This window comes from Hemibagrus wyckioides, linkage group LG12 (assembly GCF_019097595.1).
Source record: "Hemibagrus wyckioides isolate EC202008001 linkage group LG12, SWU_Hwy_1.0, whole genome shotgun sequence".
In the NCBI taxonomy this organism is placed as follows: Eukaryota; Metazoa; Chordata; class Actinopteri; order Siluriformes; family Bagridae; genus Hemibagrus; species Hemibagrus wyckioides.
Window position 1 is genome coordinate 3,819,844 of NC_080721.1, and position 69,781 is coordinate 3,889,624.

Here is a 69,781-nt window from a genome sequence, read left to right on the forward strand (position 1 = left end):
GGTCTGGGGTTCAGTCGGTGTTCTAGTTCATCCCAAAGGTGTTCAGTCAGAGTCAGGGCTCTGTGCCGGACACTTCAGTTCTCCCACTCCAACCTTAACTTAAAACAAGTGTGTACACCATGGAGTTCAGTGCTTTGTGCTGGACACGTTGAAGAGAGATTATTCTATACAGTTGTGTGTTTCAGACTTTGTGGTAACAGAAACACATATGAGATGGTTAGGGGTGCAGATACTTTTAGTCATATACATAATGCGGCATTACAAAAACATCCAACCATTACATCCAAGAATTTGACATACTTCAACAAACAGATGCTGAAATGTTCGTCTGCTCACAAATAAATAAAACAGAGGGCTTTCGGTGTCTAATCAGTTTGTTACGAGATGAAAAAAGGTTGCTTTAAAGGATAATGGGGCAAGTTAAAGATGATTAAAAATATTTATACATATTAGGTTGGTAGCTTTTCATCCAAAAAACAGCACACGACTCCGAGATTTGAGAAGCGAGACCTTCTGAAGCTCTGAAACGTCTCGGGTCCGATAAACAATAGTGACAATGTGGTTCTGACCATTAGAATGAGACGGCAGGTCAGATTTCTAGTTTGAAAAATAGTGTAAACATGAATGAAATTTTCGGAACACGTGGCGTGACGTGAAGGAGCGACACGTGAAGAGAGAGAGAGAAGACTGAAGTGCAGAAGTCCTGGAGAAGGTGGCTGGGGTTTCTCAGCTGAACTTGGCCTTGGAGAAGTCCATTTCTGGATGCTGCTCCATGAACCTGCCATCAGACCAAAACAAGTGTGTTCATTAAACTATGCAGAGATTTACAATATAAACATATAATACATAGAAACAAACTCCCAGTAAAGTACCAGTCCAGTTTAGAGTTACGTTTTACCCAGTATCATGTTACAGAAAGACACAGCTTCATTTATCTGCTTTATCCTGGAGTCGATTCCAGGAGCACTAGGTGGGAATTTCTGGAAGATTAGAGAAAGCTGGAACACTCAGGTGCTGTACGAACTGGACAATAACACGTCCTGAGTGATCGGATCACACGTGCAGAGCAGAGAAACGTCCTACAGTCCTGCCTCATGCAGCTGTACGGTGTTTCAAAACGTGTTTTGTGAGGTCGAGTAACGAATTCAGAGCGAAACAGTTACAGCCTCATCTTTATCTAAATCCATTTCCTCACAATGATTATTTATATCCTCACTAGAGCGATGATGCAGTCATCAGAGGGTCCTTTGTAGCTGACCGAGTAGTGAGGCATACTGACCTACCAAGACACAACGAGGCACATTGAGACACACCAACACGTGTTGAGGCGTACTGAGACGCACCGAGGTGCACTGAGACGTATAGAGACATATAGAGGTGCACCGACAAGTAGCAAGACATACTGAGGCACACCGACTCGTATCGAGACGTACAGACGTGCATTGCGACACACCAAAACATAGAGACGTACTGAAATGCACTGAGACGCACAGAGGTGCACAGGGGCACACAGAGACACACGGAGGTGCACAGAGGCACATACAGACGCACCCAAACATATTAAGACGTACTGAGATGCGCCAAGGCACACTGAGACGCACAGAGACGTACTGAGATGCACCGAGATGTATCAAGACGCACCGACACGTATCAAGACATATTGAGGTGCATTAAGACACATTCACGTTCACACAGCAGTTGTGACGTGTTCATATGCGTCCCAGACCTATGAGTTCAGGTCAACTGATCGGATCTCAGCGCATTTCGGAAACCTTTCACACCTTTCCTTAATGCTGAGCACTAATCCAATCACCCAGGACACATGCTAATGTCCGGTGTGAACAGGCACGCATGCACTTAAAGAGAAGGTGTGAAATCTGAGAGGGGGATCAAACTGGAGAGTCTGGAGCTGCGAGGTGACAAACATTAGCGCTAGATTTATACTTATGCTAGCTTATCAGGTTTATCAGAAAACTGTTAACCAGTTCAAAATCACGTGTTGGTTGGAATGTCGAAGAAAAAGGAGATGGCCCCAAGTGACTTTGTACTCGAACATCACAGGTCCTGGAACACGAGCCGATGCGGCGAACATTCCAGCACTAGCCGGAAATGAAGGTCACTTACTTCTTCAGGATGTCCTGCTTCTTCTGCTCCTCAGACGTGGGTAAGCCCATGGACTTCTGCCTCTGGTCATACATCATCTTTTCCACCATGCTGCGTGTTTCTCCATCCAGATCGGAAAGCTGTACAGAGAAGAAGAGCTGAAGGTCTGAAAGGAAACTGACCTGAATGATGTCCAGTGCAGAATGCTGCCTACCTTGGAGTTTTCTGGACAGATTTTTTTGGTGTTGATCTCAGGGTCTGTGGTCACCAACTTGTTCCACCACTCCATTTTATTTATCTACCGGGGACATGAAAAGGATTCAGTGCACGTTTTCAGAATCAGTTGTATAATGAGGGTCAGACCTACTCGTACCTTCTCCAGATGGACGGTCACTATCTTTCCGTCATCAATGAGCCAGGAGCTCTCTTCTACCTTCACCTCGTTGAAAAGCGGGGCGTCGATCACAGGTGGGTGGCCCTTTAAACCTATCTTCAGATGACGTCTCTGAACGTCCACCACCATGTCCTTCCCCTTCAGCCGAAACTTCACGTCGAAAGGCACTACAAGCTGGAGAGAGAGAGTCCAAAAATGTATTCGGACTGATGCACGAAAGGACAAAACCGAAAATCCACTGCTCACTGCCACCTGGTGGCGAGGAATATATTAAATTAAAAAAAAAGAGAAAAAAAAGAAGCTATTCTCTGTTGTTCCACTAGGGGGCAAAATAGAGCAGGGACATGAATTTAGCTACTGCTTAAATTCTAATGATGGAAATCTTTGTTTTTAAGAAAAAACATTGACTCTGTAACCAAAACAAATGACTTTAGAGACTGTAGAGTCGAGGCAGAGCTGAAACGAGGGTCCGAGAGCCATTATTCGTGTGGTGTTCCTAATCTCTGAGTTAAACTGAACGTATAGCGCCTTGTATAAGTATTCACACCCCTTAAACCTTTTATTTCAAACTGAATCGGCCGTCATGAAGCGTGTTCACAAAATTATTAAAAAATAAACACACAGATTAGGAAAAATCCTTACGTCCACTTCAGACAGTGTCTGTGTCCACCTGTAGTTGGGCAGATCTGCTCCGTTTTCAGCATTAGGCTTCATCTTGTCCTTATCCTTCTCGTCTTCCTCGCCTTCAGATTCAGACTAAAAGACAGCAGCAGTGACAAATTATTTATTTATTAATTTCAAATGAGTAAACTCTGTCCACTCTGTAGACATGACAGCGACACTCACTGAGCAACAACATCCACCTTATTCATGTCTGTTTCTATGGTAACAGTGATGGTCATCCTATATCCTTGGCTTAAATGGAATACTTTTCAAAGGTTTTGAATCGAATGAATAAAAACATTCTTTAGAAGCAGCTTTATAACTAAACTGAGCAGGAGACCGTGATGACCAGCACCAAGATGTTTCAGAAGACTACTCCAAACAAAGTAAAAAACAAGCTTTTAGACATTTTCCTGACTCTATTTTCATTTCTATCAGACGTCCACACGTGTCCATCTCACTCACCGCTTTATCTGCTTTAACCGATGCTCCTGCAGCGCTGCTTTCAGAGACTCGCTCTTTTTCTTTCTTCTGCAGAGATTCATGAAGAACACATCAGCACAGTAAAACAATAACGGTCAAAATCTCTCTTTCAGCTACATTACTTTTTACAGTCATTATTAATTAGTGGTCAGTTACAAATTTCTGATTCATAACACACACACAACAGCGAAGGAACAGGAAGTGACGTAATTTCTGGTCAATTCTGACATGTGTTTAGAAAAACATATGTAATGCGATCTCTCTGTCAAGGGATTTCAGGAACCCTTCCATGAGGTTGAGTTATTCACAGCAACATGCCTAGACACTGGGACGGTCATGTGACCATCCATTGTCTATACCCGCTTTATACCTAATTAGGGTCACTGGGATCTGCTGGAACCTATCCCAGCACACATTTGGCGAAAGGCAGGGGTATACCCTGGACAGGTCACCAGTCCATCACAGGATAGCCACACATATAGACAGACATCCACACACACTCACTCCTATGGCAAATTAGAATTACCAATAATGTACATGTTTTTGGGCTGTGGGAGGAAACCGGAGTAAACCCACGCAGACATGGGGAGAGCATGCAAACTCCACACAGAAAGGCCCCTGCCTGTTTGAACCCGGGATTCAAACCCAGGACCTTCTTGCTGTGAGGCAAAACAGTTAATGTGTGCTTAAACTTAAACTAATTAATAATAAAGGTCAAATATAGAAATGAGGTTTCATGCAGGAATCCATTCTCCAGTTTCAATCTTTTTTTTGCTTCTGTTCCACTTACAGAACGATGCACAAAAAGACTCTACCTGGTCTATCTCCGTCTGCAGACTGGCGGCCTCCTCGTCCGTCAGCTCTTTGATTCTGGGCTCGTTCTCAGCCTCCTTCCTCTTCTTCTCCTCCTCCTCGGCTTTGAGTTTAGCCGCTCTTTCTGCCTTCTCCTTCTTCTCCTTCTTCTCTCTGGACTCTTTCTCTCTCTGGGCCTTGAGTGCCAGCTGACTGTGATGAGCGAACGCCTCTTTCACCAGCTAATAGAAAAGAGAAACACCACACGCAGCGGTCACTGTGGGCCTGCACTTCTATTTATTCATTTATTTAATTTAATTTTAAGAGCCGTCATCTCACCTTCTCAGGAGCTCCAGGTTCACCTCCTATAAAAAAGTCTGTTTTTCGTCGCAGAAAGCTGAAGAACGTGTTGACCAGCTGAAAGGGCGATTATAAATAATGTGATTTTTCTGAGGACACTGTGACGTCACAGTGATAATAGATAGGATTCATTCCCTGATATATCATCATCATCATCATCACTATGTTTCACGTGAGCTAAACAATAGCCTTTTGAGAACCTTTAATGCACTAGTATTCATGAGTAAACTAGTTAGTTAAAGGACGACAGGAGGATTAGTTAATGGAAGCACCTAAACATGCAGGTTGCTATTAGCTGTTAGCGTTTGTAGCTAGCTAGCTAGCATGATCATTCAAATATGCAACGATTTTTACCTCTTGTACCCCGCCTTCATGCTGTTGTGCCATAACAAGCAGCATTCCGTCATACTTTTCTTCATCGCTGCCCATCTTAGGGATTTTAAACTCAATCTAAACACACTGTAATGACAATACACGTGTATGAAAAATCTCCCTCAGTGCTTGTGTTCACTTCCTAGCTACAAGACCTGACCCGTGCCCAGGGAAACACGTGAGCCAATAGCGTTGATCCATTGATGAATGACAGGAAAGAGAGCCAATCAGAATGTTAAACGTGACGGCTGAAGGCGTACTTTAAATAAAGCGCTCGCTTCTACGGAGAAAGGAGTGGAAGTGGTAGAATTCTCTAGAAATGTCCGGAGTGTTCTGTGTGAGGGAACAGGAGAGTCATAACACACGTTTAAAAATTTAATAATACATGAAATAAACACTAGATATGCGAAAATTTTATTGCTTAGAAATGTGATCATTTAAGTCCTAGATCTATAAAAACAAACTGTCCAGTATTAAATATTTTTGTCATTAAAAGTATGTGCTTCTTTAGAATTATGAGTTCATTTAAAGGAATATTTGATGAGAAGTGTTTGACTGAAACAAATATGAGTTTATCAGACCTTCGATTGCCTCAAGAACACAAACTTGGGTCTTTGAAAGTCCATCAAAGTCTGATCGTCACCTGATCCGGTCCGATCTTCAAGATTCAAGATACAGCTGGCGCAGTACATAGTGAAATGAAACAACGTTTCTCCAGGACCTGGTGCTACATAAACATACAACAACAAGTTCAACACAAAACAACAAACACCACCACAGAGCTAGGACAGAAGTTTGTCTTAGCCACGTAAAGTGCACAGTGTGCAGCTAGGTGCAAACAGAGCATAGACAAGACAGTGCAAAAAAGACAATAAATACAAGAAAGACAACACAAAAGAACACAGGACACTTAGCGCTGAAAAGAAATAAATGAACGTGTACTGGAATGTAAGTGAAATAAAATAGATAAAGTGAAATGATGTAAAAAATAAAAAAAAAGTATTGTGCAAAAATATTGTGCAAAAATACACAGCAGCGGTTGAGGTAGTGCAAATAGAATAAACATAAATATAACTATAGCAGCGGATGACAGGTAGAGGTAGTGCAGTAAGTAATGAACAGTATAAATTATGTGTGTGTGTGTGTTTGTGCCCACACAGTCAAGAGAGAGTGTGTGTATCTGTGTGTGAGAGAGACAGAGAGTTACTATACAGTTCAGTCCTGAGTGAGAGTGTGTGTGTGTGAGAGAGTGTAGAACAGTTCAGTCCTGAGTGAGAGTGTGTGTGAACAGTTCAGTCCCGGGTGTTGAGGAGCCTAATGGCTTGAGGAAAGAAACTGTTACACAGTCTGGTTGTGAGGGCCCGAATGCTCCGGTACCTCTTTCCAGATGGCAGGAGGGTGAAGAGTGTGTGTGAGGGGTGTGTGGGGTCAGCCACAATGCTGTTGGCTTTGCGGATGCAGCGTGCGGTGTAAATGTCTGTGATAGAGAGGAGAGAGACTCCGATGATCTTCTCAGCTGTCCTCACCATCCGCTGAAGGGTCTTGCGATCCGAGACGGTGCAGTTCCCAAACCAGGCAGTGATGCAGCTGCTCAGGACGCTCTCGATGGTCCCTCTGTAGAACACAGTCAGTATGGGGGAAGGGAGATGGGCTTTCCTCAGCCTCCTCAGGAAGTAGAGGCGTTGCTGGGCTTTCTTGGTGATGGAGCTGGTGTTGAGTGACAAGGTGAAGTTCTCCGCCAGATGGACACCAAGGAATTTGATGCTCTTGACGATCTCCACAGAGGAGCCATCGATGGACAGCGGAGAATGGTCACACTGTGCTCTCCTGAAGTCAACAACCACCTCTTCATCTCTTCACCTGATCTCTTCACCATCTCTTCACCTGATCCGGTCCGATCTTCACATGATCCGGTCTGATCTTCACCTGATCCGGTCCGATCGTCACCTGATCCGATCTTATCTTCACATGATCCAATCCGATCTTCACATGATCCGGTCTGATCTTCACATGATCCGGTCCGATCGTCACCTGATCCGGTCCGATCTTCACATGATCCGGTCCGATCGTCACCTGATCCGGTCCGATCTTCACATGATCCGGTCCGATCGTCACCTGGTCCGGTCCGATTGTCACCTGATCTGGTCCGATCTTCACATGATCCGGTCCAATCGTCACCTGGTCCGGTCCGATCTTCACCTGGTCCGGTCCGATCTTCTCTGACTCAATCGACATCAATTCCTGAGGACCTGCTGAAAAAGTTTACTTAACAATTCCTTGAGAGTTTGGCTTCTATCGATCCACTGTGAGGCAGATGGCAAAATGACCAAACGGACGAAAGGTTTAGTTTCATCAAAGTGTAGTGTGAGAAATTAGATAAAGTTCTGACCACAGTCCAGGTCAGATTCATGTAGAAACCATGCGGTCAGTCCTTGAGGTTGATGTGTTGGTTGGTAGTTCAAGACTGGTAGATCTGAGCGACATTGACAAAGGCTGAATTGTGATGGCTAGACGACTGAAGACTGGGGGATGACTTTTACATCATGTGGGGGCCAGGTGCATGTCCTTCATTTACCTGGGGAAGAGACAGCACTTGGATGCACTATATTCTAAAAAGGTGAGCTGGTGGAGGCAGTGTGATGATCTGGTCAGTGTTCTTATGAGAACCCTTGGGTACTGGCATTCATGTGGATTTTAACACCTACCTAAACATTATTGCAGACCAAGTACACATCTTCATGTTTGCACCCTGCAAACATTGTTTAAGGAGCTGGCTTGGCTCTCAAATTCCCCAGAGCTCAACCTGATCCAGTATCTGTGGGATGTGCTGGAGAATGTGCTGGACAATCACGTCAGATCCATGGATGCACCAGGATCTGCCACAGATTCCACAGCAACCTTCAGAGGTCTTGTGCAGTTCCTGTCTTGACAAGTCAGAGCTGTATTACTATATTAGGTAGGTGGTTTTAATGTTATGGCCGATCTGTGTATATGTGTAATAGTATAAATGGCTACTTATTTCTCCAACAGCGGATTCCAAACATCACATTGAACTCAACAGGTGTCCAGTTACTTCTGGTGCAATAATACAGGTAGACCAGGTGTAAAAAATCCTACTGACCCAGCAGAGTGATAAAAACCTGTTTAATTCCACTATCAGCATGTGTGTTTCATAAATAAGCTAGATAGTCTATATAAATGTCTTATCAGTCTTATCAGTATTCCAACAGCTTATCAGATCAGTCTAGCTCAACTGTAAAGCAGCACTGTTTGTGTATTCGGTATATTTACATACACTGACACGTATATTACTTGAACAAAGAGTGCATTAATGGCTTACATTCATAAATAATTAAACTCATCTCAATCTATATCCATGAGACATGACCTTTTAAACGCTCTCATCATTATTAGCAGTTGATGAGATCAGTAGTGCAGGAAATGTTGGTGGCTGTAACCTATGTAATAATTCTCTCAGGCCTTGGTGTCCTGGTACAAGCAGAGTTAATGAATAGTAAACATGATAAATGTCATTTACCCCGCTTTCCGTGGTCTGAACTGGATTAGATTAATGGCCTCCACGTGGCAGAGGGGTAACCTGTGCGGTCCAGGGTCACTGTGTTTTGCTTAGAAATCTCCGCCTCAAAGTCTATCACTATAAATAAGACTCATAACCTTTTGAACTGTCTGTTGAAGCACTCTTTTAGTCAAGCATGTATTCATCTGAGGAGGAATGTTACTCTAGGAAAATCAAGGAAGAACATTCCCACACCATCCTGTTCAACATCCTTAACCGTACAGACAGCTGTGCTCTGGGGGAGGATGACTGGAGCTCTCTGATGCATAGCTGTCATTGTGAACAGCGACGATTGGTGTGCTTGAAGAACCCAGAGAGAACCTGCAAGGCAGCTAGTCAAGTGTTGCTAAAGACCATGTGCTTCATGAGAAGCCTTCCTTCCTTCCACCACCTCCCAGGTTTGGATCAGTTTTTACTTCTCAGGAGCCACTGGGTCCAGCTGTTCGTCCTGGGTCTCGCACAAGAGCGTGTGACGCTGGACGTGGCCGACTTCCCCACGACAAGCTTCCTACGCAAGATCTTGCTGCAGGACCAAAATGATGACACTGAACATGGTCCATCAAACCTGGCAGCTGTGCAGAATCTCAGATCATGCTTGGACCAACTCTGGAGGCTTGATCTCACTCCTAAAGAATATGCGTACCTCAAGGGTACAATATTATTCAACCCAGGTGAAATTCTAAACAATTCTATTCCATAAACCTCGATTTCCTTTAAAATTTCATAGTAGAATTCTAAATATAGCACCAAATTATACAGATATATGGACTATATGGGGGTACTGCGGCTAAAATGAGCCATTAAATATATGAAGCAAGTCATTTTCAAGATTCTTTAGATTTAACTTTAATCAGAATAAATAAGATGCTGTACGTTTCCACCTCTTCATCATTCTTCAGACGTCCCTGGGCTGATAAACCGCAAGCTCATCGAGGAACTCCAGAGAGAATCTCAGCGACTTCTGCATCGAGCCATTCACAAACTTCATCCACATGACCACACTCGACTACCCAGTGTCCTGCTGACAGCCTCGTCGCTAGACACTGTAACCCAACACTTTTTGACCGAACTGTTTTTCAGACGCATGATCGGTCAGACAAATCTCCTGGAACTGCTGACTGAGATTCTTTTCAGTACAGGACGGTTTTAACCTGAAGGAGTCCAGCTGATGTTACTGGATTGGTGTCCACTTCCTAGTTTTAGTTCTAAGGAATGAGCAAGCCTGAGGTGATGGTGGTGAGGAAAAACTCCCTGAGGTGAGATGAGGAAACCTTGAGAGGAACCAGACTCAGAAGGAGACCAGAGAGTGTGATTGTAAACACACAATGGAACTGATGGAGAACTCCAGTATCTCATATATCCACATGTCTCCATCCTCAGCAGCAGCCTCAGTGCTGAAACTCCAGCCAGAAGCAGGTGTGGAATTAACGAGGTGGTTTATGAGGACAGGAGTACAGGCTCGTCTAATCTCATACTGTTTTTTTTTAAAATAAATAATTTATTTTCATCGTGTAAACCTTTTGTCATTCTTTAAGTCATGTCGTTATTCCATTTCAATCCACCAGTCTGACATAGAACAACCTTCAGCTCCTGAGGTTCAGAAAGATGATAAGCTTCTCATGCGTGCTGAAAAATAGGAACATGTGCTCAGTCATACTGAAGAATAAACATTAATAATAAAAAAAATGTTGTTCAGCATTTAGCAGAAGCCATTATACACTATATTGCCAAAAGTTTTGGGACACCCCTCCAAATAATTGAATTCAGGTGTTGTTTTTCAGGGGTTGGGCTTGGCCCCTTAGCTCCAGTGAAAGGAACTCTTAAAGCTTCAGCTTACCAAGACATTTTGGACAATTTCATGCTTTGTGGGAACAGTTTGGGGATGACCCCTTCCTGTTCCAACATGACTGCACACCAGTGCACAAAGCAAGGTCCATAAAGACATGGATGAGTGAGTTTGGTGTGACCTGCACAGAGTCCTGACCTCAACCCCATAGAACACCTTTGGGATGAATTAGAGTGGAGACTGTGAGTCAGACCTTCTTGTCCAACATCAGTGCCTGACCTCACAAATGTGCTTCTAGAGGAATGGCCAAAAATTCCCATAAACACACTCCTAAACCTTGTGGAAAGCCTTCCCAGAAGAGTTGAAGCTGTTATAGCTGCAAAATGCGGGACAACTCCATATTACATTCATGTGCATGTAAAGGCAGATGTCCCAAAACCTTTGGCAATATAGTGTACCAGTTATCTCAGCTGAAGAAGTTGGGGTCAGAGCACAGGGGCAGTTAAAATACAGTGCACCTGGAGCAGAGAGGGTGAAGGGCCTTGTTCAGGAACCCAACTGGTGGTGCTGGGGCTTGAACCCTGTTCAACCCAGAGCTTTAACCACTTGACCCAGTTACATAGTGGACTCCATGAAGACGTTGGTGTTGATGATAACGAGTCTGTTACAGAGCTGTGGGTTCGAGTGTGTTGCTTTTGAAACAAATCATGTAGCATGAAATCTAACCAAGCATCAAACTCATCGAACACATGTAGGAATCAATTCCTTCTTTTTCCAGGAAACAGATGTTCTCGTCCTGCTGCTGTAAAGTAAAGTGGAACATATCTCAAAGTTTATATTGTGACTGAATAATGAATGACCCAGAGCACTTCTGTTTATTAGCTGCTCATTGCGTTTATTTTCTCATGACTGGAACTCGTCAGACCAGTTACGCTTGTGTATCTATATCTGTTTGTGTGTGTGTTAGAAACACTGCAGTCAAGTGTGTTACTTATCTATCTGATTATCAATGTTTGAGTTTATCTCCTTCAGCCTGTCTTTTTTATATAGTCTGCTTGTATAATCTGGCGTCACTGACCGCAGCAGCGCGGCTATCAGGATTCAGTAAGATTACTGGACGCAGCCTCTCCAGGAACATCCCGGATGTTCACTGAGTGAAAGGCCTGCGTGAAAACATCAAACACGCTGTATAAACACGGGTGGATGAAAGGAAGGGTGGAGGCGTGGATTCACGAGCATGAGCCTAGAGTCTGATATTCACTGAATGTTGATTTCTGTGTGATGAGCAAAAGCCACAGGAATGTGACACAACGGCTGAGAAATTGTTGTTAACACACACACACAATGAAGTAGAGTATATTTTCATAAAGCTCTCATTAAGGTTTCGTAACAGCGGGGAGAATTATGGGAAATTCCTTAGAATGTAAAGCAGGATGTGTGTACAGTCAGTACACTTCAATATCTTTAGATGAGACTAAACTCAGGTAACTGCTTTGACTTTGGGTTTCAGTTCGAAATGAAATGTGTGTGTGTGTGTGTGTGATCTAGACTGGGAAATACTGGGGGGAGAAAACCAACAACAAACAGCACTTTTGCAGAACGAAGCTTTATTCCACTCCTGATCCAGAAGCTTTGTAGAACTTTCCAGAAAGCCCTCTCGTCTTCTACATACCTCATGTGACTGAGTCAGGAAACTCAGAATAATGCTACAGTTTACAACAACAACAACAACAACAATAATAATAATAAAAATAATTCATGGGATTTTTCTCAGCTTTTGGGTTCAGAAAGATCAGAAATGTTGACTGGACACATGGTCAGCACCTCCAATCAGGATGCCGTCCTTTAAACAGCACTAGATTCGGATTTTATTCTTAATTATGGTACAGAAAGACAAAAACACACACAATGAATGTAGAAGGTAATATATTTTTCAATTATTTAGTGTTTAAAGAGTCAGACAGATTCAGAATGAGGATTAAATAAAACATTAGGGTCGTATTTTGGGGCAGCACGACGACTTAGTGGTTAGCAAGAAGGTCCTGGGTTCGAACAGGGGGCTGTTCTCCATGTTCTCCCCGTGCCTGCGTGGGTTTACTCCGGGTACTCCGGTTTCCTCCCACAGTCCAAAAACATGTACATTAGGTTGAATGGTAATTTTAAATTGCCCATAGGAGTGAGTGTGAGTGTATGTGTGGTTGTCTATCTATATGTGTGGCCCTGTGATGGACTGGCGTCGTGTCCAGGGTGTACCCATGCCTTTCGCCCAATGTGTGCTGGGGTAGGCTCCAGCAGATCCCCGTGACCCTAATTAGGAATAAAGCGGGTATAGAAAATGGATGTATTGTGTGAGGTCAGCATGAGGGAATAAACTCCAGACCCTGCTGGTTTGTTTACAATGATTGTTTAAAACTTAAGTTGGAATTTTCTCCTGAAACCTGGAAACCTTCTACTTTTACCCGTGTATCTCCTCTTTCTGTGTTTGTTTTGGTTCAGTTCCATATTCATCTACATCTCTAATATGTTTCTATGGACGTGATTTCTGACGTATGCAGCTAACACATCTAAACATACATCCTGAATGTCGAGACTGAATTCTCCTCATTTCCCAGAAGGAATTCAGAGCAACGAGTGCAGCTGAAGCTCTTCCTGAACCTCCTCAGGTGAACGCTGTGATGAGAGGAACTCATGTCACATGGATCTGAAGGGTTTCCTGTTTCACCGACGTTTAAATGACTGACGAGGAGAACATCTGACGTTGAACATGTTACTGATTACACCACAACTCCTATAATGCCATTTTATCTAAGACTTAACAAAAGAAATCGGAAAAAAACCCCAAAACAATAGATTTTATTCACGAGTGTCCTCATATATCCCAGGTTTATTTTCCTTTAAATCGTCTCTCTGGCTCATAGACAGGCGTCACAGGTTATTTACACGCTTCACCTGTGTGTGGACGGAGACAAAGCAGAAGATAGCTGTCCTTCAGTCACTTCTTCAGAAAGTGCAACAGTGGTTCTTCTGATGAATAAAATGACAAAGAAAAAAAAAACTAAGCTAATGCTGATTTTATTTATTTATTTTTTCCAGCATCGTCACTATCTACTGGACAAGTCGATAAATCCATGAAAGTTAGCGTCAGGGAATCGAGTCAGAACCTCTCAGGACGGGAAGAGAGAACAAGCGCAGGTTCTTCATTACAATCCCAGTGCTGGAGACGGAGCTGGAGAAATAAAGGCAGGTTTAAGCTCTCAGTCCGTGAAGGAGTAAAGGAGTGTCTGAGGTGATGGGGGTGACGTTCGGTGAGAGAGACGCTGGAGAGCTGGGCATGTATGCTGCAGAGAGAGAGAGAATGGGAGAGGAAGAGATGAGAGAGGGAGGGAGAGAGAGGGAAAAGGAGACAAAGAGGGGGGGTTGGAGAGACGGAGAAGGAGAGAGGGAGAGAGATGGAGAGAAAAAACGAGACAAAGAGGGGGGGTTGGAGAGACAGAGAAGGAGAGAGGGAGAGAGATGGAGAGAAGCATGAACATGGTGCTTTTAATATATAATAAAAACTGGACTTTTATTCAGAGACACGTGTCCACGTCTGTAGCGTCTGTGAGCAGCAACGTGTCCTCCATCATCCCTGACCTCAACTACACTTTCTTGTGGTTGTTGTGGTCACTACAGCACAACTGCTAACATTACTGGATTCTTGTCTTACACTCTTACAGTACTGACTGGATGACTCGATGCTGCCACACGTGAACCCTGAGGAGGAAACATACGTGCCCTGATGACATCACAGCGAACCAGTAGGAAATCTGCGCGCGTTTTGAAACGTTGCAAGTTCCTTCAAACATCACACCACTCGCTTGATTTATTGTGTTCATTTTGAGATGGATATTTACACCAGGCTTTAAAGACTGTGTTGCCAGGTTGCAGAGATTCAACCATAAAAAGAGGGTTTTTTAAATTATTATTTCTGTAGCTTGAGCATTCTGTATAAACGTTAAGTCTCCTGTTCCATGCAGACGTAGTTTTTCAACTATGACGTTAACGGAGTGTGTCATGTGTGTGTCTGTGAACTTCACTCTAATATTCTTCATTCATTCATAACAATATACCCCATGACTCAGGAGGATTATCTCTTCGAGGGAATGGCTATAATGAAACAGGACGATTGAGGGTGCTTTTTGTCTGGCAGCTGTTGTTGTTGATGGTCAGTAGAGACACGCCGGAGACACGTGAAAGACCCGAGGTGTGAAGAGCAATCAATCTCCTCTAACTGTGATCTGATTAAACGAGACACGTGTTAATGCCAAGTGTAAACAAGCTGTTAACGTGTGTCCGATTACAAGGCAACATTCACAGCTGACAAGAACCGGGTATCAAGTCATTGTACCATGACCAGTACCTGAAGGTGTCCACCCTCACGCAGAAGGTTGTTAGCCTTAACACCTGGGTGCCTTTCAAAAAATATTCCACGCATTAATGTCACTGTGGAGTGGCATTGTCATCCAAACATAAACGTCTCCCTAACACACCGCAGGATTTTATTCTGGAAGGCAACCGTCCAAAATCCACAACGACTGTGGAAAAAAAACAGGGAAAGGGTCAAAGATACTGGGGTCAGTCCAACAAACAGCTCAAAGGTAAAAGTGAGACAAGAGAGCCGTGTGGTTACTGTACAAACCCCAAACCAATGCAGGTGGTCAGAAGGTTCCAGGTTCAAGGCTCAGCACCACTGCTGGACCCTTGAGCAAGGACGTAAATCATCCAGAGTGGATTTCACTGAGCTGTAAAGTCTGAACCTGGTGGTCCAGTTGAGGATCGCGCAACTCTCACTGCCGTGGCCTGGGGTTGAAACGTGGGTCGTCTAAGGGGTCAACTCTCAGTGCTGGTCCCAAGCCAAGATAAAAATGGAAAGGTTGGCATTAGGAAGTTTCTAGAATCAGGAGGGAAAAAAGGCACCCGGCATAAATCCTTTTCCAAACATCAAATACGATAGCTTTTGTTTTGAAGCCTGAGGGTGTGATGGATGATGGAACAGCAATAATGAGGAACTGCAGATAGGAAAAGGTCTTGCAGTATGCTGGTATTAATCAGTAATAATCCAGAATCCAGTTTCTGTTTGATTTGGCTGAGTGACAGGAGCAGGAGCTCGGGCTGAGCCAGCTTAAAAAATAACTTACGCCACCAACTTACACTGCTTACTGTTGTTCCGCAGATTCCGTGCTTCAACATCATCAGATCTCTCCTCTGAAATCTTCAGACCTGGAAAAACAAAACAAAAAGTCTTACTAATTGAAACAGTGTTAAAAATGGCCCACTAAAGAAGATGAGATAGAGATACTAAACCAGTTCTGAGCCACTTACTGCCGTCGCTCATCAAGTTGAAGCTGTTCTTCTTGCTGCTCCTCTTGCTGCTCCTCCAGGTGTCATTACCACTGTCTCTCTGCAGCTCCTGCTGTCTCATCGTCACTTTCTTCTTGCTTTTTCGAGTGCTGATACGGATGATCTCGCGCACCAGGCGGCATTCCGCTTCCTGCTCCCTGATGTTGTGCTCCTGGACGATATCCGAGATCAGCTGACTGAACTCCTGCGAGCGCTTCAGGAACATGGAGTCCGATGTGCATTTCGCCAGCTCGTTGATCTCGAACTCGGAGAAAACCTCCAGCAGCTTACGCGTGATTAGCGAGTCCACGTCCTCATTAGTGCCTTGATAAATGAAGTCCTCGTCTTGTAAATCGCTGAAATGCATGCTGCCACTCTGGTACGTTGGACTGTCCAGCTCCGCTTTAGGAAGGTTAAACGAGACTGACCCGTGTTCTTCCATTAGCGCTGACGGATCCACTTTGACGCCACCGATACAAAGATCAGTATAAAAATCGCTCTTAGCGTCAGGTACCGACGTCTCAGCTTTAACGACCTCTGGCTGGTCACCTTGGGCTTCCGCGGACAGCAGACACGGCATTCGTCTACACACCCGATACAGTCCGCACGTCAACACGCTACACGCAAACGTCCGACAGCTTTTCACTGAGACACAGGGACCGCACATGCAGGAACCAGATCTGGACTCCGTCTTTTTTCCCGGTAGAAAGCGGACACTCTCTGGCTCTGTTGCATTGCCATTAGCATCTTTTCGCTGGACTTTGTGGACTGCTCCAGGGTACTGAGTCTCGGGTCTGACCGGGTCAACACAGCGCTCCTCATACGGTCTGCTCTTAGTGCTGCTACTCTGCATGGACCATGATTCAGGACTTCCTGCCCTGTCCCACCCTTTAGAGATGCTTTTGCCATTGCCTGACATGATTTTGGAGCGTCAGGGTCTGTTTAATGAGAGAGAGAGAGAGAGAGAGAGAGAGAGAGAGAACATGGTAAGCTGTCTCACAGGAAATGTTGCCTCTACTGGGCAGTGCTATTACACATAGAAATGCCCCATGAGCAGGACGGGTTGGAACATCTAGAACTTGATTCCTCAACCGCTACATCACTCCCATTTCCAAACCAGTTGATTTATTTACTAACACATCAGTAGTCTCATTTAAACCAGCATGACCATAACCATGACCCTGACCATGACCATTAGTAAGCATGAATACATGAATGCTGTAAACACATTATACAACACAGTGTCTGTCCTCTGTTTGTCCCACTTACTGGCACCCACATGAAAGGTAAAACCTCCCGCTTGTGAAACACACACACACACACACACACAAAGTGCATCCAATACAAATTATGTTTATATTAAGTCACGTTCCTAGTGCAAATTGCCCTTCTCCTTAGATTGGATAGTAATTATTAAAATAGTACGCATAAAAGTGGACAGAGGCAAATAAACAAACAAACGAACGAACAAAAGCAAACGAACAAAGCTGACTGTCTTCCCTCGAGAAAGCCCAATGTGTCGAATCAGTTAATAAGACCTGAATAGAATAACATACTACAGGAGTTAAATTGCAGTTGCACAGCAGATGTGTGTGTGTGGTCAATTAAAAAGCCCTTCAACCCCTGTAGATTTATTGCATTAATTAAACATTAACATTAACACTTCCATGTCTTTAGCTGTGTGTAAATCACATCTGGATTCATCGCATGGATATAATTTTATAAATAAATGACATTCCTGAATATCTCCACAAACATTGTACATTCCAACCTTATCTTCATGCACTAATCTAATCAGCCAATCATGTAGCAGCAGCACAACACATAAAATCCTGCAGCTACAGGTCATGAGCTTCACTTCACATCAGAATAAAGAGAAATTGTACAGTTTGGGTGATTTTGTGCACGTGATGGCTTCGGATCATTGTTCACGGTGGTTGTAGCACATTTACCCTAAGGTTTGATGTTTTGTGCATCCTGGAGATGTTTTTCTGCTGACCACAGCTGTAAAGAGTGATTATATGAGTTACTTTATTCTCAAACTAAACTATTCTTAAAGATGATGAACTGTCACAGAAATGTCTCTCTCTATAAGGGGCAGTGATGGGTTAAGTGGTTAAGGCTCTGGGTTGTTGATCAGGGTTCAAGCCTCAGCACCACCAAGCTCCACTGTTGAGCAAGGCGCTTAACCCTCCCTGCTCCAGGGATGCTGCCCCTGCGCTCTGACCCCCAACTTCCTCAGCTGGGATTTGCGAATAAAAGAATTCATGCGTGTGTGACGATAATAAAGGCTTCTTATTCGTTCATGATGTTTAACGGGCATATTAATTGAAGCTGAACCTATATGATTTTATGCACTTCAAAAGCAGACTGGAGAAACTGCATGAATGAGCAGGGGTTCCTATTAAAATGGACGCTGTATGTGTGTGTGTGGGCGTATGTGTGTATATAAACACTAATCTAATCCGACCAGTTCTGTGGTACAGTATGCCCTCACACACACACACACACACACACACACACAATGAGAATGTAACCGATCTCATTACACACACACACATACACAGCATGCTTTCACTTCTACCTCCTTCCTAATAAAAACAGATGTTTCTTTAAAACTGTAAAAACACCACAAAAACACTCCAGTGCACATGTGCAGAAGGTGCTGTACACTGTAGTATACTAAAAACAATACCCCTCTTGTGATGTTTACACCAATGTCACCAGGTGTGTTTTGACAGACCAGGCCTAGTCGAGAAGTACAAAGCTGGGGCGCGCGCGCACACACACGCACGCCCGCGCGCGCACACACCGAACTATATGCTTCAACTCTATTCACAGAAATCAATCTGCTTCATAAAAGCTGATTATTTCGAGTCTGGAAGCAGCACGGAAAGTGAATTAGGTGTTAAGTGAAGAGTTTAATGCTGAAAAGATTTAAAGAAAGTGCTCCCTCTTTAGCCGCTTATACACACCGACCAACCGGGAACTTTTCTACACATTTCTATTTCCATTCAAATGTATTTCAGTTACAGGAAACAGGGCAAAAGATGCTTTTATGTTGTTTTTTTTTGTTCTTCCACACTATGCCATTTAAATACAATTAAAAGGCAAAAAAAACCCATACAAATAAAGTCAATAACAAAGTTTACTCACGACATAGGGAGAGAAATGACGCAGTCCCCGGAAGTGCAGTGGTCAGACTTCTGACCTACAACTTTAATGTTTAATCCCGCAGTGTGTCCTTGCGTGTACAGCAATAAAATCTCGTGCTGTGTGTAAAAGCAGGCTAACAGGCTTCACTACAACCGCCTTCTATCTCCCCCATGTCTTTCCTCTTAACATCAGACTGCTGTTTTCAGTTACCTGAGGCAACAGGTAGTCCACGACTCCTGCTGACGTCATCGTACCGTCAGCGTAATCACACTCGTATATATTATTTTAAAATTATTATTTTTATTATTACCAAAACAAACAAACAAACAAACAAACAAACAAAAAAAAGCATGTACAATATAAAATATGATTTTTAGCATGTACAATATAAAATATGATATTTCTATATATTTGTTGGTTGTTGTTTTAGAGAGCCAATCCTGTTCCACTAGGTGGCAGTTCCGGGTTTTCCGAGTGGCTGCTCGTGCGCAAACATTGTTTACACATCCTATAATGTACTTCGTGTGAAATTAAAAATGCGTCATATCTCTAAATCACTTCAACTTAATTATTATTATTATTATTTATAGCGCATTTAACAGAAATCAGAAAGATATAACATCTTCATATACATTTAAGACTAAACCCAGAGGGGAAAACTCCCTGAGGAGAAAAGAGGAAGAAACCTGGAGAGGAAGCAGCCTCAAAAAAGGAAACAAACCTCATTATAGTCTGATTATAAATTATTTCTCTCTCTCTCTCTCTCTCTCTTTTTTTTTAATCTGAGTCAAGCTTGAGTAGGAGCATCGTTCGAGTCGTGCGTTCGTATCAAACTGCTGTGAAGTGGACACTTGAGTGGACACTCTTTATGGTTTCTATGTGATATCCCCAGTAAATCTCACATTAAATCAGATACACACTACATACAGTCTAATTCAGACTTCTGTTAAACTGGGACATCAGGACGGTTTAACCTAGGACGGTCATTCCTTTTTATGGTGTCTGAGTTTTTCTTTTCAAATCTTGCCTTGCATCATCTACAGGACTGTACCACTGACCTGAGCTGTTGATATGTAACATATCAGATTTTTTGTCTGACCTTTCTCTTCCTCTTCCTCTTCCTTTGCGGAGAAGGGAGAAGAAGGACATCAGAAAGTCCATATTTTCATTACCACTGGACGAAATTCCTGTGACATCATAAGTTTTAGCACCAAAACAGCAAACTGACCCCAAGAATGTTTAATAACATATATCTTATGTAATACAGTACCAGCATAAAACTGATTCAAACTATAGTTTTATTATTTATAATATGTTAAACAATATACTTTTTTTTTCACATATCCCTGCTCAGGAAGTTGTGGTCAGAGCACAGGGGTAGCTATGATACAGCACCCCTGGAGCATGGAGGGGTTAAGGCTTCTGCTCAATTGTCCATCACTGGAGCTTGAACCTGATTCATCTGGTCAACAACCCCAAGCTTTAACCACTTGAACCACCACTGTCCTCCAGTGTCTTTGCTAATTTACTCACCTCAGTATTTTCACTCTGACTGAGTGATGCAGGTGGAAATTAAAGTATTTTGAAGAAGACTCCTTGAATGTGGCATGAATACACTATATTGCCAAAAGTTTTGGGATGCCTGCTTTTACATGCACATGAATGTAATATGGAGTTGTCCCACCCTTAGCAGCTATAACAGCTTAAACTCTTCTGGGAAGGCTTTCCACAAGGTTTAGGAATGTGTTTATGGGAATTTTTGACCATTCCTCTAGAAGAACATTTGAGAGGTCAGGCACTGTTGTTGGACGAGAAGGTCTGGCTCGCAGTCTCTGCTCTAATTCATCCCAAAGGTGTTCTATGGGGTTGAGGTCAGGACTCTGTGAAGTTCCTCCACACCAAACTCACTCATCCATGTCTTTATGAACCTTGCTTTGGTCACTGGTGTGCAGTCATGTTGGAACAGGAAGGGGTCATCCCCAAACTGTTCCCACAAAGCATGAAATTGTCCACAATGTCTTGAAGCATTAAGAGTTCCTTTCACTGGAACTGAGGGGCCGAGCCCAACCCCTGAAAAACAACACTAGAAGTGTCCCAAAACTTTTGGCAGTTTACTGTATATGTGACTTGTATCCATCCATCCAGTTTCTGTTTTTTCTGTTTCCATCTGTTGTGTGACAGAGAAGAGCAAATTGGTAAATAACCACATTTAAGAGAAAATGGGGTCAAAATACAAAAAGCAGCTGTTTGGAACACACTCATCCTGCATGTGGATGTAGGACCAAGGAGATTGTCCATTTCAAGCCCTTTAAAGGCTAATAATGTTGCTAGAATGACATGCTGATGTGGGTGGATCAGGAAACTGAGATTCCCAGATTTGGAAGTAGCAGAAAATCATCAATTTATTGCAGAGGTTTATGATGGAAGAGAAGGTCCAGGGTGAGGAAAGCTTCTCAAATGACCTAATGGAAAACCCTTCTTCTGAACCGTGTTTACAATCAGAGTTTTAATATAAAGCAAATAATGATGCTGCAAAGACAGAGCAAAGAGTTTCGATCATAAGGATGTTCATGTGGATTTCCTTAAAGCCAAAATATTTAAATATATACATTTATCCATCCACCCTGGTGCCTGAATCTACAATAAGAGACTCTGGGCACAAGGTGTGGGACATGCCGGACAGGGTGCCAACATATCACAGGGCACCCACACACTTTAGAGATGCTAATCAGATTACATCACACGTCTTTAGACTGGGGGAGGAAACCAGAGAACCCGGAGGAAACCTATGAAGCACAGGGAGAACATCCACACATGCAGGTCCAACATTATTATCCTGAAGCATCATTAATGCACTAGAGAATGAAAGAGAAAGAAAAATAAGCATGTATTTTTGTGGACTGGCTATAAAACCACCATATAGATTCAAGAGTGAGTTTATTTACACTGTACTGACGAACCACTGAACTAATTTCTGTTCATTTTATTTAATAGAACTTTTATTTAATAGAATTTTTATTTCTAGTTTTTTTTTAAATTTCTATTGGATGATGCAAGATGTGATAAATCCAACACATTATCTTTATTATTATTATAATAATTATTATCATTATGAACATGATTTTTTAATCTCTCTAACAGTGCATTTAGATTTGGAAAATATTCAAGGGCATGTGGACATTAATGAATGGAGAGAGAGAGACAGACAGACAGATGGGACAGAGAGAGAGAGAGAGAGAGAGCGAGAGAGAGAGAGAGAGAGAGAGAGAGAGAGCAGGGCAGGGGGGGCAGAGAGAGAGAGGGAGAGAGAGAGAGAGAGAGAGAGAGAGAGAGAGAGAGAGAGAGAGAGAGAGCGGGGCAGGGGGGGCAGAGAGAGAGGGAGAGAAAGAGAGAGAAAGGAAAGAGAGAGACAGACAGAAAGGGGGGCAGAAAGAGTGAGAGGGAGACAGAGGGCGGGGGCAGAGGGGGGGAGAGGGAAAGGGAAAGAGAGAGGGAGGGAGAGAGGGTAAGAGAGAGAAAGAGAGAGGGAGGGAGAGACAGGGAGGAAGGAAGAGAGAGAGAGAGAGAGAGAGAGAGAGAGAGAGAGAGAGAGAGAGAGAGAGAGAGAGAGAAAGATGGTTACCAGCTGTTTGCCTGTTTTGGGTTTTTTCCTTCACATATTTAATCATTTGCACTTGTTGAGGTTTCACAGTTACACTGAGTACAAAAATTCAGATATAAAAAACTCCTCTGTAGTGATTAACAGTGAGACCGAACTCAGCACCTGGTTAACCAGGTTACTATTTGTGGTCCAGCTGCCTCCTGTCCCGGCTGCTGGACTGCTGACCTCAGCGGCTTGTGCCTCTGTGTCTTCAAAAACTAAGAAAGTGGAGACACAGAAACCAGAGAGAGAGAGAGAGAGACAGAGGGAGGGAGGCAGAGAGAGAGAGAGAGAGAGAGAGAGAGAGGGAGAGAGAGAGAGAGGGAGAGAGACATGATCCTTGTCTCAGCAGCTGAACCACAAACACTTTCCTCAGAAATACAGATCAGTGAAACGAGTTCCTTCAGATATCCTGGTGGTCAGATAGAAAAGCTGAGGTCAGAAAAGAGACGGAATAAAACAACACCTCATGGAACACTTGAACATGAACCATTTTAAGATTTTATTAAGATCTTTGTGCTTCATTTCCTTCATTCAATTCAGGACATACATACAAACAATAAAAAATATTCATTAACTTTCATTTCTCTTTTGGAGATGCTCTTTAAAAAATCTCATCCAGAACTGAACAACTACGGAGGACAGAGAGGAGCTTCAGGCACAGAGGAACATTTTGTGTAAAAATGGATGTTTTATGGAGCTGGAGCCAGATAAGTCTCTGAGACAGAGACTAAACCTAATCCTACATTTAAATAAAGTTACGTCACCCGAAGTGGTTTAGTTCAGACAGAAGTTTAAAAATGTCCGAACTGTGACTAGGAATTGTTTATAAAGTGAGTACATAGCATCCAAGCTCATGCTTTTGGCTTTTTGGAATGTTTAGTCCCATACGTTTTACATAGAAAACACGTGATCATCTGCATCGTATCACTGTAAAAATCTCCTAAACACAAGAAGCCACTGCGGTCACTCGGAGGCCTTCAAACAGCCGACAGCTGTCTCCAGGAAACCCTTGAGCAGGGCTGGTTTTTATCAATCTGACAATAAAAATGAGAGAAATAAAAAAAATGAGGAGCAGAGATTTCCACAGCTGGTCTTCTTTCTTCCTCTTTTCCATTTCTTTCGTTCTGTTTATCTGATACAAAGGAAGTGTGTTTCTCTGTGGCTCCGTGGTAAGCTTAGAGGAGGTTATCCTCACACTGGAATGCTTTGTAGAGGAAGGAAACCACATTCTTCACAAGCTCCCTGTGGGTAAAGGGGCAGAGTGGGCTCCACAGCCTCGCTGATTGTGGTCCAGCTCTTTGATTCGATGAAAAAAAGGGAAAAAAATGCAAGCACAACACAGACTAGAACAGATTTTAGTATGACTTCCTTTCCAGAGTAATGAATGCTTACTAGGTCTGATCAGAACGAACAATGTGTTTCTCTTAGAACTCTCTTAGAACTAATTAGGAAAATGTGGTGGAAATGGTCAAGCTGAAGTGGTTGCTAAAATGTTGAAACGACATTGTCCTTATTTACAAATGTTATAGAAGTTCAGGTTGGAAGAACTTGGGTCAAAGTACCAGTAGTCCGAAATCACACATCCGCACTCGTGGACAGTTGTGACAGCCTGGGATCGGAGTCGATCTCGTATCGGTAATGATACCCCTCCCACATCTCTCTGCAGGCGTCGCGCGTTTCATAGATGCGCTTCTTGATCCCTTTCCTGTTCAGGTACAGCACAAAGAGGAACATTAGACCCACAAAACCCAGCACGAGGCCTAGGAAGACGTAGGACGTCTGCAGCGCCAGGTTGTTGCTCTCCTCCGCGTGATGGCATCCGAGAACCAAATTTCTCGCCAGCAGTAAAGAAACGTTGCGCAGTTCAACCGGGAAGACACAAACTAGCTGCTCGGCATCTACGACACGTTCCTGTGAGGCGTTTAGCAACATGATGAACGGCTCGATTCCACAGGTACACGTGTACGGGTTCTGCCCGAGGTGTAGCTTTGCTTTTGGAACGCGCTCCAACTCCATCAAGCCTTCCTTGCTGAAGGTTTTCAGAGCATTGTGGCTGAGATCTAGCTCTTCTAAGTGCTCCAAACCCAGCAAAGTCTCATTAGTAACAGATACTATGGAGTTGTTGGCTAGCTGAAGCCGGCGCAGGTTGTTCATATGGAAGAAGATGTGAGGGGGAAGAAAGATCAGGCCGTTGCTGGACAGGTCGAGCCCTAGCAGGCCGTTCAGGCTGCTCCAGCGCAGAGCTGTGGACAGGTTGGTGACTGAAGAGTGGTTATAGAGTGCTCGACTGAAATTCAGCTCTCTCAGCGTGTGGTTGTGAATCATGAAGGCCTCTGGGTGAATTAACACCAGCTGGTTGCTGCTCAGGTCCAATGATCTGAGGTTACGCAGACTGGAGAAGGTGCGAGACTCCACTTCGGATATTCTACACAAGGAAAAAAAAAGGCTCAATCACTGTGTCATTTTAGATTTGCTGCTTTCAGACTCTCTACAACACCAGACTTTTCAGTATCGTGCATGCTGTAATAATTTTTTTTTTTTACCTGTTGTTGCTGAGTGATAACGTTGTCACATTGTCCAGCCCTTTGAAACACTCCGGACCAATTCGGCTAATGTGGTTGCCTGTGATAAACAAATTCCTTGTGTAGGTAGGAATGCCGGTCGGTATGTCCCGAAGATCTTTAGAAACGCATTTCACAGTTTGTGCAGCTTCCGAGCATTCGCAGCCTGCAGGACACGACGCAGAGCGCGTCGCGTGGACGCAGAGCAACGCGAACACGACGCGCAGCACGAACGCGGACATGTCGCTAAGCGTAAAAAAACGAAGCCTTTTAAACTTTCTCTAAATTCTCCGCGAACGAGTGAGGTTAAAGTGAGCGAACAAACGTGCATCTGTTTTTTTGTTTTTTTTTTGGTTCGTAAAAAGCAAAATCACTGAATGATGTCCCTTTAGAAACTAAAACAAATCCTGAAAAAAAAGTTTGCGTGCCCTGGTGTGCACGCGCTCCTTCCCCCCGAAATGCGACGACTCTGTGAATAACGTGGATCTGGCGTGGTGCTGGGCGGAACTTAGGAACTTTCTGAATGATCCCGCGGTGCTCTCAGCTCCCTCTGCATCCTGGAGAAGCCGCATGTAGTGAAGTGAGAGGCAGCAGCTGATTAACATGAGAAAGGGAAGCATCTGAACTCCTCTGGAACAATGAAATGAAAGCCGCAGCGCTGGACACACGCTTGGAGGAGGGGAGGATGAAGAGGAGGAGGAGGAGGTGGTAAAGAGCGACCTACTCATGTCTGAGAGGAACACATAACCCAAAATACACAAATCACAAGTTAAAAACTAACAAACAAAAAAAAAAGTTGCACGGCATTGACGTCACGTGCGGTCCAGTACTGGGGTCAGTATCAGTGTTTTCTGCTCTTCACCCTGGATATGTTAAAAACCTGGACAAAACATTTTTTAAAAGCAAATCACTAGAGTGCATTAATTATCCTCTTAGTAAAGATATTCACAAAATGCACTGCAATAAGCTAGTATTCTAGCATTCTAGTATTGGCACCCCCTGGCTCTGCATTCCTAATAAACTGACCACGAAGAGCTCCTTTATGCAACTCTTCTCTTCTCTAGAGCTTCCTTCTCAGGATGAAGATCAATGCTCTGGATTGAGCACATTTTATTTTCTAACTTCTCGTTAGAAATTCTCCTCGTATTTTGCTCCATCCGTCATCCGTTCAGCTCGAACCGGTTTCTCAGATCCTGCTGATGAACACCTTCTCCTCAGCATGTGGTTGGTTTTAGCCTGGATGGTGTTCTCGCATTATATCAAAAGAATGGAGAAAAGTCTTCAGCTCTCTCTAACAGATGTTCTCCTGGTCCTTCTTCGGATTCATGATGGAGCTCCTGAGAAGATGGAAAGCTTCGACATGGTTTTATTTCCTTCGCTCAGATCTATATCTTCCTACTGTTTGATCATGGAGTGTTCCTTGGAGTTCAGGGTTTGGTATCATGCTTTATGGGAACTCGTACAAATCTTTGGAAATAATTCACTCAAACTCCAGAAACATCTCAAACCACTGACCAGTCAGAAAATTACCTTATTTGTGAGAGAAGGAAAGTGGGTTAAAATTGTTAACTCTTTATATCTGAGCAGAAGAACATCTCAGAACCTTCCCGAGGTGGATGAGCTACAAGGGGTTCTATTCAGTCGAATTTCTGATTCAGTCAGCCTACACTGGTCACCATCTTTGTGTCAGTGTGAAGGAGGGTGAGGTGATTCCATTTTGACCAATGGGACTTGTATCCATGGTAACCAGAACCACCTTCTCTTGGACAGGACCATGAGTTTAACCTAAACCAAGACGTTCGAGATGATAGTGATTATTGTGTATCCGGAACCAGCAGGGGCCGCTCTCCTCACACACTCAAGGAGACTGAAGATCTTTAGCAAGAACGTCTGAAGAGCTGACTAAACCCCGGCTACCTGCTGTTCTAAAGAACGAGCGAGTGTGAAAGAGACGGCTATTCGGCGAAGGGGGTGAGGAGGAAAGAGCCCGTGGAATTCTCCTGTCTGATTCAATGGCAACAATGGCAGGATTTTATTCAGGAACCGTAGAGATGGATCTGGTATCCTGGTCCTGGTGTAGGATTACGTTTAGGGTTTGAAACCGAATGCAGTGTTAATATGTACAATAGAGAAAAGCAAACAAAACCAGGCTTGACATAATGGTCAGAATAAACTCTGTATATAATACAAAAGCGCACGTTTCACGAGGACACGTCAGGACGTCCCTCAGGCCGGGAAGAAGAACTACAGATATCGTTTCTGTGTGTTTTTATTTAAAGAAGTTTATTAAAACATTTTATATTTCTTCTTTACAGGAAGAACAGAGTTGTGCTTTTACTGGCGTGCAAACTGACACACACACACACACACACACACACACACACACATATCCTGGAAATGAGGTGTACGTGTTTTAAAGGAAACCGATTCAGTTTGATCATCTGTGGTGTGATGAGGCAGAATTTTCTTCTATAGATGCCATTGATAAGGATATCAGTATAGAGAATATTAATTAAGATTAAATAATTTTATTTTAAATTTGATATTTTGTGTGTATCTTGTTACTGACAAAAATTTCCCTCATGGGATCAATAAATTATATCTAATGCTAATTTTGGTGGTTAACTATCATTTCAAACATCATTTCTTTACTGGTCAGTAGAATTACTATGAAAGTGACCGGAGCAGGAGACCACCGGGTGAAAATCCAGTCCACAGGAAACCCACATGGACACGAGGAGAGCAATGATTTTCTCTACAGACAGAAAGACCAGGAGCGGTGATGCTACAGCAATAAAGATCAAAAATACTCCTGGTGTTGACCGTTGTGCGTGTGTATATAAAATGACCTGGACACTAATGCTGTTGAAAACACGAAGACAAAATTCTGCAAATTAGTGACGTTAAATTGTCTAAACGAAGAGTGTTATGATTGTGGGACAGAATAATGATCCAGATATAAATCAGCACCACTGATTTCACACTTTGGAAGACGAGCGTTTGAGAACATGCTGGAGAACCCGTGTGATGGGTTTCACGTCTCAGGCTTAAGATTAGGTTTTGGAACGTTCCTCATCTGCATGCGGACCAGTCTGTTGTCCGGTGTAGTCCCGCCCCACGTTCGGTAGTTCGAGTCCCACGTCATGGTCTGAACCGGGATCTCCACCGGGTCTCTATGGCCCTCTTTTCACGTACGACCCCCGGTGTGGTCATCGCAAGTTCATGTAGAGAGCCAGAGCCACGATGACGCTGCAGAGTATGATGAAGGGCAACCAGGTCTTCAGAAAGCCGGTGCAGCTGCAGGAGAGAGACAGACTGGGGTGAATTGTTATTATTAGAAACGATACATGGTGAATAAGAACCACACGGTCTTAAATTCAGACAGGCCACTTTATTAGGAACACCTGTGTATTCGTGTAGCCTTCATGATGAAGATGAGAGGAAAACAACCAGTTTTGAGCGGTCAGAGAGGATACAGTTACTCTTACTCTCTCTCACACACACACACACACTCACATTCTCTCTCTCACACATATACACTCTCTCACACTCTCATTCTCTCTCTCTCTCTCACACACACACACTCACATTCTCTCTCTCTCACACATATACACTCTCTCACACTCACTCACACTCTCATTCTCTCTCTCTCACACACACTCTTATTCTCTCTCACATACACACACTCATTCTCTCTCTCTCTCACACACATTCTTATTCTCTCTCTCTCACACACACACACACACACACACTCTTATTCTCTCTCTCTGTCTCTCACACACACACACACACACTCATTCTCTCTCTCTCACACACACACTCTTATTCTCTCTCTCTCTCTCACACACACTCTTATTCTCTCTCTCTGTCTCTCACACACACACACTCTCATTCTCTCTCTCACACTCTCATTCTCTCTCTCTCACACACACACACTCTCTCTCTCTCTCTCTCTCTCACACACTCTTATTCTCTCTCTCACACACACACACACACACTCATTCTCTCTCTCTCACACTCATTCTCTCTCTCACACACACACACACACATTCTCTCTCACTCACACTCATTCTCTCTCTCTCTCACACACACTCTCTCTCTCTCTCTCTCTCTCTCTCACACACTCTTATTCTCTCTCTCTGTCTCTCACACACACACTCATTCTCTCTCTCTCACACTCATTCTCTCTCTCACACACACACACACACACACACATTCTCTCTCACTCACACAGGTACGAAGTTGATGTGTTTTCAATACCATTTCTTATCATTTGACTTTATTCAGGACCTGGTTTGTCTTGAAGATGCACTAAATATAGAAACTCATATTTCCAGAACACACAGAAAACAGCCCTGAGGGAGGCTTTACCAGCTGCTCCAACACCTCGTCCTACAGAGCACGCAGCGTGTGAGGAAGAAACACACTGCTGTAGTGAATGTACAATGTGACTTTTTTCAAGTTTTCTGACCTGATGTTTGTGTAGCGTTTCTGGAAGTGTCTCCAGTGTCGGTTCAGTCGGCAGTAATACTGATCCTTTAAAGATTTTCAAACTTTTTTGAAACTGCTGGACAAGCGCTGGAGGACAGGAAATGACAATAAACAGGACTCTAGAGTTTACTGCTGGACGTTCTGGACACAGACGTGTAGAAAGCAGACTCGGTAATGAGCCATGAGTCATTAATGTGTGTGTGAACAGACTGGGGTAAAACTGGACACTTCTCGAGGTCAGAGGGCAAGCTGCTTCTGCAGTCTGATGGACTGTGGGCTTTGTTGTAGTTTTGCATTCCGGATGCATCCGTGTTGGTATGGATGTTCTCCTTAATGATTATGTGGAGCCTCCTGATGACCCTGGCCTGGACAAGGCTCTCTTGCTGTTCTGTTCACCCAGAGATGATGAGCCCTCAATCGCAGGGCTATAAAAGCTGCTGAGGATTCTGCTTGGTGTCCTAAAATTTCCTCAGGTTTGACCCTCAGAACACTGACGTGAACTGCTGATGGAGACTCACTGATACACGTGGGGAGAGACGTCTGTCTGATCTGAACCCAGAGAAGAGCAACTGTAGCACAAACGATCATAAAGATCACACAGAGCATCATAGCTTGGTGTTTACGGCGCTGCATAGTGACCATGCCGACTCCTGGACACCACACATGACTCCTACACTGGACATCAGAACTGGACCATGGAGCAATGGATGAAGGAGTCTGATGAATCATGTTTTTTTTCCCCCCACATCATGTGGAAGGCTGTGTGTGTGTGTGTATTTTACCTGGGGAAGAGATGAAGCCAGGAGGCAATAAGGGAAAAATGTGAGCTGGTGGAGGTGGTGTGATGCTCTGGACAACCTTCTGGGAAACTTGGATGTTATCTTGACAGGAATCACCTACCAAAACATTGCTGCAGACCAAGTACACGTCTCCACGGTAACGGTGTTCCCTAACATCAGCATCATCTTTCATCGGGAGGATGCTACCTAACACAGTGTGAACAGGAACGACGTGAGGAACATGACAAAGATCTGATCAGGTGTCTGTGGGATGTGCTGGACATTCTCGTCAGATCCATGAATTCTGCAGATTCCACAGCACACCTTCAGAGGGTCTTGTGGAGATCAGAGCTGGTTTTGGTGGAACATGGAGAGCTTCACTATATAAGGCGAAAGTTTAAGGAGAATAACAACACTGGAACGTGAAATAAAAATGCCGTTAGAAGGAAAATAATGAAGTTAATCTCTTATAAATGTTGCAGAAATTAAAGTGAGGATTATTTACTCATTATATTTTTTCATTTTAAAATGACACAATAACACAATAAGCTATTAAACGTACGTCTCGGATCGTCTCACAACAGCGACGCATTTCATTGTGGGATAAACGTTAACGAGTTCAGATAGAGCCGCAAATCAAAACAGCTTTAATGGACAACTGACATTTTCTTTCTTTTCTTCCATTAACGTAACTCCACCTTCTATTATTCCCCGCTCGGTCATTTAGACGGCAGCTGGCCACTGCACCTGCTGTCAGCTTGTTGACTCTGCGTTTAAAAGCTGCTCGCTGTTGACACACGAATCCCTTTAATGTCCATCAGCTTCATACAACACGTTCATCAGCGAGGCGGCACGCAGATCCAGCAAACACAAGCAAATCTATAACAGCAGAAATCCTCTAAATCCTAAAGAAATGTTAACAACGGTCACTTCAGCGTCTGGGGAACGGCTCAGGGGTGGAGGTGAGGAGAAAACCGCCTCTTACTGGCATCACAGGCTTTCTGGGGATTAGTTCTGATTGTTATGCTGCGGTGAGACACCTCTTGGAAGAGACAAGTAAAAATTCTTATGAATGTGTGAATGCAATTTAAGGCACAAACATACACCGACCGGCCACTTTAATAGGAACATTCAGGCAATAATTCAATGGTCTGTCAGCGGCACAGGACATAAAATCAAGAGCTTCACATCCAGCATCAGACTGGGGAAATAACTCACTGCTCTCTCCCTCTACAGCACTCTCTATATAGCTGATTTTAAAACTTGCACACAAGTAAGTAACCTGATTAGACATGCAGCACATGACAAATAAAAAATGATGGTCGAGTGGTTGTGAAAACTGTTGGGGGGTGGGGGGGTGGCAAGAACTCGCTCCGGTCAGGAAGCCTGTGGTCACATCGGTCATTTTCTCTACAGGTCCACTGCAGCTCCTGGAGCTTACAGAACATCAGCAGGAACAGAGAAGGGCTTAAGATCTTAAGAAATTAAATACTTAACGGTTAGAGAGTTAATCTTTAAGTAGACTAAAGTAGCTTTAACAGAAAAAGGAAATGTAACAGACTGATTTAAGGGGATTAGTCCACAACCTTGCTTATGAGTGAGGGAATGAGGTCTTAATGGGAATGAGGTCTTAAAGGAATGAAGTCTTAATGGGAATGAGGTCTTAAAGGGAAGGAGGTTTAAAGGGAAGGAGGTCATGAAGGGAATGAAATCTTAAAGGGAATGAAGACTTAAAGGGAACGGAGTCTTAAAGAGAACGAGGTCTTAAAGAGAACGAGGTCTTAAAGGGAATAAAGTCTTAAAAGGAACAAGGTCTTAAAGAGAATGAAATCTTAATAGGAATGAGGTCTAACTGTCTGTTGAATAAATATAATAATTGGCTAATAAAATCCAATAAAAAATTGAATAAATAAATAAAAATAAATAAAAATAAATAAAATCCAGCCCCGCCCCCCGCTAGACCCACAAACATCATGTGTGCACCAGTAAAATCCTGATTCCACTGAATGACGTGGATTTCTATCTGACCCCACCCCCGGCTCTGCGTCCCCCTCACCTGACGTGTTTGGCGTTGAGGAGGGCGAACAGACAGACGTTCACCATGTTCCATGAGGTGCTGTTGTCGTAGCGCATGAGGTTCAACGCCATGGCCACGTGCGAGTGACAATTATCACAGCAGAGGTTGTGCTGAAGAAAGAACGAAAAGGAAAGCAAGTGATTTACTGTCGCTATGGAAACCTGTGTGTGTGTGTGTGTGTGTGTGGCAGTGAATACAGGACACACAGTAAACACACACTAATGCACTTTACCATCCTGTGCCTGTATTCCTCTGAAGCGTCACGAACTGCCGTGTCCCAGGCGTTGGAGCCGCCAGCATAAACTTTACTGACGTCCAGCATCCAGTACCTGAGCAGAAACATCTTACTGAACATCTGGATGTAGAATGTTATCTAAAGGATTTACTTTACAAACTAAAACGGACTATTTTATAAAAGTTACTTTGAACTCACTTTGTTGGTCTTCCGAACGCCATGTTGTCTTCCTGCAACACAACACATACAACAGTGAGACTTCCTCTACCATGCTTCCTGGATTTCTTCCACATGATTGTGCTCAGGGGGCGGAGCCACAAGCTCAGAGGAAAACGCTATCTCTCCTCTTCTGCATGCATATCTCTGTGATTGACAGGAGACACTGAGTAAGCCCTGCCCACCTATTATATATATACATGTATAGATAGATAGATAGATAGATAGATAGATAGATAGATAGATAGATAGATAGATACTTTATCTATCTAATGGGTGGGCGGGGCTTACTCAGTGTCTCCTGTCAATCACAGAGATGGTCTATAAGCTGATGCATGCAGTAGAGGAGAGACAGCGCTCTGAGCGTAGACTCAGCAGGTTGCTCCAGGATTCGTGATCACATCTGTTAGTTATAATGATATTAATCCTACAATTATTATTAATCTACAAACCCACCGATACGAAGTAAGGTCCAGCAAAGTCACGGATCACGCCCGCAGACGTGCAGATCCCCATGTGACCAATGAATGGAAACAGCCATCTGAAACAAACAAAAAGGGCGGTTTAGTGTCTTTTAGTGTCACTGTGTGTAAGAAAATGTCACTCTCAGACCGAATGAAGTGGACATGTGGTCCTAGGGGTCAGTTCTTATTATAGTGGAGCTCCTCTGGGGTCATTATTTCCTGTAGATAAACTAATGCCGTCCGAATAGAGCTTCGGACAGACTCACTGTGGATCTTTACACAACATGGTACAGACACCGAAACACCACAGAACATCTGGATTTCACTCTCTCCTACCCTTCCAGCTGTTTGGGGCTGTAGTTGACAGCTGTCACACAGGAAGTGACGCGTTTCTCCACATTTCTGACTCGTTGTAGCTTCCGTGTTAGCAGTTTCAGCCAAATAAAAGTATTTTTGAACAAGAAAACTCTAGTAGAGGAAGAAAAAAACTCACGATAATACAGGGATCGGTGTCCACACGATACAGTATGGATATCGACTGGTGTTCAGGTCGATCTTCTCAAACGCTATTTGATAATTCTTCACCGACTCTATTTCAACAACATCCGCCATTACCGTGAAAACCGGAAGTTCTCACCAGCCGCTTCCGGTCTGCGGCTGGGGACTGGCGGAGTGATACTGAGGCGCTGCTTCTCTGATTTTAAGAAAGTTTCACATTAAAAAATAATTGATATCATGTGTTTATTTGTTCATCAGATTAAATGTATATCGTATATGTGGCAAAAAAATAAAATAATAAAAAAAAAGCTGTACGTAAGAATAGGAACTACTTTTCCGTGTGGCTTCTCTCTCTCTCTCTCTCTCTCTCTCTCTTTCTCTGTCTCTCTCTCTCTCACACACACACACAGCACGCTTTATTTGAATGTACAGAATTGCAGAAGCATTACAGGGAAGAGAAGAGCTGTTCCTAATAAATATTACTTATAACGCTTATTGTCCGTATAGAACTGTGGAGATAAGAGTGTTAATAAAAACATTTGTGATACTTTAAGGAAGTAAATAAAACAGTTTAATGATGTTAAGGAGCGGAGCAACAACAAGAAAAAACAAAAACGTAAGCACTAAGTAAAGTAGAGCGCCCCCTAGTGGCAGACTCGAATTTATGACTGCTGTAACACCAACTCACCACTAGAGGTCACTGTGTGCTCTGTCTTCAGTGCTTCAACACCGGCACAAGGCAGAATATTATTATTATTATTAATATTATTATTATTATTATTATTATTATTATAGCTTAATGATCTCAAGAAATAATCAGATTCTGAAATACTGTATTGTTTGTACAGTCACCTGATGTAAAGATTCAAGTCAGTTTGTCTCTAAAAATGTGAGTGTTTATGAATGTTCTCACTTATCCAACAAAAAAAAGTTTATTAGGATTCAACTGACTTGGAGAGTCGAGATCAGCTCATACTCACTGGTGTTTAGTCAGTTTTTTAAAATGTAACTATAATAAACTGACTATAAATCATATGACATAATTAAATAGATACTAGCTAAAATAAAGTAATGATATCACAGACACATCTGGTAAGTGTTGTGTTGTTTCATGTCAGTGTGGTGTGATATAAATCAGAGGAGTCTGGCTTCTACTCAATGCATGATGTTTGTGTGCATGCATACAGTACTGTAACGCCAACAGTACTGTACACACACCTGCTGCGTATTTTATTTGCATCTGGAGAATTTTATCATGTGCTGAATGACACATCGGGTTTCCATCTCAGTCTGTAAACTGTTTGTGTTTGTGTGCACAGCTGAAAAGCTCTGTCATGATCTGTGTCTCCAATCTAAAACTCTGACATTAAATTCAAAACTATTTATTCATCCAGAAGCCTGGTCGAGTCTTTCCTCTTTAATCACTTTAAAACTTTAATCAGTCAATAATTGCAGTTGCGCAACCACTTGGTTGGAAAATGTTTTCACAATGTGTTTTCTTTCCACCAACCCAGAGAGAATAAAAGCAACAGTTTTAAATGGTTTGTTTAAGGTATGGAAATGGTTTGTTTTGCCTCTGTGTGCTTAGATTTTGCATGTTCTTCCTGTGTTTCGAGGATTTCCTCCACCAGTCCAAGGAGATGTGTTGTGATGAGTTGGAATCCCGTCTCCTGACTGTGAGCACCTCAAGTCCACTGGGATAGCCATGGGATGACCCTATGTAGGATAAGCGGTACAGAAAACAGATGGATTGGTGGATGGATGGATGAATGGATGGATGGATTGGTGGATGGATGGATGAATGGATGGAAAGATAGATGGATGAATGGATGGATGGATGGATTAGTGGATGGATGGAAAGATGGAAAGATGGATTGGTGGATGGATGGAAAGATGGAATGGTGGATGGATGGAAAGATGGATGGATGGGTGGATAGATGGATGGATGGATTAATGGATGGATTAGTGGATGGATTGGTGGATGGAAAGATGGATGGATGGATTGGTGGATGGAAAGATGGATGGATGGAAAGATGGATGGGTGGATGGATGGATCGGTGGATGGATGGATTGATGGATGGATGGAAATACGACTGGTTGACAAGTGAATAATTGCAGTTGTACGCCCCCTAGTGTGGTCGGCTTTAAATTAGGATCACTGCTGAATTTTATAGCTACAGATATATTATATGACATAACATGATATGTTATTACGGAATAATAAATAAATAATTAAATACTCCAAGCAAACAAAATGGAATTAAAGAGCTGTTTGTTTAAGGAATTGATTTCACCTGTGAGATCCAAAAGTCTTTCACGAATGAGTTTCATATTAGACTATCAGACAGTGTTTAGGCGATTGTAAATATAAACATAAATCTTTAAAAAAAAAAAAAAAAAAAAAACTTCAATCACGCTGCTCTTGTCATTTATTTTGTTTTTACTACGAGCGCCGCCATGTTGGAATGACGTCACGGAATTGCAACCAGGAGCGCTTTGGTCTCTGGGGACAAAATTTCGACTTTCCGACTAGGAATTTACGAGTTCCTCGAAACGCATTTCTCCTCCGGGGAATTTCTCCCAGTTCCCACTTGTTCGCGAACGCAAACATGTTCCTGTCACTTTAAATCTCTCAGCGAGTAGCGGTGAGGAGGTGGGAGGTGGGGAGGTGAGGAGGGAGGGGAGGGAGGGGTGTGTGTGTGTACGCTAACTGTAACCCGCTAATAAAAACCCTGCAACTAGACAGAAAGGAGCAGTCGCTAAAAATGGGAGTTAAAATCTACTACACCACCGTCACCGCTTCAAGAACGGTGAGAAAGAAGCTCATGGGCATTAATATCCAGCACTTAGCAGGAGTGTGTAGAGAGAGATATTTAGAATGAAGTCGGATTTAGAGACACACCCAGTGCCTCAGTTCCGTTGCGTCTATTTCAGCTCTATAATTAAATCCGGACGTTTCCACGTTTACTTTAACATTTAACACATAAACTGAAGAAAGAAAGAAAGGTTGTCTGGCAAACAAACAAACAAAGCCTTATTAATGCTTAATGAAAAAGCGGAAGTCATCGGCTTGGGCATGCCTGGAAGTTGCACGCGCTTAAAAAATCGTGTTGCTTCTTGTTTTATTTATAGCTCAACTTCTTAATAAAAACCAGGAAGTAGCACACAGCGACTCTTTTATTTCTGATGTTTAACTTGTAGCCCATAACAGTGTCCTTTCCGTGTGTTTCCCTATCAGAGATCATTTCACTGTTAATCATCAACCGGGCTTTTTTTTTTATTTTATTTTTTATAACCAGAGACCGTGCACGCGCTCTTACAGTCACTCAGAGGGTTTAAGCAACACTGTCATGTTCACGTGAGCTCTTCTTCATTTCCATGATCCTGATTTCCATGCACACTCGACTGTGAAGACTTTCCACTAGATTTGAGGATTTGTGTTCATTCAGGTACAGCAGCATGAGTGAGGTCAGACTCGGATGTTGGGATGCTGATGTCCAGTTCATCCCAGAAAGGTGTTCGGTGGGGAGGAGGAGGCTCTGTGCAGGACACTCCAGATTTTCCCTCCAACCTTAACAATGGACGTTGTCTCAAAGCAGCTTTACAGAAGTATAGAACATTGAAAGAAGTCTCAGACATGAGGCGACGGTGATGAGGGAAAAACTTCCTGAGATGATATGAGGAAGAAACCTTGAGAGGAACCAGGCTCAGAAGGCAACCTCATCCTCATTTGGGTGGCACTGGACAGTAAATAATGTCCCTTTTGGGCTACACCCAATTTCAAGCTGTGTGTTTTCCATTTTCCTTCCACCTTCAGGTTCCTTGCTGGGAGACATCTGTTGGTATGGTTTGCTTGAATATGGAGAACTTGTGCATGTTCACGCTCGTGTCGCCAGAGCTGTAAAACATCAGACACTGAGCATTCGGCATTACCAGGTTCACGCTCATCTCTGCCAGATGAATGATGGAGAATGTAGCTGTGTGTGTTGAGGAACTGCCTAGTCACTGAAGTCCACTCCAGCGCTCTGTCCAACGTCCTGAGTGTCTGATCCGACTTTAGCAGGTTGTAGTCATTCAGTGCTGCTCCTGATCTTCAGTCAGCTCTGGTGTTGAGATGGAGCTCAACTCAGCTCGCTTAAGCTTCGTCTGTCATGCATGACTACTTCTTGCTTCAGAAATAATCATGATTATTCTACATTAAAACACCAACTTTTGTTTGGTTTTTTAGTTCGAGATGTCTCGAATTTCCAGAGATGGATTGATTTCATTTTCCTGTAAATTCCGGTTTGGTTCATGCAACACTGCCCTCTAGTGTTCACCTTACATAGAAGCATGAAGATGAACGTTTCTGCAGTCTCCAGGCGCTGCCCTGACATGCCTAACAGCCGCGTTTATCTTTAAACCACATCCCTGTGTCTCTGCATAGATAGAACTCCAAACCATAAAAACTGCCCTAACCCACGATACACACAGCTTCCTCCACTGGTTCTTTCGGTTCTGTGAAATAAACTTGAAGGTTGGAGGTGTAGTTGTAAAAATTGAGGTTGTTCCACTGGATTTAAGTTACTGTGTACATGACTTATAGCACTAATGGAATGTTCTCACTCATATCTGCACCATAAGACTGTATGATTGTTGTCCTGAAGGTTCCGAGGTCAGTACATGACTCGTCCACCCCTCGTCTGTTTTCCAGGTGAAATCGGAGCAGGCGGAAGTGATGCGCATCTTAGAGGGTAAGCACATCCAGTTCGAGCTGATCGACATCTCTGTTGGCGGAGAAGTGCGAGACGAGATGAGGACCTTGTCGGGTAACCCCACTGCTGCCCCGCCGCAGATCTTCAACGATGACCAGTACTGTGGGGTGAGCATGAGGTCTTGCGTGTCCTGTTACATAACCAGAATGTCCCGTCTCTATGGGTTTACTTGAGAGTTTTAGTGTAATATGAATGTTATAATTCTTATGTGTGTTTTTTTTTGACCTGTACACTCAGTGGTCACTTTAATAGGAACACCTGCTCATTTATCACGGCTCATACGTGCAAAAATATAAACCAGTCGTTAGAAGGTTTGTATCTACTCCGGACTTCAGAGTGCCACTTTGCCTAATCGTAAAGCAAACAGACCTTTCAGTTTGTTTCCAAACATGCTCAGCATGGTCAGCGGCCAGTGAAGCAATGAAAACAACATTATTTTCTACGTATCCTTTGCACAGAGACGGTTCCGATGGTTCCTGATAGAAAATGGTGCTATTTGAATTTGCGTGTCAGTCTTTGAGGGACAGGAACTCGGCGACATAAAGAGGAAACTTTTTTTTTTTTCCCAGAACATTAGGCTACATACCTGACCAAACATTTATCCATAATGAGAAGCCTGAGGTGATGTGGTGAGGAAAAACTCCGAGATGATCTGAGGATGAGGAACCAGGCTCATAAGGGAACCCTTATCCTCATTTGGGTGACACTGGACACTAAATAATGTAAATGTAAATAATGTCCTTTCTACAACAGCAGCCAAGAGCTCTTGAGGAACTAATAGGTCAGTGTAGTTTCTGAGGTCATTATAGACTTAGCACTAATTCTTTCCTGCTGAAAGAGAGAGAGAGCGAGAGAGAGAAATATTAGGTATGCTTGTAATGGTTAAAGAAAATGAACTCCTTTCCTCACTTCCAGGAGTCCTCAAGTAGACCCTGAGATTTCAGCAGAAATAAGTAAAAGTGCAAGAATGTCCTTCATTTATCAGCATGGATGCTCACTGGTGCCACCTGCTGGACATTTCTTTAAATTTCACACATCCAGAACTGGTCATGTCAGTACTCACACTGGTCTGTAATTACGACAGGATTGTGTCATAGGCTTGGCTTCATCCTTACACCAGCATCATGTCCAACCACTCAGAATTTTCTACCGCTTTTCAGTGGACTGGAGACTTGCTCCATGATCATCATCATCATCTATATGTATTCAGCACAAACTGGTGTGATCTGAGGCGACGTTCTGCACTGAGATCAGATGAGATCTAACAGGTCATCACCTGCCTGCCTGAGTTCCTGCATGTGTTTCTGTTGTTGTGCTTTAATTGTTGTGCATTCAGAGCATCGGTTTCTACACAGTTTCTTCCCATTTCGCTTCAGAAAACAGCACGACTCCAGTAACGCTGTTCAGACCTCATGCGGTAAAATAGTCTTGTTTTTCATATTTATCAGAATCAGAGGTGCCTACATATAAAGTTCAGCTTTAGCTTAGATGATGATTGACCACCAGCCACCATGATGGACTCTTTAAAAGAAATAGAACCTCAAATGTACTTCTATACTACTATATATTTCCAAAATTTAATCATATTTATCTACATATAAAACTCCAAAAGTAATGGAACCTCATGCATGCCTCGAATTATTGAACCGTTTTAATAGAAAAGCTTCGTTTCTCTCCAAGAACTTCACATAGAACCATTTTTTGAAGGTTTCCTTGGCAACGGGGTTCTATATAGAACCCCAAGGATCCTCTTTTTTAGCAGTATATGGAAGACACCAAAGTGTTCAGGACTCTGACCTGCCGGCTCTCTGACCTCCATTTCGGTTACAAAATGGCAGACGTTTTTTTAAAAACTATATATAAAATAAAAACAACAAGAAAAAATTAATTAATGTTGATCTTGCATTGTTTCTGAAATCACATACAGGTCTGAGAGCTGGATAAACTAAACATTAAACATTTAAAGATGAAGTTCTGTGACTAGTTTAATAAATCGGGCTCGGACGTGTCCAGTGTTTAGTGCTGGGGTCTTATATTTTTCTGAATTGCGTTTTTTACAGTGTAAGATCTCATGGATCAGTGGAACTTGATGGACTGCAGACACTTCGTCATGTTGCCTTCAGGTTTCAGTCACTCGCATGGCTTGTAAAAAGCACTAAACTGTTGTTCCAGTTTTTCACACCACCAGATTTTACTGTATTTGTGACATGTTGAATTTGCATGAGGATGATCTGATGAACTTACAGCTCAGTGTGTATAACATAAAAATAACACCAAAACTCACAAGATCATGAATGTACTTTCAGAACAAACCTGGTTTAATTCCTTTGTGAATCCTCTGTGTGTGTGTGTGTGTGTGTGTGTGTGAGATGTTTTCTGATCAAAATTCTTCCTCCATCGAGCCTCGTTTATCAACCTGGACGCTCACAGCTTTCCCCATAAATCATTCACCTGAGCGTTTAGACAGGAAAATTCTGCAAATTATTTGAAGAAAAAAAAAAAAAAAAGTATTTGTGACTCCTCTAAACCTCAACGTCACATCACATCGACTGCATGGATATTTCTACATGCACTTTTATATCTGGATTATACCATGGAGATCAAACTGCTGATCTTTATAACGTTTAGCAGACGCCTTTGTCCAGAGTGACTTATAAAAAGAGTTTCGATCAAATGCACATCCTCGTGCTAGGTCACTAGGTCAGGGAGTGAAAACATCATGGAGCACATTTAGTTGGGAGCATGGAATTGTCCAAAATGTCTTGGTATGCTGAAGCATTCAGAGTTCCTTTCACTGGAACTAAGGGGCCAAGCCCAGCTCCTGAAAAACAACCCCACACCATAATCCCCCCTCCACCAAACTTTACACTTGGCACAATGCAGTCAGACAAGTACCGTTCTCCTGGCAACCGCCAAACCCAGACTCGTCCATCAGATTGCCAGATGGAGAAGCGCGATTCGTCACTCCAGAGAACGCGTCTCCACTGCTCTAGAGTCCAGTGGCGGCGTGCTTTACACCACCGCATCCGACGCTTTGCATTGCACTTGGTGATGTATGGCTTGGATGCAGCTGCTCGGCCATGGAAACCCGTTCCATGAAGCTCTCTGCACACTGTTCTTGAGCTAATCTGAAGGCCACATGAAGTTTGGAGGTCTGTAGCGATTGACTCTGCAGAAAGTTGGCGACCTCTTCGCACTATGCGCCTCAGCATCCGCTGACCCCGCTCCGTCAGTTTACGTGGCCTACCACTTCCATGTTCTTATAATACAGCTGACAGTTGACTGTGGAATATTTAGGAGCGAGGAAATTTCACGACTGGATTTGTTGCACAGGTGGCATCCTATCACAGTTCCACGCTGGAATTCACTGAGCTCCTGAGAGCGACCCATTCTTTCACAAATGTTTGTAAAAACAGTCTGCATGCCTAGGTGCTTATATATAATATATATATAATATATATATAATGACAGACCGTTTAGTATTAATTATCATAGCTATAATTTGTGCAGAGCTGTAAAGAAACACCTCAGCTGACTTGAGACTTGTTAATAAATAATAATTTTCTTGCTATAGTGTCAAAATGTCCTCCGCTTCTCCTCTTTAGCCTTTTACCCCGATCTTTCATTTCGTGCTCGCGGCAGTCTGTGCTCTTTACCTTATAAGGAGTTTTGTGGGTGTGGCTACATGAGCCGTGTCAGGCATGAGCTTTTTAATTCACGCACATGAAGACGCTCGTGATCTTTCTTAAATCTGACGGAAAATGTTCGGTTAATGCGAAATATTCGCACAACATTTACTAAAATGTCTGATTGAATTTTGTTTTTCCTCTTCCTAACAGGACTATCGAATGTTTTGTGAGGCAGTAGAGGCGAACACTGTGGAGAAGTTTCTCAAGATCGCATGAGGATCCTTCCTGGTAGCATCCAATGCCTTTTCCTGTGCTTTCGCTGGAGCGCGAATCCTAAAATGGAAAATCCCGCCTCCCGTCCCAGTGACAATGTCTACCGTTGTTTTTGTATCTACGCCATTTTAATTTGCCAAGCACTTCTTCCTGTCTGCCATGCAGTGATCTCAAAGCACAGAGAACTCCACTGGATTTACGCTGATTATAATCTACTTAATGCGATTGATCTGCACCCAAAAAAAATCTCCTGTGGACCAAAAATATCTGTCTGTCACCTTTAGTCTTACTTCATATCTGTTGGCTTTTACTGTTGCTCGACAAACCACATCGACGTGATTGGTGGTCAGCATGCTGAGTGTAATCGTGTGTCATTACGTTAAAGCTGTGGCAGTTTCATGTGGACCAGATGACCTTCAATAATAAATGATCTGTTTTATGGCTCTATGGCAAGATAACCATGTTATCATGCTTCATCGAATGAAATCATTCCTTTGTATTCAGTTGTGCCAATAAACATCCCTGAAAATGCAGTTTGATGTGGATTAATGCGGTGTGTTTTCTTCCTAATCTACACAGATAAAGAATGTTTAAAGGAAATTTTCCGTACTGTCTAACTTGTTTATTCAAGGAAGTCTATTACGAATCTGTTTCGGACCAGACGTTCATTCGTTCTTTTCGTTCATCTTCACTAGCTGCTTGTCAGAACGTCCGGTCCGAAACAGATTCCTAGACTTCCTTGATCTACAGTGGTACCAACTGTACAGTAAATCCGCCTACCTGGTTCAAACTCCATATTCCTCCTAAAAGCAAGACCTCTGGACATCAAATGCACCTAAAGCGTCTCAGGTATGTCCTAAGCAACCAGAATTGAGCTTTAGCCTTTCCTGGAATAATACATTTAATTCACTATTATTACCCATTTACCCAAGGTCATCTTTGTGACCTTTTGAGTCATATCTTTCACTATAAACTCCATGAAGATTTCTTTTGTGTTGGACCAGAAAATCCAGGTAAAGAAAATGACAATTAAGGTCTTATGAAAATCTTATCTATCTATCTATCTATCTATCTATCTATCCCACTTTCTCTCTCTCTCTCTCTCTCTCTATCTCTATCTATCCACCCATCCACCCTTTCAAGTATCTAAGAGCACTTTATCCACTGAGGAACGTCAGGCTGCAATGTTCAGGGTCGACTCCCTATGACCACGAACCCCCATATCTTTACCTATGAGAGGATCTTCAGCTTAGAATTAAACTCCGAGATTGTGTCACTAATTGGAAGGCAGTTCAATAACTGGAGAACCTCATAAGAGGAAGATAGAACTTCTGTAGACTATTCTAGGTACTAATAAAGAGCTTGTACCTTCTGATTGAAACAGGTGACAGATACTGTGGCACAAGATTCAAGAAGCTTTTATTGTCATTTCAACCACATATAGCTGACGCAGTAGATGGTGAAATGAAACAACGTTTCTCCAGGACCCTGGTGCTACATAAACATAGTTTGGACACAAAAAACAACACCACAGAGCTAGGACAGAGGTTTGTCCTAGCCGCATAAAGTGCAAAGTGTGCAACTAGGTGCAAACAGAGCAAGGACAAGACAGTGCAAAAACAATTACAAGTACAAAAAACAGGACACTTAGCACCGAAAACAAACATGTAGCAGTGGATGAAATATTAACAGGGTTGAGGTAGTGCAATAAGTAATGAACAATATAAGTTTGTTCACACAGGTGAGAGAGAGTGTGTGTGAGTGTGTGTGTGTGAGTGTGTGTGTTCACACAGGTGAGAGACAGAGTGTGTGTGTGTGAGTGTGTGATCACACAGGTGAGCGAGAGTGTGTGTGTGTGTATGAGTGTTTGTGTTCACACAGGTGAGAGGGAGTGTGTGTGTGAGTGTGTGTGTGTATGAGTGTGTGTGTTCACACAGGTGAGAGAGAGTGTGTGTGTGTGTGTGAGTGTGTGTGTTCACACAGGTGAGAAAGAGAGAGAGTGTGTGTGTGAGTGTGTGTGTGTGTGTGTGCAATGCGAAATTTAACTGGGAGGCATCATATGGTTAAGATCGAGGTAATGTGGGAAATTTTCCTGGAGGTTTATGAAGCTTGGTTACGCAACTACTGGAACATTCACATATTTATCACAGTAATCATTACGATTATCCAGTGGAGAGTTAATGAATTTAGTTGTGGTCTTTAGGGTTACACAGAAAAACAACAAAAAATCCTTTTAGCTACACTTCTGTGGGAGGAAACGCCTTCTGTTAGCATTCTCATAACCTCAATACCAGCTTTTATTTATTGTATCTAAAAATCAAACCTAAAAATAATAATTAGAGAATGTCCTGTATAGGTTCTCTTTATGTTGTTCCAATAAAAATCCAACAACAACAGCAAAAAGTTCCAAGAATATTAGTATTTGATTCCCAGTGGAGCAGGCAGCATGGTGACTCAGTGGCTAGCAGTGTTGCCTCACAGCAAGAAGGTCCTGGGTTCGAATCCTGGGTTCAAACAGGCTTTCTGTGTGCAGTTTGCATGTTGTGCCTGTGGGTTTCTCTTACAGTCCAAAAACATGTACATTAGATTGACTGGTAATTCTAAATTGCAGATAGGAATGAGTGTGAGTGTGTCTGTCTATATGTGTGGCCCTGTGATGGACTGGTGACCTGCCCAGGGTGTAATCCTGCCTTTTGCCCAATGTGTGCTGGGATAGGCTCCAGCAGATCCCCGTGACCCTAATTAGGAATAAAGCGGGTATAGACGATGGATGGATGAATTCCTAATGGAATAACCGAAAGGGAGCCACAAGCATACTTTACCTGTTTTTAAAGTTTGTTTTTCTTGTTACTCACTCAAACTCACTTTCAGGATGCAATGGACCCCAGAAGACTGGACTTCAGGTGATGGGACACCAGTCAATCACAGGGAAAAGAATTTATTATCAATTGACACTCTAATCATGGAATCATTCAGTAATTGCAACAAAGCGCCACTAGATGTCGCCAAAAACCAACTGAATAATATATTAGTGACCCACGTGGTACAAGAATCTATAGACATTCAGGCAGTTGGTGAATGTCAGGGCTTTCTTCATGTTTTAATGAAAATTATATCAGTGTCAGGTGTTCATGCGAGCAGATTCCTGCTTGCTTTTATTCTAATGCAGCACTTTTATAGTATCAAAAGACAAGGTGTAGAAATATCAGGGAAGATGTTTCAACAAGCTATACTAGACCTTATTCGTGCGCGTGCTGTGCCATGCACACTTCATGCACTTTTTCATGCACATCCAGTTTTTCTTCTCTATCAAATGATCTGAGAGGGAAGGGATAGGAGATGGCTGGGGGAGGGCGCTGTGTGCTCCTTTATAACGTGTTGTGCCCAGAGCTTTTTGCCTCAGCCACCTCCGGGACTGTATGAGAGTGCGCGTGCGTTTCTTGTAGATGTTTTGCCTCAACTGTTGTTAAATCAGCTTGAGTGCATTCTCTCTGGATGACTATGCAACTTGTACGGGATTTATTGTCATCACTAAAACTTCTCTCCAGATGAGATGACCTGAGGAGAGGGCAGGATGGATGCAGTGATCATGTCTGGACGCATTCAACGCATTTATAATACAGCATAACCGAGGCAGGTAATAATACTGAATCAGCGGGGTTATAGAGCTGAAATGAGAAGGTTTATAGAACATTTATAACATGTAGAGTCATGGTGATTTATTAGATCTTAGTAGATTTGGTGCATTGAATTCTTTGGCTTTTAATGATATTTGGTCAGAAATCCATCAAAACTATATTTCCACAGTTAAAGATATCATTCATAGGACAAATCAAATCTCCTAAATGATTCCTTCTACTCCTTTTTCTGGTCATAATAGTGTACAGAAATTCTTTTGATTTTAATAAGACTGTATAAAATTTCTATCATATATATAAAATTTTAGATATACACCAATCAGGCAGAACATTATCACCACCTACCTAATATTGTGTCAGTCCCCCTTTTGCTGCCAAAACAGCCCTGACCCGTCAAGGCATGATGGACTCCTCTAGAGTCCTGAAGGTGTGCTGTGGTATCTGGCACCAAAATGTTCCTTTAAGTCCTGTAAGTTGTGAGGTGGGGCCTCCATGGGGTTAAAGGATACTTACAGGACTTATAGAACTCTTTCTATAGATACTGACCACTGCAGACCGGGGACATCACCACAAGAGCTGCAGATGCTCTGATCCAGTGGTCTAGCCGCCATCACAATTTTGCCCTTGTATCAAACTCGCTCAAATCCTTACGCTTGTCCATTTTTCCTGCTTCTAACACATCAACTTTGAGGACAAAATGTTGACTTGCTGCTTAATATATCCCACTCACTAACAGGTGCCATGATGAGGAGATCATCAGTCTTATTCACTTCACCGGTCACTGGTCACAATGTTATGGCTGACCAGTGTATATAGTTGTCTTATAGCACAAGACATAAATCCAGGATCCATTTGAGGTTCCTATTCATGTCTATATGAGAATTCAGTGTAATATTTAGGTGCACGGTTTTTTGACGGATCTTGCAATTTTATGCTAAAAATCACCTTAAAATACAGATTATCACCTGATCCACCTGCATTAACATCAAACGCAACACAGAACCAGTGAGGGTCTTAATATTTCTGCCAGTTGGTTAGCAAAGACTACAGGATGAACTGAACCTCCAGTGGGATTTTTTAGATAAGGGATGTGAGCTGCAGGGCTGTAACTAAACCACATCACGCTTGTTAAGTGTCAAACTGGACAATAAAACGGCGTGAGACAGATTCCACATGGAGTCTGAAAGCTGATTCAGGGTTTGGCAAGCCGAGCATGCTTTTAGCTAAAGTAGCTCAGTGTGTTACGGAATACTGAAAATGTCAGGGTACAAATCTGCAACGGAGATCTTTCCCCCTTAAGTACCCCTTAAAGTGTAAACAAGGTCTGTTTTTATGTACAGTCTTTATGAATGAACTGAAGTGAACTAGCTGCAGATGACCACAGTCTGGACATTTTTAGTGTTTAGGTCACTTTGTGTAACACTGAATTCATACAAAAACACAGGGAGAAAAAGGACAAAGATTTTATTCATGCTGAATCTTAAAACCCAACTCATAAATATATGTGTTTAGATGTGAGTGGAATATATATATATACACACATATTGGTAATAAATATAAATATAGTAAAGTTCGCATCTCATTTACACATAATCATAGTTATTAGTATTATTATCATTGGTGCCTCAGCCACATGAATGACCAGACGTAGGATATCCACTGCATCATCCAAAGACATGTTTTATAGGCGGATTAGCATCTCTAAACTGTCCTTGGTGTGTGAATGGGTGTGTAAATTGTGCGATTTAGTGTCCGACTCCCCTGAGATGCGTTATAACGGCCAACATGTTTGTTCCTGTTATTTCTGCGTAACTAGCCGTATGGCCAAGCTAATCATAATCAGATAAGACCATTATGTCCAGTAGATATGATGATCGCTAGCAGGAAGGATTTCTTAATAAATGGTTAATTGATATGGGATAGTTCACACAATCTACATACAGCACGGATCATTCTAGTTTTAGATTACAGTGCAAAACCATTTTATTCAATGTCTATTCATGGGTCCGAGGTATTAGCGTAAACGATTCCATTATTTAGCTACTCCAAACCTTCCCTTTGTTTAATATAATCACATTTCATCAGCTACCATTTATGAAACAGGAGGCCATATGATTCACTGTGTGGAAGCTTGAGTCACGGGGAATGCTAGCCCCAACATGTGAGAGACATTATTAAGCCTTAGCAGGTTAGTTAGGCCCCTCTGAGTGTCTCCATCGCTTACTGGCATGCTTAAACTATCACAGACAGGAAATTATCCTCAGAAATTATCCCCAGATTTCCACTACAACCCTTACTTGTGGTTGGAACATCCAGCAAATCTTTCCACAGGAAGTCTTGTTCTCACAGACGAATTGGTTCTGCCCCTTGATATGGTGACTAGAACCATAACACAAGGACTTTCCACTAGATGTTGGAGGATTTATTCAGCTACAGGAGCATTAGTGAGATGTTGGGATGTTAAAGAGGTTCCAGTTCATTTCAAGTCAGGGCTCTGTGCAGGACACTCCAGTTCTTCCACCACGTCTTCATGGAGCTCAGGGGCATTGACACAATTTTGTCTCTGTACATAACCAAAATGATGCAAACAGGTTGAGGTGTAACAAAAAATATCTCATTAACTCTTCAGGCCACTTCCTCCATCAAAATGAATAACAACACAATTATAAATATACTGATTCTTTGAAATATTTGTAATTTTGGATGCAAATCTGTTCGGTCAGTGACTGGAACTCGGCTATTTGCCTTAAGAAGCATTTGCTGTATGTTTTGGGTCATTATTATTATCCATCTCTACTGTGAAGTCCTATCAGTCTCACAGCATTTGACTGAATCTGAGCTGAACGTTTATCCCTAAAGAACTCATCCTACAGCTTCTATCAGCGGTCACTGATGTTCCTCTGGCTGTCGTCCATGCCCGTGCCTCTACATCCAAGACTGCCTCGACTGACAGATGATGTTCATCTTGGTTCCATCTGTCCAAAGTTCCATGCTTTTGTTTTATAGTAAAGTCTAATCTGACCGTTCTGTTCTTCCAGTGGTTTGGCATCTTGAGGTCAACCCATGAAGCTGACCATGAAACTGCTCATCATAATTTCGAAACACCTCGGATTCCAGCTGAAAGTCTAAAAAATTCAATCACATCTTGAGTGTTTGATTGATTTCAAATCCATTGTGGATATTTTTAAACATACAGCGCTGTTATTAATAATAATAATGATAATAATAATGATGAAACAGTTTCACGTTATTGTGGAAGAAACTATGAGGCTGGTACACTGCGAGGAGATACAGCTGACGTGATAAGCATCTCGCCTCCGCTGAGCTCTTGCCCTCTCAGATACTCACAGCTTTTGAGGGTCATGTTAACAGTCTAACACCTCGCTTTCCCAGACGTGAAGCTGTAAGACAGGAGTCCATCAGCTTCAGAGAACTTTTAACTAATAAACACAAGCAATATTCATTTGCAGACCAAAAAGTCTGTTTAAGGCAATGATCATCATTACATCAGATTGAGGGGTTTAAATAAAATTACTCAATAATTTCCATTTAATGTACAAAAATATCGCTTGACCAGAGTCATGCGGTCAGGGCAGGCAGCTGAGGTTTTGCTTCACCAGCATAACCACCAGCAAAAGTAAACAAAACAAATATTTATCCACTTTTATCCACTTAACATTTATTATCAAATATGTCATTTCTGTATGATTCATTGATCAATGAGACTAAATACGTTATACACACAGTTGATATGCATGATCGAGACTATAGAAAGTAAGGATATGTAATAAAAGCGTCTACTGGTGATATACCGAGAGACAGCGACATTCACGTGCCATATACACCGATCAGGTATAACATTGTGAGCAGTGCCAGGTGACATGAATAAGACTGATCTCCTCATCATGGCACCTGTTAGTGGGTGGGATATATTAGGCAGCAAGTGAACATCTTGTCCTCAAAGTTGATGTGTTAGAAGCAGGAAAAATGGACAAGAGTAGGGATTTGAGTGAGTTTGACCAAAAGGGCCGAATTGTGATGGCTAGACCACTGGATCAGAGCATTTCCAAATCTGCAGCTCTTGTGGGGTGTCTACCTTATGTCACCCTCAATTACTCAGTTAATACAATTTGATATAAATATAAGTTGCTCTGGATAAGGACGTCTGCCGAATGCCAGAAATGTGCATTTCTTTTGAAATCAAGTTCACTAATGATGATTAATATATTCTGTCTTTTACAGTCATTTATTTCTTTAGATCTCACAGCGATTCGGAAAGCTCTTAAATTTGTTCTTCATCGAACACTATTTTAATTGGATGCACACAAGTTCACATGTACCCCGAACGTCCTGCTGTGTGGAATGTGACCCCGAGTAAATGAGTGACGCTGTTGGAATTTACACTTTAAACATTTAAGCTTGTTTATCAGCTGCATCTACTCTCTATTAACACCGTGTTCTGGGAGACTGCCGCTGCTCCTCGGACGATCTTGTCACGAACGATCCAGCTCCTCAGAGCTTCTGCTCTTAGAGCTGCTTGTTGTTTCTGAGAAACCAGTCGACTCTGAGTCACGTGAAAAAAATGAAAAGAATAGAGAATTAAACTCTTACTCAGATAGAAATGTAAAGATTTGGCCAGAAAAATTTGTTCAAATGATAACAAATCAATCATAAGTCGGTTATTAATGAGCTACATTAGCCTGGGCAATAATACTGAATCTATCCTGGCATTAACAAATGAAACACGCCAACAGAGTTACTCACCGGCCACTTTATCAGGAATTTCTGTACACCTGCATGTTTATGCAGTTCTCTAATCATGGAGCAGTAGCTCAGTGCTTTTTATAGCCACTGTATGAGTTACTGTATCCTTCCTGGTAGCACCTCCAACAGAACTGTCCCTCACGCTGTGTTATTTATTTTTGCACCATTCTGTGTAGAGAAAATCAGCAGTTTCGTAAATACTCAAACCAGACCATCTGGCATTAACAAGCAAGCCACAGTTACAGTGACAGAAATCAGACTTTCTCCCTATTTTGATGTTTTGATGTGTACATGAAGCTCTTGCCTTGTAACTGCATGATTTTTGACATCACACTGCTGCCACGTGATTGGCTGATATTGCTTTACACCCCATTGCATACCCAACTGTACGTAAAATCTATTTGTGCTTGCTCTGTTATAACATGTTATGCCCTTCCTTTGCAGAACCAGAGTTGGAGGTATGAGAACCCACAAGACCCGATCCGAGGCTTTAGCCTCGTCGTCCTCACAGCGTTTGCCATGCTTCAGTCTGCGCTCCAGGAAGAATAAAGAAGGGGTAATCCAGGGTAAGGTGCGCATCCGCTCCATGCCGGGGGCATTCCTGGTGCTGGGGATGATAGTGGTGATTGTTGGCACCACGCTGGCAGTGGTGGGGTATTGGCCGTACCGGATGCAACGATCAGCAGAGGGTTCAGGGAGTAAAAGCCCCTCTCAGGGATCCAGCTGGGGTCTTGGAGCCAAAGGGCTGTTCTCTACGGCGAGTCTGATTCACACTGACCGGATGAAACTGGTCGGTCCTGTTATAATGGGAGTGGGACTATTTATTCTGATCTGCGCTAACACAGTCCTGTATGAGAACCGAGACAAAGAGACTCAAATTCTGCTGTCTGAGATGCAGAGCGTGATGTGTACCATGTCCAGTGTTCCGTCAACAGACTTCACCCAGGTGAACTCACTGATCAGGCACTACCACTGGGTCGGCAGCCTTCCTGCAGCCCACTTGAACATCTTGTGCCTTAAAGAACTGGCCTCCTCTGATCCGTTGCTGCAGGCCAAGACCACAAAAGAAGACAGAGTTTCACTTCAGAAGGAAGTGATGCACACTGAGATCCTTTGTCATCAAGAGTCTTTATTCATCTCCTCTATTCATTTATCAGACTCCTGGAACTCCAGCAAAGCAGACGTCAGCACTCACCTGGATGTAGAAAAGGGAGACATCTGTGGCCACCAGTCCCAACCGAAGAGTCACTGCAACCTCAGCAAGTACCTGACTTCCTCCTTTATGTCCGCCCCAGAAGGAGAGGACTGGGAGTTAACCACGGTTCCTCCGAGGCGCTCTTACAGTATGAGTTACAGAACTAGCTCACACACTTTGTCCAAGTCTTTAGTACACTTGGAGGAAAGGGCAGTGCAGAACACAAGATGCCTTAAACAGTTCCCACAATCATGCATCTCTGAGGTATGTGTGAATCAGCCAGGTATTCGCACAGAACCTCTGGACTTGGACCTTGCACCTGTGGAGGATCAGAAGCACCACAGCTGGCCATGACCTGATCTCGGATACGCCTCGATTCATCTCAAACTATCCGGTGTGGAACGCTTGTTCACTTTGGGTCTGAATGATCTCATGGCCCAAAATGGAGCAAATTATTTTGACATCTGTGGAGTATAAAGACATGCTGTGGTCAGCACCTTCAGTTTTGCAGTTTATTATGGTCTCCATTAACAGGCCTGTTATTGGAAAGGAAATGCAGCACTGTGTCAATGAACACTTGACAGAAAAACATCTGGATAATATAACAACAAGGATTCGGTTGTAGCCAAACCTTTGCTTCTCTCCAAGATGCCTTTAGTACCATAGTCTGTGCCGCAGTCTCTACTGTCTCAGTACTAACCTCTCCACCGGGTTCTAGACAGACTTTAGTCTCTGATCTAGAAAACTAGCATGAGGATGTGACTCCAAACATCTGTAAGTTAAATATAACTGTATCAGATATAAAAAGGGCTTTTCAATGGATTTGTCTATAAACATCAATGCTATAAGTATATACAGGATTCTTTATCTAACCAAAGACTCTAGTTTATTTTATTTCTATTTTCATCTCATTCAGTACCTTTGACTGTAACATTCATGACCCATGGACCTCTGTAAGCTTTAAAGGGAAAGGGAAGATACATGATCTCCTTGGCATTGTTATTAAAGTACACCCTGCACGTGTTTTGTAAATTGTTGTTAAATGCTTGATTCAATTTTCTGTGTCTGTTTGATTCACACTGTGCAAGATATTTTTTCCTGTTTTAGTTAGGTTGTCTTTATTTGTCACATATACATTACCGCACAGTAAAATCCTGCATTCTTTCTTCACATATCCCATCCTTGGGGTCAGAGCACAGGATCAGCCATGATACAGTGCCCCTGGAGCAGGGTGGGTTGGAGGCCTTGCTCAAGGGCCCAACGGGGACAGCTTGGCAGTGCTGAGGCTTGAACCCTGATCTTCCAGTCAACCACCCAGAGCCTGAACCACTTGAGCTACCACTGCCCCAATGTCCATCAGGCAACTTCGTATTGCCGTCCATAATCCGTAATGGGATTTATAAATCACTATTTATCTGCAGTTGTTCACTAAAACATCAAAGAAGTGTGTTTAAAGTGTGTTCAGAATGAACAGATCTTATGTGAGTCGTAGAATAAACGCTGGAAAATCTTTCTGATTACAGCATATAGGTACAAAGCTGTATCATCCAGGAGATCCAAAAAATGGTCAGACTTCAGCTGTTTTTGGGAAGCGCAAATTTTAGAGTATTTATGGTTTACTATGTAACTATGGTTCATTTATGGCTTTCTGCCATCGTCGTGATGATGTTGTCATGAGCTGCGTCTCAAATCGAAAACACAGTTGAAGGCCGCATTGTTCAAAAAGTGACCGTAAATCAGTGAGTGTTATAGTGCTTAATATAGAATAGTGCATAAGTATATGATTTAAGACACAATGCTGGACTCTTTAGTTCGTTCTGGACACAATGTCACGTGCCAGGGTCACATGACCACGTGGGTAGATAAGATACACTGCAGCCATCACTAGTGTTCTTCAGTGCTCTCTGGATAATTAAGAATTCTTAGCCTCTTAGCTCTTGGAGTCCTTTCTGAAGAGGATATCAGTTCCACATAGAGTTTTTAAGGGTTCTCTCAGACAGACAAGTGAAGCTGCTTATTAGCTGCTGGGAGAAGGTCCAGAAGCAGTCCATCTCTATTTCTGCTGTTGCTGTGTGTTCTGTATTTCACTCTAAACAGCATCTGTGCTCTGAAGGACGGTTCCTGTGCACTGACCACTGACCTACCTTTAAGGTGTGTGTAGTAGAGGAGGTCTTGACAGTGTCACAACATGATAAAGCTCTGGCTCTGGTTCCTTGGTAAACATGTCCGATCTATTTAAATCAGCTGATTATAGTATATATTGAACAGGAGTGTGTGGACAGCTGACCGTCAACATCGTCATGGAGGTAATTTGGTGTGTGTAGGGATGCTATAAATCCTCCGTAATGGAGAAAAAAACACATGATGTGCTGGTCCGTGGTGCACATACTTTTAAACCAGTACTATATTTTTTTTTACAAGGAATTTATTGATTAGATGTTTTCTTTTTCCTTTTTGATTTAAGGAAATTGTGAAGTGGGAGATGAGGCAGGGGTAGAAGAAGAAATTCCTCCACTGTAATTATCCTCTGTAGGTCTCTGAGGCCAGCTTGTCCCTTCTTATTAGACTTTATAGTTTCTTCCAGGCATGTAAACCGCCTCGTATGATCTTTTTTCATTAAATCGGTCGTTTATAAGATGGCTTCAGCAGTTCTTACAGCTTGTAAAGTTTGGCTTGCTAACTCCTTCAGAGCTGAGCCTGACAAAAAAAGACCCAAATCTGTACAACTCTGACCAAATTTCTTTCTAACAATATAATAGCTATTATTTTTTAAAATATCCGTTTCGGGAATTATTATTATTATTAAATTTCTCTTGGAGCGTAGACAAACTTTTTTTTCTGTATAATGTGTCATGTAGCTCAGAGCACTGGGTAAAAGGATGTTCAGATGTTTTTCTCAGTGTGTGTGCATCTGTAAGCAGCAGATTTGTGGCCTAAAGCTGGTTGTAATTTGTTTTTACTGCTGCCGGTCTCTGAGGCACAGTTTTATTTCCCCGTATTTAGCAGTCAATAGGATCCAGGTGTAGACATAAGAGACAGCAACAAGCTGAAATGCTACACAGCAGGAGTGGACTTTAACTTCTACTTGTGCAACAATATAGAAATCCGCTGTACAGATTCTTGAGGGTTAAATGGAAGAGACACAGAAATGCTTGGATCTGTGTGTGTGTGTGTGTGTGTGTGCGTGTGTGTGTGTACAGTAAGCGTTTAGTGTCCGAGATCATTGACGCTCCATGTGAAATCATCTTTCACTCCTAAGCAGAATATTAGTGAGCAGTGGAAAACTTTCACCTAAACATTTTCAGGTTATTAAAGGAGGAAGAGTATGTGTATCCGGGTCAGAATGGAGGTGGATCTGGAGCCTATACGATGGTCCTGAATGTGACCCCAGGACACACCTTCATGCACTGATTCACACTTGGGGGCATCTTAAAGTAGCCAGTCATTCATCAGCAGGGTTGTAGAACCAGAGGAGAACCACATGGACACATGTGGTTGGACACATGGTGACCAAACTGGTGACCCTGGAGCTGTGCCACCTGAGATTTTATTCCAGTAGACTGTATGGCCAGGAGCAGAGGGATAAGGGGGTTCAGGTGACCACCAAATAATCAGAACTAACAATCACACAACATACAGAGAAGTTAATTTAGTAACATTATTGATTTTTCTGAATTTATTGTGATTTTTTTTTCATAATAAATCAGATATAAAATACTAAAAGGCCAAAACACCCCCACCCCCCACCCCTGCTGCACAAGTTGGTATCACCCAACTAGCTGTGTGACTGTGAGAGCAGATGAACAGGTAGCTCTGAAGATGAAGAAGATGAAGAGCTGCTCAGAGACGGATAATAGACAATAGATAGATTAGACAGATAGATGGATGGTTAGAGAGAAAGATAAATAAGCAGATTGAAATAATGTAGTGAAAAGCTGATTTTTCTTTCCTATTAAATTAAATTAAATTAAATTAAATTAAATTAAATTAAATTAAATTAAATTAAATTAAATTTTATTTTATTTTATTTTATTTTATTTTATTTTATTTTAGTAATTTAATGTTTCTTATTTTATTAATTAATTTTAGTTTAATTGTTATTTATTTTATTTTATTTTATTTTATTTTATTTTATTTTATTTTATTTTATTTTATTTTATTCACAGTTCAAAAACAATTTTCCAACCAATTCAACACCCATGAATTTTTGCCTCCAACTGCAGGTGAGGATTTATTCCTGCGTAAGAGCGGAGGTGATCTCTCTCTCTCTCTCTCTCTCTCTCTCTCTCTGTGCCGCTTAAACACCTCAAAGATAAAATGACCATCAATATCCAATTATCTAGGACAGGGTAGATCTTCCCTCACTTTAATAATCCAGTTGGAGCTTATTAGAAAGCCCTCTTGCCTTCTGGCTTGGTGTGTGAAAGGGTTTCGGAGAAAACCTTAAAGAAATTCGCTTCAGATTTTTCATTTCATATTAATTATGAAAATCAGCTAATTCACCTCGGTCAGAGCTATCGCTAAAGCCTGAATGGATCCAGAAGCAGATGTGGGGGCTGTAAAGAGGCTCAGATTGCTCTTTGGCAATCTTAAGTCTAATTTGAACTGACAGCTTTATAAAACATATCAGTTTAATTGGATAGATTTACTGGGAGCCAGAGTCTGCTTTCTGATTAGTCTATGAGTCAAGATTTCCTGCTCAGAAGACGTTGTCTAATTACGTTACTCCTCTCTGAATGAGTGCAGAGTTATTTAGATGTTGTATAGTTTTGTTTTAATTCATTTAAATCAGGGATGTCCGGTCTCATCCACAAAGGTCCGCTGCTCGTGGTGTTCTGCTGGTTTAGAACAAAATCCTGCACCTTTGTGGAAATATTTAGACGCACAAAATTTAAATAATTGAGGGATTCTGAGCATGCTTAAGCACCTGACAGTAAGAAAAGATTCAGTCCATAAACTTCAATCCTGCTGCACATCTTCTACATCCTTCCATTTCCTTCCAGTCTTCCAGAGATGAAAAGCCACCTCCTTGTGACTGTCTCCATTCAATTGAAATGAAAACCTGCACTCAGATCCGCTTAAACTGCTCTGGTATATAAGATCGCTGTTTTATCTTGTTTTAATTTTCATCCAGTAGTAACAACAGAGATGCTTGTAGACTCTAAAATCCTCAAATATTAAATATCTCTTGATTTCTACTGAAAGTGTGAAAATTTAAGAGGGTTGGCAGGAGCATGAGGCAGCAGGCTGAAGGTTTGGAAGCTCCGCCTCCAGAAAAAAATGAAAGATCCGCATCTTTACTGCATGTTGGAGGTGATCTGAGAAAGGGATCTGGTATAAAAGTGTAAGGTAGAGCTTGGAAGAGATCAAAACATCTGCCTTACATACAGAGACTGACTATGATGGACTCTCATTTCATCTAACATCTACATGCAGACCTGAGACTAGCTGGGATGCCAGAAAATGAGCAAATATGATTTTCTAGTAATAATGATAGATTTATCGATCCATAGATATTCGTTGTTAGACTTTTCATTTTAGTTCCAGTAAAATATTTTTTTATGACTTCTATGATGATAAGGTACTGACTGAAAAACCCAGACTGAGATATTCCTGTGTTTTACACTTATAGACACGTCCATTGCTGGGATTAAGTGAGATCCATTAATCCTGGTTCTGTGCTGTAGACTATATATATATAAAAAAAACTACTTTTTATGAACTAGTCTTAAGTCTGAACCCCAACGATCAAAAACCTTTTCAGATTTGAGAAGAAGATTCATTCCTTTATCTTAACGTATCTTAACTGCAGTATCCCAGGCAGCGTGAGGCAGGAATACACCCTGGAAAAGACACCAGTCCATATACTCATCTAACACACTCACAAACTCAAGGGACCAGGGAGCAATTAATCATCACCCCAAGGGCATGTTTTTGAGGTGGGAAGAAACCTGGAGGCAGTAATCCAATCTCAGGTTCAAGTATTATACATTAAATTAGCTAATTTTGCAAATGCATCATGTAGAACTTTCTATGTGTATCCTCAACGCTTTTAAATATCTTCCAAAAAACAAAAACTGCTGAGATTTTCACCAGGATTTAGCACCTTGTGGATGAGAGAGATCAAAGGAGAATGACCAGACTACTGAGCTGACAGGAGGCAACTCATATAATCACTCAAGATTCTTGCTGTTGTTGCTCATCAACCTCAAGGTTCTGTGGTCAGCAGAAAAGCATCTCAGTATGCCCAAACATTGAACCTTGAGGTGGATGAGCTACTAGAGCAGAAGACCACATCAGGTCTATCAGAACCATAGACACTCATGTTGGCTGTCTGTTGTGTCCACTGCACTGTGTTCATGTGTAGACCTCCTCAAAGCTGATGCTAGGATCAGTTGGCTGATTGGTCTAACTACCCCTAGATTGCCCTGACTACCCCCATCTCCTTCACTGCCACATTGTTCAAACCTAGCAACAGAAGAGATCTTGTCCTGCAATCCTGACCACTTCATCCACACAATGCCCCAGATCATCTCACCAGACCTTCTGCCCTTCATCACTACTATCATCAATGGCTCCATGACATCTGGTCATGTACCAACTGCATTCAAGCAAGCAAGGTCTGAAGAATCTTGCTCTGGTCCCTCAGACATCAGCAACTAAAGACTGTTTCACTTCTCTCTTTTCTTTCTAAAAATGCTTGAACACCCACAGAACTGCCCACAGCAGCACATCCCACAGAAATTACCCTTTTGGTTGTAGCTGGAAAGCTACATGCTGATAGATCAGCCCTGATCCTCCTAGACCTTTTATCAGTGTTTTCTTTTATGAAAAACTTTCTTGTCCATCCTCAAGTGTCTAGGAATTCATGGTGCAGCATGGCAATAGTTTGCTATTGTCATGCTGCACCAAATCAGGTGCAGGTGACATGGAGAGCATCTACAGTATATCTGTGCCATGCAGACACTCCACTGGTGTCCCACAAGTCCCACAAGGCTCAGTACTCTCTCTTGGTGAGGTCATATGCTCACATGGGTTTTCATGCTACTGTTTCTGCTCAGACCGTAGCATCTCATCATGGATAGCAGCTCATCAGCTGAAACCAAACTGCTGATCATCCCAGGTGACTCGTCTTCATGTAAGGACATTGTGATCTCCCTGGACAGCTTGCTGAGCTCACCTTGGGTCACTGCAAGCATCCTTGGCATAAACATGGACAATCAGCTGTCCTTTTCCTCTCACATTGCTAATCTGACACGCTCATGTTGGTATCCATTTACACAGGCCACTCAGGTGCTTGTTTGTTATTTCAAGACTAGACTAATTCAACTCGATCCTGTCAAGTCTACCTGATCTGTGGCTGTTTGACTTGTTTTCAACCTTCCTAAGTTCTTCTCCACCACCCCATTGCTGCGCTCCTCTACTGGCTTCCTGTAGCCACCTACACTTAATTTCAATCAATGAAACTTGCTTACAAAGCCAAAAACCTCAAAACCAGCTCCCTCTTACCTCAAAGCTCACACTGCACCACGCTCCGTCAGATCCTCCAGCACTGCTCCACTGGTCCCGCCATCTCAGGGTACAAGGAAGTATGCAACAAGACTCTTCTCTGTTTCCCTTCGCTGGAGTCCAAACCCTGTTCCCCTGAGCTCCATGAAGACATGGTGAGGAAGTTAAAGTTGGAGTGGAAGAACTGGAGTGTCCTGCACAGAGCCCTGACTCTGACTCAACCCCACTGGGATGAACTGGAACACCGACTGAACCCCAACAGCATCAGTGTCTGATCTCACTAATAGTCTTGTAGCTGAATGATCACTAATCCCCACAGACACAATCCGACATCTTGTGGAGAACCTTCACGGAATTCAATTCACTTTATTTGTATTGCGATTTTAACAATGGACATTGTCTCAAAGCAGCTTTACAGAAGTGTAGATTAAAATATAAAGTTACTATTTATCCCTAATATTTTATCCTTAATGAGAAGCCTGAGGTGACGGTGGTGAGGAAAAACTCCCTGAGATGATCTGAGGAAGAAACCTCTAGAGGAACCAGGCTCAGAAGGGAGCCTCATCCTCATTTGGGTGACACTGGACAGGAAATAATGTAGCTATCCTTTCTACAACAGCAACCAAGAGGAACTAATAGGTCAGTGTAGTTTACGAGTTCATTATAGACAGCCTTCCTGGAGTCTTCAAATGTTCACTGATGAAGACCTGAGCACAAAGATGACCGCCACAACAGCAATTCAAAGCAATTCGCTGATCAGGGGTTTAAAGAATCTGAATTGTAGCCTCATGATGAAAGCTGCATCAGCATAACTGCTAAAAGCTTCCTCGGTAAATTAAACCCTGAAGTAATACAAGCACTCAAGGGATTTTTTAAACAGATTTGGCACGGGATAGTGATCATAACTGCGCACTGTGGTTTGGATCAATTACAGCATTTTATCACATAATTCTTATATTTCAGAGCATTGTACGTTTTAAATAAAATATCTTTACGACAAAGACAGACAGTACACTTTGGTCTCCATTCAGAGTGTCTACTACTTTTATTTAAAAATATGCAAATCGTTCTACACAACATCACAGATCGATCAAAACACATTACAAAATGTTCAGGAGTCTAATTACAACGCGACCATCGGAAACAACAGAAAGTTAAAAGTAATAAAGGACCGGACAAAAAAAAGGACCGGAATATTGGTCTATGGTGTGAGGAAATAATCCTGACTGTAGTTCTGCTGTGCAGCTGAACCAGACATCCATGATGCTTTAGTGCACTTTAGTGAGCCGCTTTAGTACCAGAATTAAATATTATTTATACAGCCAGGCTCTTTATGTCTACAGAAAGCAGGGAAATTGAACAAACAGGGAAGGAAATACAACATTTTGGTGAGACATACAATGAAACTGAATTAGAGTTTAATCAGCTAAACAAGGAGGAACTGAAACATTAAACTTCTCCATCCACAGGAGCAGAAATCACAACGCAAAGACGAAACACCGTTAAAGACATAACACTGCGTTAGGCTTTGTTACAAAAATCCTATTTATACTATTATCAAAAAAGGAAATGGTTTTAAACGTGGAGTTTCGATTTATTTTTATATAAGCGGGGCAGCAACTCACAAAAAACAAACAAACAGACAATAGCTTTAACATCGGCATAATGAATCACCAATGAAATGAAATTATAATGATACAGATGATTAGGAACGTTTTTTAAACGAGTATCTGAGCACCATTTGTTTATTTTATTCAGTAATGTCACTCTGGCTTTAATTCTAGTGAGTGGTTTTATTTAGTTGAGTGTTTACAACTATAACTTGTATGAATACAAAGAATCAGGCTTGCTAGCACCTTATTGTGCATGTGCATATGCTAGCAGACTAGCTGACTGGCAATGGAAAGGAACGTGAGATTAGTACACTTTGTTAATCTGAAAGTATTTGAAGCCAATTGTGTATTTCTAGAGCCAGATCAGCGACACCTCCGATCCAAACTCATTTTGTGAGTCCAGAGTTGAAGATGAGCCTGAGCCGTAGACATCACATCATCCATCCATCATTAAGGAGAATCTATGATTTAACAAATCTTCGTGGTGTATCCGTTAACTAAAATGCAATTTGTCACATTCGTTAACACACAAATAATGTATGTGGACAACTGACCATCACACTGATGTGTGCTTCATGAACATCTCATTCAAGATTCTAATAAGCTCCACATTCAGTGAGGTCAGGTACTACTGCTGAGTGAAGAGATCTAAAATTTGTGGAAACAGTATAAATACTGAGACCTTCCAGCAAAGACACCGTGACTGTTAATATACAGCCATCATTCCCGGGAATCTACTTCCCAGGTCTGAATGATAAATCTGACCTGTCCTTTCAAAGGACATCTGACATTTGATAATCTTAGCATGCGGTAAGGAGAAGGATGTTAAGGCCTTGTCATATCAAGACTCGGACAGTCTTTCTTCTGAACCAGTCTTAATACTGAGTAGGACCACTTGTCCTGGACAAAAAAGTCTGCCTATGTAATTACTTCTTGGGTTAAAGAAGCAAGCTTGCTGGGGTTTAACTCATGTCAGGGCCATGAGACCTAAAAAAAGTCTGGTGAACCTGGAGAAAAAGGTCATCAGGGCCACTGATCTAATGCAGTTGCTACCCAGTGGTAATACTTTCAGCTGTAAAGCATCCTGCCCTTAATGGCCAGTGGTGTGGGGCATGTTTAGGACTCATCCCAGGGGCCTGCTGAGTTGAATTGTACACGGGCAAGAAGACGGACGGCGTGTGTTCATGAAGCAGTTTAGCGAAGAGACACCTGATATACTAGCCCAGATACCCCACAGCTGTGAGATCTGGGAACACCGGGAGAGAAGTCCAGGAACACCAGGAGAGATCTCCGAGAACACCGGGAGAGAGGAGTCTGGGAACACAAGGAGAGAAGAGTCCAGGAACACTGGGAGAGAACTCTGGGAACACTGGGAGAAAACTCCAGGAACTCCAGGAGAGAACTCTGGGAATACCAGGAGAGAGGAGTCCGGGAACACTGGGAGAGAACTCTGGGAATACCAGAAGAGAGGAGTCCATGAACACTGTAAGAGAACTCCGGGAACACTGGGAGAGAACTCCGGGAACGCCAGGAGAGACTCCACCGAGTTGATAGAAAGCTAGAAAGCTAGCAAGCTAGTGAGGGAATAGAACTTTGTATACGATGGACGCTAAAAAAGACAGGAAAGTTCTGCTTTTGCACAGCAGATTTGAAGGACAGGGGACATGTAGCTAACAAGCGGTCACTCACATAACGAGATCCAATGTCTACAAGACAAGAAAAAGAAAAGGAAAGACGGCTGTATAACAACTACGTCTATAATACATACTACATCATATCTCACTGCGTGACTGCTGGAAGGTCTCAGTGTGTGTGTGTGTGTGTGTGGGTGTGGGTGATGCTCACTGGATTTGGTAATTAGGAGGGAAAAACAACTTAGACTCCATAAAACCTGCATGGAAAAGAGCAGGTGAGTTCACACAGAAATACAGAGACTGAAGAGAGCTTCACTGTTTGTCTGCAGCCTTCAATAAACAAAACCATCTAAAACCCAACCGTAAGAAAAGACGTAAAGTGAAACCTAAAGAGAAGATAACAGTTACTACCAAGAAGAAAGAGAAGAACTTGTTCACAATAATTGATATTCTTTAAAAGAAAAAACACGAAACTGATTTCTGATGCCGCTGCTCCTTTGTCCCGTGTGACGAAACCCCAAAAAACCCCACAGTACATTAGTTTTATGATTTAAAAATGTATTAAAAACCTACAGTTTATCAAACCCGCTAAAATCTACACTTAAAATTGCATTAAAATCCAGATCTTTTCAGTAGATTTGTTATAACAATTTAACATGAAACAACCAATTATGGACATGTGGAGAGAGAGAGTGAGATATAGAGGAAGAGAGACAGAGAGAGAGAGACAGAGACTAAGAAAGAGAGAGAGAGGGAGACAGAGAGAGAGAGACAGAGACAGAGACTGAGAGAGAGAGAGAGGTGCTACAGAAAAGTGATGCTAGAGGAAAGCTGGATCCTGGTAGAAGGTTGAATCCACTGGACAGCCGGTGGAGATGTGATCAGTCGTGTTCTTCCTGCCGGTCAGAGGAAGTGGCCGCTGAAGTTGTCTGGAGTTTCAGCATGCGGTCTGGTGAGGACGTGAATCAGGGATGGATTTCTGTGGGAGAAATACGACGAGGTTACTAGTTCCGTATGCTAGTTAACACGCTGTGCTGAAGGTTTATAATGTATTTGTAGATTTAAAAAAAGGCAAATCCAAACAATTTAAAACGTGAAAGCGTTCCCAGACATGGAGCAAGAAACGCGACACACATGTAGTGATGGAGGATGAAAGAGATGAAAGAGATGAAAGTCTAGACACAAAACGTGCTAGGACAACAGGATAGCGAACGATAAAAAAAAAAAAATCCTCTGCACATCCTGAGACTAAAGCACTAAAGTAAACAACACATGTTTGATTAAGAGTAAAAGTCATCCAGAGCCGTGGCTTTGCACGCACAGAGAGAGAGAGAGAGAGAGAGAGAGAGACAGAGAGAAAGAGAGAGAGAGAGAGAGTATACAAAGCACCATGGCAGGGCACTAAACCATGCCAGACACACCACACCTCACACAAACAGTTCCTCAATTACACACACATGGCTCTACTACCACCAAGTCCTCTCTTTTTTTTTCTTTCTTTCTTTCTTCTAGAACATTACACGTTACCTGCTTTAACACGAACCATGCAGCAGATGTGTTTAAATCATGACCGGACAATGGCACGGGCACAGCGCGAGGGCCTCTGGACTTCAAAGAAATTTCTTCTTATATGTATTGATCTAGGGAAGCATGGCGGCTTAGTGGTTAGCACTGTTGCCTTATAGCAAGAAGGTCCTGGGTTTGACTCCCAGGTTCGAACATGCAGGGGCCTTTCTGTGTGGAGTTTGCATGTTCTCCCCGTTCCTGTGTGAGTTTAACCTGGTTTCTCCAGTTCAGTCCAAAGGTTAGGTTAGGTTGATTGGTAATTCTAAATTGTGAGTGTGGTTGTCTGTCTATATGTTAATCCCTGCAGGTGTACCCCTGCCTTTCACCCAATGTGTGCTGGGCTAGGCTCCAGCAGATCCCTGTGACCCTAATTAGGAATAAAGTGTGTGGGTGGATTTATGTATTGATCTATCATCAGGTAACCTGTGCTAAAGGAACAGGAAGAGTTCTCACCTGTGTGTGGTTTAGGGAGAAGATTTCACTCCGGAGTGATCTCTGTTTCCTGATGCACTACTACCTTAGTAACCGACATGTCCGGATGCTGTTCCTTTGCCTCCTTTATTGCCTGAGCCAAAGCCTGAAAATAATAATAAAAAATCCCATCAATTAATATTTTTACTGAGTAACAGTTGAAATACAGCGCAACCTCACTTAAGAATTTTTGCCTGAAGAATCGAAATTTTGCAAGCACCAGAATATGAACCAAACCAAACCAAACTGAACGCCGGCTAAGTTGCTAGTACATCCAGGAGCCGTTTAAAATGTGTTAGCATCAATGGAAAACCAATCAAAGGGAGTTTATGGATTTTTTTTTCAGTCATTTGAAAGCTGTTAGGAAAGAGTCAACCCACGATACCAACGATGCCTTGGGCATGTGTTCAAAAGCTAGGTGATTTTTCTGCGTTTTTTATGGTGACAGATTGGTGGGGTGGATGGTCTGTTCTATTTTTAGCCCAAGCTTGGTGGCACGACTTCCTGTGAGGAAGCCTTGACATGGACTGCTTGGCTTGGGTCTTTGTAAGCAGTTTACATACACTTCGTATTGGGAATATTGGTCATATTTTTGAGCGGCTGGAACAGATTATCAGCATTTACATTATTTCTGATTTCGCAATAAAAAATATTTGTTAATATTATTATTTGTTAAACCTTGTCATGGTCAATCTCCGAGTCCCCGGTGATCACGATCCGCTTCTCGATTCGGGTTTCGGAGATTCCTCCTTTCACCATCTGAGACAGAAAAAGGTAACACAGCACCTATAAAAATCACGTCCTGAGACCGTTCCCCGTTCCTGATAAAGCAGCACCCTCACCTTCGTGATCTGCGTAGTGGTGGTGGTGCTCAAAGTCTCGGAGGTAATGGTTTGTGCATTGAGCAGCATCCCGACGTTCTCATCAGGCTACAGGAAACAACATGGGTACTTCTTCTCACACATACAGATATAAAAAATACACAATCCTCAAGCAAAACGAATACAAAGCAAGTCAAAAACTGGGTTTTCCTTACTTGAGCAGATTCGTACGTAATGGTCTTGGTCTCGGTGTGCAGGATCGGACCCTCCTTGGTGGCAGTTTCGCTGACCGGGGAGTTGCTCACGTCAGAAACAGTGACAGTATGTGTCTTCACTAAAGGAGTCTGGAAAAAGAAGTAGAGGAGGACTGTAAGGATGGTCTGAAATAATACACACATATTACTGAAATCCTAGCTGATCATTTAGCCATGAGAGCTCCTGGAGCTCCAAACCACAGAGGAGGTTCTCCAGCAATGTCTAGGACAGGAGGTTCTCCAGGGGCATGTGAGGCACTGAGGATATACTGACTGTCATTAAAGAGGTTCAACACCATCACAGCGGTCTCTCTAGAGTTTACAAACATTCAGTTTTTCTTCAAACATATGATGTTGGAGATTATTACTCCAGGGATGTAACTCATGATGCTGGGGGATTATTACTCCAAGGATGTAACTCATGATGGTGGGGATTATTACTTCAGGGATGTAACTCATGATGCTGGGGGATTATTACTCCAGGGATGTAACTCATGATGCTGGGGGATTATTAATCCAGGGATGTAACTCATGATGCCAGGAAGTATTACCCCAGGGATGTAACTCATGATGCTGGGGATTATTACTCCATGGATGTAACTCATGCTGTTGGGGATTATTACTCCAAGGATGTAACTCATGATGGTGGGGATTATTACTTCAGGGATGTAACTCATGCTGTTGGGGATTATTACTCCAAGGATGTAACTCATGATGGTGGGGATTATTACTTCAGGGATGTAACTCATGATGCTGGGGGATTATTACTCCAGGGATGTAACTCATGATGCTGGAGGATTATTACTCCAGGGATGTAACTCATGCTGTTGGGGATTATTACTCCAAGGATGTAACTCATGATGGTGGTGATTATTACTTCAGGGATGTAACTCATGCTGTTGGGGATTATTACTCCAAGGATGTAACTCATGATGGTGGTGATTATTACTTCAGGGATGTAACTCATGATGCTGGGGGATTATTACTCCAGGGATGTAACTCATGATGCTGGGGGATTATTACTCCAGGGATGTAACTCATGATGCTAGGGAATTATTACTCCAGGGATGTAACTCATGCTGTTGGGGATTATTACTCCAAGGATGTAACTCATGATGGTGGGGATTATTACTTCAGGGATGTAACTCATGATGCTGGGGGATTATTACTCCAGGGATGTAACTCATGATGCTAGGGGATTATTAATCCAGGGATGTAACTCATGATGCCAGGAAGTATTACCCCAGGGATGTAACTCATGATGCTGGGGATTATTACTCCATGGATGTAACTCATGCTGTTGGGGATTATTACTCCAGGGATGTAACTCATGATGGTGGGGATTATTACTTCAGGGATGTAACTCATGCTGTTGGGGATTATTACTCCAAGGATGTAACTCATGATGGTGGGGATTATTACTTCAGGGATGTAACTCATGATGCTGGGGGATTATTACTCCAGGGATGTAACTCATGATGCTAGGGGATTATTAATCCAGGGATGTAACTCATGATGCCAGGAAGTATTACCCCAGGGATGTAACTCATGATGCTGGGGATTATTACTCCATGGATGTAACTCATACTGTTGGGGATTATTACTCCAAGGATGTAACTCATGATGGTGGGGATTATTACTTCTGGGATGTAACTCATGCTGTTGGGGATTATTAATCCAAGGATGTAACTCATGATGGTGGGGATTATTACTTCAGGGATGTAACTCATGATACTGGGGGATTATTACTCCAGGGATGTAACTCATGATGCTAGGGGATTATTAATCCAGGGATGTAACTCATGATGCTGGGGATTATTACTCCATGGATATAACTCATGATGCTGGGGATTATTACTCCATGGATGTAACTCATGATGGTGGGGATTATTACTTCAGGGATGTAACTCATGCTGTTGGGGATTATTAATCCAAGGATGTAACTCATGATGGTGGGGATTATTACTTCAGGGATGTAACTCATGATACTGGGGGATTATTACTCCAGGGATGTAACTCATGATGCTAGGGGATTATTAATCCAGGGATGTAACTCATGATGCCAGGAAGTATTACCCCAGGGATGTAACTCATGATGCTGGGGATTATTACTTCAGGAATGTAACTCATGATGCTGGGGATTATTACTCCATGGATGTAACTCATGATGCTGGGGATTATTATTCCAGGGATGCTGGGAATTATTACTCCAGGGATGTAACTCATGATGCTGGGGGTTATTATTCCAGGGATGCTGGGAATTATTACTCCATGGATGTAACTCATGATGGTGGGGATTATTTCTCCAGGGATGTAACTCATGATGCTGGGGATTATTACTCCAAGGATGTAACTCATGATGGTGGGGATGATTATTCCAGGGATGTACCTCATGATGCTGAGGATTATTACTGCATGGATGTCCCTCGCGATGCTGGGGGATTATTACTCCTGGGATGTACCTCATGACACTGGGGGATTATTACTCCAGGGATGTACCTCATGATGCTGAGGATTATTACTGCATGGATGTCCCTCGCGATGCTGGGGGATTATTACTCCTGGGATGTACCTCATGATGCTGGGGGATTATTACTCCTGGGATGTACCTCATGATGCTGGGGGATTATTACTCCAGGGATGTACCTTGTGATGCTGGGGATTATTGGGGATTATCAAACTCTTTATATAGAGACTAAAAACATCTATCTGATATATTATGCTGCGTTCAGTGGCTATATGTGTGAAAGGATCAGGCATAAATATTTAAACACATACTGTTATTATTATTGAACATATGTTTGCATGAAGCAGGTTATTTAAGTTGAAACAACAAGAAGTGTTTAGAACATCCAGTTCTTCACTATAGCTTAAATCTACAGGGGGTTTTTTGGGTCAGGTTTATGAGCTGAATTAACTTTAGGGAACACTCTTTAGGAAGTAAAAAGAAGTAAACAACTGAAAACAGAAGCACATTTTGCAGTCCTGGTACAGTCATTATGGACAGCGCACAAGCCCAGAGGGAGAACAGCTTATTTTAGCTGAATTTTGCCACCTGCTGTCCAGCTGCCTTCAGTGCAGACTCAAGGGGGTGCTTTAGAATTCAATAAAAAAAATAAACAGGGATGTAACTCATGAAGCTGGGGATTATTACTCCAGGGATGTAACTCATGATGCTGGGGATTATTACTCCAAGGATGTAACTCATGATGCTGGGGATTATTAATCCAGGGATGTAACTCATGATGCTGGGGATTATTACTCCAAGGATGTAACTCATGATGCTGGGGATTATTACTCCAGGGATGTAACTCATGATGCTGGGGATTATTACTCCAAGGATGTAACTCATGATGCTGGGGATTATTAATCCAGGGATGTAACTCATGATGCTGGGGATTATTACTCCAAGGATGTAACTCATGATGCTGGGGATTATTACTCCAGGGATGTAACTCATGATGCTGGGGATTATTACTCCAAGGATGTAACTCATGATGCTGGGGATTATTACTCCAGGGATGTAACTCATGATGCTGGGGATTATTACTCCAGGGATGTAACTCATGATGCTGGGGATTATTACTTATGATGCTGGGGATTATTACTCCAGGGATGTAACTCATGATGC

At 42.5% G+C, this 69,781-nt stretch overlaps 8 protein-coding genes across 16 annotated transcripts in view; 3 read left to right on the forward strand and 5 right to left on the reverse strand.

Moving 5' to 3' along the window:
* Positions 1–217: 217 nt before the first annotated feature.
* On the reverse strand, positions 218–5,337 carry nudc (nudC nuclear distribution protein). Its single transcript, XM_058405277.1, has 9 exons — positions 5,150–5,337; positions 4,775–4,852; positions 4,459–4,677; positions 3,626–3,691; positions 3,140–3,253; positions 2,477–2,671; positions 2,318–2,401; positions 2,125–2,243; positions 218–778 (listed from the first exon to the last, which is right to left on the reverse strand). The coding sequence occupies exons 1-9, from the start codon at positions 5,222–5,224 to the stop codon at positions 727–729; spliced, it is 1,002 nt and encodes a 333-aa protein (XP_058261260.1). The 5' UTR covers positions 5,225–5,337; the 3' UTR covers positions 218–726.
* A 3,536-nt stretch (positions 5,338–8,873) lies between these two features.
* On the forward strand, positions 8,874–10,174 carry nr0b2b (nuclear receptor subfamily 0, group B, member 2b). Its single transcript, XM_058405246.1, has 2 exons — positions 8,874–9,415; positions 9,644–10,174. The coding sequence occupies exons 1-2, from the start codon at positions 8,881–8,883 to the stop codon at positions 9,892–9,894; spliced, it is 786 nt and encodes a 261-aa protein (XP_058261229.1). The 5' UTR covers positions 8,874–8,880; the 3' UTR covers positions 9,895–10,174.
* Positions 10,175–13,381: 3,207 nt separating this feature from the next.
* On the reverse strand, positions 13,382–19,308 carry kdf1b (keratinocyte differentiation factor 1b). The gene is made up of 4 exons (XM_058405273.1): positions 19,066–19,308; positions 15,892–16,847; positions 15,721–15,789; positions 13,382–13,868 (listed from the first exon to the last, which is right to left on the reverse strand). Exons 2-4 carry the CDS (start codon positions 16,826–16,828, stop codon positions 13,777–13,779), a joined length of 1,098 nt encoding a protein of 365 aa, XP_058261256.1. The 5' UTR covers positions 16,829–16,847; positions 19,066–19,308; the 3' UTR covers positions 13,382–13,776.
* A 3,890-nt stretch (positions 19,309–23,198) lies between these two features.
* Positions 23,199–25,970, reverse strand: tpbga (trophoblast glycoprotein a). The gene is made up of 2 exons (XM_058404832.1): positions 25,252–25,970; positions 23,199–25,133 (listed from the first exon to the last, which is right to left on the reverse strand). The coding sequence occupies exons 1-2, from the start codon at positions 25,509–25,511 to the stop codon at positions 24,284–24,286; spliced, it is 1,110 nt and encodes a 369-aa protein (XP_058260815.1). The 5' UTR covers positions 25,512–25,970; the 3' UTR covers positions 23,199–24,283.
* A 1,563-nt stretch (positions 25,971–27,533) lies between these two features.
* tmem222b (transmembrane protein 222b) lies at positions 27,534–34,180 on the reverse strand. 2 transcript variants are annotated; one of them, XM_058404833.1, is made up of 6 exons: positions 34,025–34,180; positions 33,524–33,608; positions 33,050–33,081; positions 32,849–32,945; positions 32,596–32,726; positions 27,534–28,566 (listed from the first exon to the last, which is right to left on the reverse strand). In XM_058404833.1, exons 1-6 carry the CDS (start codon positions 34,141–34,143, stop codon positions 28,479–28,481), a joined length of 552 nt encoding a protein of 183 aa, XP_058260816.1. In that variant the 5' UTR covers positions 34,144–34,180; the 3' UTR covers positions 27,534–28,478. The 2 variants fall into 2 exon arrangements, with proteins under 2 accessions (XP_058260816.1, XP_058260817.1); XM_058404834.1 differs by lacking the exon at positions 32,596–32,726.
* Positions 34,181–36,699: 2,519 nt separating this feature from the next.
* Positions 36,700–43,218, forward strand: sh3bgrl3 (SH3 domain binding glutamate-rich protein like 3). Its single transcript, XM_058404835.1, has 3 exons — positions 36,700–36,839; positions 38,723–38,890; positions 42,623–43,218. Exons 1-3 carry the CDS (start codon positions 36,795–36,797, stop codon positions 42,686–42,688), a joined length of 279 nt encoding a protein of 92 aa, XP_058260818.1. The 5' UTR covers positions 36,700–36,794; the 3' UTR covers positions 42,689–43,218.
* A 2,851-nt stretch (positions 43,219–46,069) lies between these two features.
* Positions 46,070–53,320, forward strand: tmem200b (transmembrane protein 200B). Its single transcript, XM_058404498.1, has 2 exons — positions 46,070–46,322; positions 51,532–53,320. The coding sequence occupies exon 2, from the start codon at positions 51,548–51,550 to the stop codon at positions 52,634–52,636; it is 1,089 nt and encodes a 362-aa protein (XP_058260481.1). The 5' UTR covers positions 46,070–46,322; positions 51,532–51,547; the 3' UTR covers positions 52,637–53,320.
* A 7,497-nt stretch (positions 53,321–60,817) lies between these two features.
* epb41a (erythrocyte membrane protein band 4.1a) overlaps positions 60,818–69,781 on the reverse strand; it is a 28,414-nt gene continuing 19,450 nt past the window's right edge. For all 8 annotated transcript variants that reach the window (XM_058405022.1, XM_058405028.1, XM_058405027.1 and 5 more), the window contains 5 exons: positions 66,112–66,240; positions 65,918–66,004; positions 65,754–65,834; positions 65,058–65,181; positions 60,818–64,017 (listed from right to left, as the gene is read on the reverse strand). In XM_058405022.1, the coding sequence (XP_058261005.1) occupies positions 65,083–65,181; positions 65,754–65,834; positions 65,918–66,004; positions 66,112–66,240 (396 nt within the window). In that variant the 3' untranslated portion in view covers positions 60,818–64,017; positions 65,058–65,082. The remainder of the gene's footprint in view (positions 64,018–65,057; positions 65,182–65,753; positions 65,835–65,917; positions 66,005–66,111; positions 66,241–69,781) is intronic.

What these genes read in the sequence shown, in the direction of transcription:
- nudc (XM_058405277.1), bottom strand. Translation starts at nt 5,224, where the DNA reads ATGGGCAGCGATGAAGAAAAGTATGACGGAATGCTGCTTGTTATGGCA. An exon ending in TCTGTCCAGAAAACTCCAAG is followed by an intron (nt 2,244 to 2,317) that starts GTAGGCAGCATT and finishes TTCTCTGTACAG; the next exon opens with CTTTCCGATCTGGATGGAGA. An exon ending in AAGCAGGACATCCTGAAGAA is followed by an intron (nt 779 to 2,124) that starts GTAAGTGACCTT and finishes GTCTGATGGCAG; the next exon opens with GTTCATGGAGCAGCATCCAG.
- nr0b2b (XM_058405246.1), top strand. Translation starts at nt 8,881, where the DNA reads ATGTATTCATCTGAGGAGGAATGTTACTCTAGGAAAATCAAGGAAGAA. An exon ending in TACAATATTATTCAACCCAG is followed by an intron (nt 9,416 to 9,643) that starts GTGAAATTCTAA and finishes ATCATTCTTCAG; the next exon opens with ACGTCCCTGGGCTGATAAAC.
- kdf1b (XM_058405273.1), bottom strand. Translation starts at nt 16,828, where the DNA reads ATGTCAGGCAATGGCAAAAGCATCTCTAAAGGGTGGGACAGGGCAGGA. An exon ending in CAACTTGATGAGCGACGGCA is followed by an intron (nt 15,790 to 15,891) that starts GTAAGTGGCTCA and finishes TTGTTTTTCCAG; the next exon opens with GTCTGAAGATTTCAGAGGAG. An exon ending in GCGGAACAACAGTAAGCAGT is followed by an intron (nt 13,869 to 15,720) that starts GTAAGTTGGTGG and finishes CTCTCTCTGCAG; the next exon opens with CATACATGCCCAGCTCTCCA.
- tpbga (XM_058404832.1), bottom strand. Translation starts at nt 25,511, where the DNA reads ATGTCCGCGTTCGTGCTGCGCGTCGTGTTCGCGTTGCTCTGCGTCCAC. An exon ending in TTATCACTCAGCAACAACAG is followed by an intron (nt 25,134 to 25,251) that starts GTAAAAAAAAAA and finishes TTCCTTGTGTAG; the next exon opens with AATATCCGAAGTGGAGTCTC.
- tmem222b (XM_058404833.1), bottom strand. Translation starts at nt 34,143, where the DNA reads ATGGCGGATGTTGTTGAAATAGAGTCGGTGAAGAATTATCAAATAGCG. An exon ending in GCGTTCGGAAGACCAACAAA is followed by an intron (nt 32,946 to 33,049) that starts GTGAGTTCAAAG and finishes GTTTCTGCTCAG; the next exon opens with GTACTGGATGCTGGACGTCA. An exon ending in CTCAACGCCAAACACGTCAG is followed by an intron (nt 28,567 to 32,595) that starts GTGAGGGGGACG and finishes TCTCTCCTGCAG; the next exon opens with CTGCACCGGCTTTCTGAAGA.
- sh3bgrl3 (XM_058404835.1), top strand. Translation starts at nt 36,795, where the DNA reads ATGGGAGTTAAAATCTACTACACCACCGTCACCGCTTCAAGAACG. An exon ending in CCGTCACCGCTTCAAGAACG is followed by an intron (nt 36,840 to 38,722) that starts GTGAGAAAGAAG and finishes TCTGTTTTCCAG; the next exon opens with GTGAAATCGGAGCAGGCGGA. An exon ending in ACGATGACCAGTACTGTGGG is followed by an intron (nt 38,891 to 42,622) that starts GTGAGCATGAGG and finishes TCTTCCTAACAG; the next exon opens with GACTATCGAATGTTTTGTGA.
- tmem200b (XM_058404498.1), top strand. Translation starts at nt 51,548, where the DNA reads ATGAGAACCCACAAGACCCGATCCGAGGCTTTAGCCTCGTCGTCCTCA.